The 72,089-nt window shown below is 27.0% G+C and overlaps 2 protein-coding genes and 1 non-coding gene across 3 annotated transcripts in view; 1 reads left to right on the top strand and 2 right to left on the bottom strand.

Annotated features, from left to right (window-relative positions):
* LOC113373775 overlaps positions 1 to 3,706 on the bottom strand; it is a 7,237-nt gene extending 3,531 nt beyond the window's left edge. The window contains exon 1 of the mRNA XM_026614051.1: positions 3,582 to 3,706. Within this exon, the coding sequence (XP_026469836.1) occupies positions 3,582 to 3,604 (23 nt within the window). The 5' untranslated portion in view covers positions 3,605 to 3,706. The remainder of the gene's footprint in view (positions 1 to 3,581) is intronic.
* An 11,551-nt stretch (positions 3,707 to 15,257) lies between these two features.
* LOC113372321 (ras-related and estrogen-regulated growth inhibitor) lies at positions 15,258 to 68,253 on the bottom strand. The gene is made up of 7 exons (XM_026612643.1): positions 68,190 to 68,253; positions 47,344 to 47,450; positions 41,310 to 41,446; positions 30,154 to 30,318; positions 24,609 to 24,761; positions 15,842 to 16,031; positions 15,258 to 15,579 (listed from the first exon to the last, which is right to left on the bottom strand). Exons 2-7 carry the CDS (start codon positions 47,447 to 47,449, stop codon positions 15,341 to 15,343), a joined length of 990 nt encoding a protein of 329 aa, XP_026468428.1. The 5' UTR covers position 47,450; positions 68,190 to 68,253; the 3' UTR covers positions 15,258 to 15,340.
* Positions 68,254 to 70,578: 2,325 nt separating this feature from the next.
* Trnaq-uug lies at positions 70,579 to 70,650 on the top strand. The gene has a single exon. It is a non-coding gene; the product is annotated as a tRNA-Gln (tRNA).
* The last annotated feature ends 1,439 nt before the right edge of the window (positions 70,651 to 72,089 follow it).

The raw sequence follows: 72,089 nt of genomic DNA, 5'->3' as shown, positions 1-72,089 counted from the left end.
TAAAAAATCTTTATTTTAATAACTTAATGAGCAATTCTGAACTATCACATACGTATTAATGCATTTTTTTGATGTTATACTTAAGCAAAATATGTTCAAAAAATATTAACAAGCAATATTTAGAAAGTTAATAAACGTTTAGAAAACACTCGATTTAGTTCCAGTTATAAGAGTAAAAATCAGAGGAGTTACTATAGGTTGGCAGAGATGGTAGAAAGGCAAGGGTCCTCGAACTAAAAGAGTCGCGGTTCAAAAATTCCCAGGAATAGCCCAGATATAAATTTAATTTTTATAGTGATTGCGTCAATTTCTTCACATCGATTCAGTAGATAAAAATTTTAATCCAGATCAATTACTTTCTTCCACTGCTATTCAATTAACAGGTGGCAATATTAGAAGTACTCCTACTTAAATATATACTATTGTATAGATATTTTGTACAATCTCTCATACCAGGCACTTCGGTCTGTCTGATAATGAGATGTAAAAAATTTATATTAAAATTCAAAAAATAAATAAACAAATAAAACAGAGGAGGCCCATGTTCAATTCTCGAACATATTCAACGTATAAGTAAAAACACTGAAAAATTTCGAAGTTTGTTAAAATTAAACCAAAAAGCTACAAAGTGACTATTTTTACTGATAGATTTCCTTAAAAAATCACTACAGGCCCTATCAAAAAAATTAGCCACGGGTACCGGATGTTAAGAATTTTGATTAAATATACTAAAGATAAGTTACAATTTTCTATTACCCTGGTCATCCACAGGCCCTTATTCCGTTTTGATTTTCAGGTATAATTTATCAGGTATAATTTATCGTATTCATCACTTTGATTTGACACAAAGCATAACAACACAAAATCACTCTCATGCAATTATTAAATTAAAATAGCACTTGCACAGCAAAATTATTATGAATTTTATAATAAATTCATCATGTTCAGTGGACCGATGCGGACGTTCGACTGACTGCTGAACATTTTAAATGTTAAAGGTGTCGCTTATGTATGACATTTACGAACTATGAAGGCATTAACACACAAATGCATACCAATTATTTTGTTGCTAGGACGATTTTTTTCGATAGTATTTATTTATATCATACCTGGACGCCAAATTAATAGATTGGCATCTGATTTAGACATTCTATAAAAGACTATCAAAAAATTTATCAGTAATAACGCTCAACCTTCCTTCTGCAGTCTATCTTACAACTAATAAATCGTTTTCACCTATAGTATTTAGGAATACTATGACAGTCTCAAAATAGGCAAAGAATATTTTCCTAGTATTTCATTATTCAGAAAAATCACAAACTCAATCATATTGCGACTACAAATCGAATGACTATACTTATGCTACAAGTTACTATATTTTTTTAACAAAACTATACTTTCATTCACGTTTTATTTATATTTATAAATATTGTATATAATTTTTTATCATAGATAGCATAAGTTGATAGTATATCTTATAAGATAGTATATCAACGTAATGCATTGTCATCCACTATTGTGGATCCCCATTTTCGTCTTGTGGACCCCAATTTTTTTTCCGTAAGAACCCCCGGAGGTTAATGTGGACCACTTTGGAAATCACTGATTTGAACCACCACAATCATTTAACTAATACCAAAAAATTACAAAGCAAGTCCTAATCAAGGTACGTCAATTGATTTTTATATTGTTAAACAATTCAGAATGGCTTGAAACTTGGGACTTGGGAGGGGTGGTAATTTTGAATATCACCATGTATGGCCAAGGGGGAGGGAGGGGTCCAAAATTCCCTAAATTTTTGCTTACGTGATTAATGGATGCCCCCTAAACTGCATACGTAACTATAGTTTATCAATAGGTTTTCGAAACAGAGGTAAAACTTGATCTGGATTCCGAAAAATGTTGATAAAGAAGATATAGGGTAAAGTGAAATAATTTTTTTTATAAAAGTTATGATAAATAAACTATTACGATCATCTGACTTATAAAAATCATCAATTCAAATTAATTGCACGTAACGAGGTTTCTGAAACAGAGATAAAACTTCACCTAGATCTTGAAAAATATTGTTAAGGAAATATAGTTATTGAGAAATATTTTTTTTCATTTATTTAATTTGCGAATAGATCAATTTATTGCAAACTTAAAATAATATATTGTAACGATAATCTGAATTTTATAATTTCAATCATTATAATTTTTTACTAATGAATATTATTTTTTTATATACTAATACTAATAAATATTATTTTTTTTACTATAAAACTCAAAAAATTGTTTTTGATTGTCTATAAGTTAAATAATATACGTATAAATATAATATTTTTCCATCGTTTTTTAACTTCCCGTAGGGTAAGTTATTGTAATGGGCCGAAAATCGGAATTGAAAATTTTTACATTTCTCGACGTTTTGAAGGTTTCTGAACGTTTTGGCATACCTCAGAAAAAATGGATGTGTGTGTGTGTGTGTATGTGTGTGTGTGTGTATGTATGTATGGATACAAATTTCCAGTCACTGTATGAGAGTCACAGTCCAGTATGAGAGTATTGCAAAATATTTGAGGACATTAATTTAATAAAATTGCCACGAGACATAAAATATTAAGATGCAATATTCCATATTAAGTAAAATATTAAGATGCAATGTATAGTAAGAAGCAGCATAATACAAATCGATGATCGTGTATATTGACACATATTAGTAAATTATGTTTTTATGCACTATATTTTGCGGATTTTGTATATTGTTAACAAAAGTTAACTACTTTATTAATAAAATATATTGTCAACTATAGAGTAAATTTTTATATCTACTTATGAACTTTCAACTTCATTACTTATATATTTTTATATATAATTGTTCCTGAAAGCACAAAAATGAATGAAGATCAAATTTCAATGTCACAATATGTATCTGGAAAGTAGCAGCGCGCGTTGAAAATGAATGAAAATGCTCATTCATTGATTTGTAACATGGAAACGATATTAAGGAATATGTGGGCAAACCCACTTCTGAGGATAGTTTTATGTGCAAAACACTAAAATAATCTCATAATATTTAAAATCAGTATTGAAATTAAAACAGCATTTAAAATGAGTCCCTGGTTTTGCCAGACGTTGGCTTGAAAGTATGGCGCGAGTGAAAGTTTGATACATTTAATACGTCGAAGGAATTGATGATTAGAAAATTTTGTTTTTGAGCAATTTTAGTACTTTAAACTTAATTATATTGGTTTGAATGATGTATTTTTCATAAGTAGATAAAATAGTAGAAGTGATTTAACGGAATTTATGCAGCAACCGAACAACAATTTAAATTTGACTTGATGACAATATTTTTGCAACAAATTGTATCATATTTTTGTTCCAGGATACATTGGCGCATTAAACACTAATATACAAAATTTTGCTCAATTGCTTGGTTCGCATTGGCGAAATATGCAGCATCTCAACTTCAAATTTGCAGCCACATATAATTTTGGTCAACATAATAATATTATTAACATCACAACAAGTAATACGACATAAACTTGGTTCCCACAATTAACAACCACCACCATCCATTTCATATCGTTACTTACTCAGACTCACGATCCTCCGTCATCGTCACTTTTAGTAAATATCCTATATCTGTTTCCGAACAACACAAACATCACCATTTTTGCAACAAATATACATCAAAGAAACTCAAAGTCCGAATAAAATTCAGGCGAAGTGAAAAAGACACTTGACTGCGTCAGGGCTGCCTGCCTTGCGAGTCGTCTAGCCCACCGGAGATGGACGCGTACACTCATCTGCGCCTGTGTCGGCTCCAGATCCAGGGGAGAATTGCCGGGGAAAACGATGGGCCACTTTTGATGGAGCTTCGAATAAGCTTCGTACCACGAAAGAGAATAATTAAATACTTATGAAAAGGCTTATTTAATTTGAAGTTTATATTTAGCAAAAATCGTTTTGACTTGCACAGAACAGATAAATTTTCAAATTTAATTTGCTACTTTCTAAAGTTTTTGCTATATAATTACCAAGATGAATAAATCTAAATGATCTTTATATTTTGATCACAAGTTTCAACAACTATATCTTATATATAATATTCTTCTGTAATTTTATATATAATATTCTTCTGTAATTTTATATATAAAATTCTTCTGTAATTTTATATATATATAAAATTCTTCTGTAATGGTGTATGTAAATATGCTCCTCCTAAATGATTATTGGGATTTTAATAAATATTTCTGAAGTTTGTTAAGGGATTTTTTTTAGGATGTATGAGATTATAAAAATATACTAACATTATAGAAATAAATGGAAAAAATTGCAAAATAGATATGTATTAGTTTTAGTGTATATAATATTCTAAACTTTGTAGCAATAACAAAATTTATTTATAACGGTATAATAATTAAATTATAATGACTATGGTGAAGTGTAAATAATGTATTGGCATGAGAGTATTGCAGAATATTTGCAGACATTAATCTAATAAAATTAGAACGAGACATAAAATATTATTATGCAACATTCCATATATAAAATGTATAGTGAAAAACTAATGTATGATAAGAATTGTATATTTTGATCACAAGTTTCATCAACTATATCTTATATATAACATTCTTCTGTAAGGATTTTGATAAATGTTTCTGAAGTTTGTTAAGGGATTTTTTTAGAATGTATGAGATTATAAAAATGTAATAACATTGTAGAAATAAATGGAAAAAACAACATGCCATTGTTTGGCATTAAATATATTTTGAGAACTTTCATCTGCCAAAAATGTCGATTTACTTCAAACTTGAATTTAGATTAGGCGAATCTGGACAAAATTAGTATATAACATCCATGTTCATGATTATGAATAAGAAAAATGTAATATCTACAATATTATTGCCGAAAACCAGCTGAGATGTGCCAGAAATTGAAACAATATAAGATAAAATATATGTTAGGCAGATGAAATTATATAATTTAGTTCAATAAATAAAACAATACGTCCAAAATTGCATATATATTATATTTTTAAACTTGTGTGTTGTATTTTGCTTTACTTTACTAAATTATTTAATTAGAAAAGAATATTTCTACTTATTGAAAAAATGATATAGAATTTTGTTTTAAGTAGCAATCAGAATACAATACAATTCTATGAGCTATTTGGCTTATATCATTCACTCATGCATAAATTATTGTGATAAATATTATAATATATTATAACTCCAATAAGTGAAATCATCAATACTGTTCATATTTGCAAAAATAAGGTAGTGCTAATGGTTTTGAATATTATCATTAGGCAGCTTTTTTTTCAGCCTTCTTAAATTTGGTGTCTCAAGAAGCTGAGTGACTTTAGAGTTTGAATGAAGTTTTAGTTTATGAAAATTTTTGACACTGTTGACTTTTTTAACTATTTATAAATTCATTAAACGACTATATGATTATATTTTTAACTGCTCAATTTGATTTCAAATTTATAATAATCCTTTCCTTAATCTAATTTTTATAATAATGAATTAATAACATAATATTAGTGATTTGGAATGACTACTACAGAATATGAATACTAGTAATATTTCTTCAAAAACAAAAGATATAACTACCAATTTGTTGCAATGATAAACTGGGCTTGCATAACTTTCAGGTCACGTTCTAAATATTTTTATATTTTACCCAAATAAGTTTAACATTGAAATAATGTTTTTGTGATTTTTTTTCCTTAATCTAATTTATTTAATTTGTATTATCAATAAAGTTTCAGATTTTCATTTAATAATGAATTGTATTATTATCATAAAATATATACACAAAATACCTAATCACTAACATTTCTTTTATGTAATATATTATTGAATAAATAAATTCTTTCAAACAAACAAACAAATTAAACAAGTATCAATTTTTGGAAGATTTGACCCATACAATTAAAATAATTATAAATATGAATCAAATTAATTGTATAACGTTAAACGACTAATACCTAGACTTTTTAACCTGAAACAAATTTGTCATAGGCTGAAGCGCAAACACAATAGGCCTCTGTGACTTCACAGTCATTAGTACCAAAATATTTGTTTAAAATAAACAGACTTTTGTTTTGTATTTGCATATATAGACTTAGACTTATAATCACATGTTCTCTGGTTATCTCAGAATTGGTAAATTACTCATTGGAGTGATTTTTCAACTATCAATATAGTAAAATTTATCACAATAATTTATATATGTGTTTGAAAGTCTGTGTGTATGTTTGTGAGTGAATAATGTAAGCCAATATTGTACTGTAGTCTGATTGCTGCAGAAAAAAAAAATAAAAAAATAAAAAAAATAAATCAGTGACTTTTTGTTACCATATTTTTTTATGTAAAACTAAAATTCTGCACATACAAATTTAAATTGTATTATTACCACTACTCATGAATGTAGACTTTTGTGGATCCATTACAAAACGAAGTTTTTTTCAACAAAATTTAAGTTTTTTATAAACAGCTTTGTTATTTATTGATAAGGTCCGTATGCCATGACTGACTGAGGTGAAAAAGACTCGGAACCTGAGGTACCTCGTATTTATATGGTTCCAGATAACGGTACAATGTTAACGTCCAGGTATGAATTTTAATCAGGGCTGAATTTTGTTGCTGAAAAGTCGCACAGGATTAAACATGACCTTGATAAACTGAAATGATGAAATTAGATTTGAAGAAACAAAAAGTATTTTAGTTGATAATGAGCAAACATATCGTTTTATTTTAATTTTGTTAATTTACATATACTGTCGACTGATTTTGAAAATGATTAGTTTTTTTAACATCATAAATTTTTTACTCTTTTTAACAATTTGTAACAACATAACAAATATGATATTTTAACGATATAATTGTCATCGAGATAAAAACAATGAAAAAGTAAAATATAATTATGAATCGGATATTTTAATTTTTCTAAGATCAAATTCTGTTTTGGATAACACGAGTTTATTCACTAGTTACTTGCATCTTGGATTATACTATTAGTGAAATCAAAAATAATTTCTCATACAAATTGCATGTTTATGAATGAAGCAAATTGGTATAAACATAGATACAAAAATGTTTCTATTTTGAATCAGCTCGCAGTTAGATAGGTACCGCACTTTCAATAGTAAAAGCTTCAATTTTGTTATGGATTATTAGAATATAGTATTATTGGAATCATATGGCAGATAGTACTAAGTACTAACTATAAGTACAATCTAAATGTGTTAATTGGAACAAGATGTAAGTAGCATTATGCCTTATGGCAAGTTGCATTAGCTTCCTGATATGTATACATAATCTTTGATATGCATCTTTTGATTTGATTTGATATGCATCTTTAAAATAAAATGTTCAACTGCTTATTCCGAAATAATTATAATATCTGTAATTGTTTAACTTAAATTAATTTAATTTCCAAAACATATATTTTATTTAAGTGTGGACATAAACTGTAATCAGTATCTACATACGAAACATGGCACGCTCATATAATTCGACATGGATTCTGATTCGAATCGCTTAAGCGCGCTACGAGATACATACTGAATTTTGAAGGATTTTCATAGTTCAACTACTTACCTATAATTGGGTCTATAATATTTTAGTATGCTGTTTCAGGTTATGAAATCTATAATCATCAAAATAGTCAAAAATTTCAGCATTTAGTTACAAAGAAATGGCCTAGCCGATCTTTACCAAAACTTAATCAACGCTATTCCTAACCATATCTTTCATTTTTTAGATTTTTAAAATCGGTTTAAGAATGTAGACTATAACACCAATGAAAAGTGTACACTTTCCTGCTAATTACAAAAAAAATAAAACAATTTCGTCGAAAATTTTATCATGAAATGGCCTGTCTGATCTTTACTAAAAACTAATCAACGCTATTCTCAACCACATCATTCAGTTTTAAGATTTTTAAAATCGGTTTAAGATTGTGGGCTATAACGTTGATGGATAGTTTTACACTTTTTTGATAATTACAGAAAAAACGGCTTGGCCAATCGTAGCACTAAGAAATATTAAATGTTTTCAAATAGATTATCATAAATAAATACTGTAACTGAGAAACGCTAGTTCTTATCAATTTACATAGAATAGCTTTAAAATTTTTGAAAATGGTCCAGCAATAAATTGAAAAAAACGTCGACAATAAATCAAAAATTGGATCACATATACACACGCACATACTTTTTAACTTCCCTTAGGATCAGTTATAGTAATCCCAAAAAAATCGAAAATGAAAATTTTTGCATATCTTTACGTTTTGAAGGTTTCTGCACATTTTGCCATACCTTAGAAAGAATGGATGTATATATATGTGTGTGTATGTGTGTGTGTGAGAGTGTGTGTGTATGTTTGGATATAATTTTTCGTCCACACTTTCGAGCACACGAATCCGATTTCATTGATTTAAAAAACATTCGATTCGTATTGATCAGGAGACGTGCTGATTAGTTTTTGGTGAAGACAGGTCTAGCCGTTCCGAAGATACGGGGCAAAAAGTGCCAAAAACGGTAACTCAGTTTTTAGGAGAACGGAGCGTCCGATTTTAATAATTCAAGAAACATTTTACTTGTATTGACTAGATGAAAAACTGAGTAAAGTTTTGGGAAGGCAGGTCCAGCGGTTTCAGAAGTCTAGTAAAGAGAGTAAAAAATGCGATTTGGCGGTAAAAAATGATCATTAGACATATGCAGATCAAATTATCAGATATGTTATGGAGATTGTAATAATATGTATTGATTTTATTTACATTTCTATGGGTTCCGTAACATAGTTTGTCTGTTGTACGGCGACGCAGCGTTTACGCGCTTCGATATTTCATCTCTATGCAGTTAAGGCAGTGCGATTGCTTTGAAAAAAAGTTCAAAGCTTTTAAAATATTTCAAAATAAAAAAAAAACATTTTTGTCAGGTTCTTTTTCCAAAAAAGTCATTTTTTTCAAAAATGTAAAATTTCTCAAAATTCTAATAGTTTCAAAGTATAAAAAATATAATGTTTTTTGAATTTGAAAAAATAATTTTTGATACAGGAAGTTCCAGCAATTTGCCTTAAGGCACAATACTATATACCACTAGTTCAAACTTGGTGTCAGATTCAGAATGGCTTGAATCGTCGAGAAATCATAGAAATAGCAAATCGGATTTTTTGCAAAAGCATAAACTTTTTCTTCGGGAAGTAGATGAACATGATTCAAGAGTCTTTTCTACTTATTTTCCGACCATCACTGAGTTTCTCATGAATGTATGCGATCCGGTCGGTGCGTGCGCTCAAGTTCCTCTCGTTATCGGCCGTTAAAGCGCACGCGTCCGCCGACTTGTTCAATGAATTCCAGGAGCTTCTTTCGTTTAGCTCATGGGGGCAATTCGAGCTTTCGGTCTCCGGCGCCTGCGTAGCCCCTGCCGAGGTCTCTGCGCCTCTCCATTCACTGTCCTCCTGTCAGATCACATCGCGTGCGACGCACTCCGGGTTGTTGCTTCGGAGGCATTGGGAACTATGCACACTTGGACGGTAATTTGGGACGTTTTCACATGATGGGGTGATAGGTTTACAATGAATATCATTAGATTTAGCCAGAATACAAAACAAAAAGCGTGAAAGTTCAGAAATATTTTTTTTACACTATGCACCCCCATTTAATAGTTTCTAATTTTTACGTCAAGTGATGCATGGCATCGCGCCTTAAGGCAAGTTGCTGGAACTTTTCGTACCAGAATTAAATATTCGAGGGAAAAAATCAGTAATCAATAAATATTGATCAATGATTAATAACAAATGTTAACAATTTCAAATAGATAATTATAATCATGTTACATTTCATGGTTCATAAAATATACAGTGAGGATCTTATCGCTAAAAACACTTGAAAATGTTTACATTAAAGAGGAATAGCCGAATGAATCCATCTGAGAACATATTTCTTACAAGTAGAATAAGGCATATGTAATATATACGTTTTTAAACTGAAATGTAAATTTGAAATTAATGTTTAAAGTATAAAACTTTGTATATGTTTGAAAATTTGGAAAAAAATTGAAAATTTAGAAGTTTGTTTGAATCATATAAGTAAACTTTAAAAATTATACATTTTGTTACAAAACTCAAAAAATTCTAACAAAATTAGTAGACATGTTCAAAAACTCTATGAAATATCTGATAATTTGATGTGCTATATGTGAGAATCAAAGGGGCCATGAGTTTGATATAGAAACAAATATTCATGTCATGACATTATATATAATTTTGAAATCATAATTTTTAATGCATTTTTTATAAAACATAGAAATATCTTTTTACTAATTTACAAATGATCATTTTTGACCGTCATTTATCATTTTTTTTACATTTTTCTCTGTACCTCTGGGACATGCTTTTTCAAAAATTTAATCAATTCTTCATTTCGTTAATGCAAGTAAAATGTTTTTTGAATTATACAGAACGGGCACTCCGTTACCTCAAAAACTAAATTACGATTTTTGGAACTATTTGCCTTGTGTCTTCGAAACGGCTGGACATGTCTTTGCCAAAAACTAATCAGCACGTCTTCCCATCAGTCGGAACCAAATGTTTTTCGAATCATTCAAATCGGTTGGTTGATGCGCCCAAAATCGTAGACAAAAAATTGTACACATATTCATCAATATTTTCTAAGGCATGCCCCAAATTGTTCAAAAATTTTTGCAACGTAAAGATATGCAAAAATTCTCATTTTCGATTTTTTGCGATTACTATAACTTACCTTATGGAAAGTTAAAAAAAACATCAAGCTTCATTTAAACGATTCTAATCACAATCTATTCTTAAACAAACAAATTTGTAAGTAGTAAACAAATTATAAATTTATACAACTACAGAAATTATAAGTCTGTTTAAAAGACATCAGTTGGAAATCGTTATCGTTAACAGAAGTTGCTATTTTATTTCAACAGTTGAATATTTTATCTGAACAGCTGAAACTTAATTTTTACTATTTACAACTAGTTTAACTTAATTTTGAAGTAATTTTACTTGAACTTTATTTTTTGCGTTATTTTTTTAATCACGTCCATAATCATACTTACTTGTAAGTGAGTGTTCAGGTTCTGCCTTTTTGTCTAGATCCTTAATGAGATGATGAAATTGAATAAAAAGAAAATACTGTAAATAAAAGCCACGATTAAAATTACTAAAAGGTTTGAATAATACTACCAAATAAATTTTTCTGTATATTTATTTACATGAAACACTTGATAATTTATCACATGTATCTTCACAATATATTGAACGAACACATAGATATTATTTCGTTTTTCTTTGATTTTATTTTATGAATTTTTGAAAAATTCAATAAACTTCATTCACATTTATATGCATATAATATAATAAATACTATTAACCTTATCCTTAATTATATTGATAAGTTAAAGAATTCTTCTTTATGATATTTTTTTCAAAACTTGATAGCATTAAATATTAAGTACCATTGAGACTTCATAGAATATAATTCAAAACAAACAACTTATAATTAAATTGACTACATTAATTATATATTTTTTATCTGAGGCTACAATCACAAGCGATTTTTAAAAATAACTTAGGCTAAAACATTTGGAATATTTGATACCGAATATTTATCACAAAATGAGGTTTGTCATTTGCAGATAAAGCTCTCAACTCCTCATAAAATTTATAGAAAAATATTATTTGATTATTGTTTGAATCGATGCATTTTTGTGGCAGTGTACCATGAATAAAAATTATCTATCTTGAATCAAATAGGTATATTCTAAATCGGTTTATTTCGTCTTCTGTAAAAATAGTTGAGAGCTTTACATTCACCCAAAATGCATTTTGTAAGCAGGTCAAACATTACGTTTAATACACTATTCCTATATAATAGGATTATTTTAAAACATATATCAGCTCGATAATACCACAAGCATTATAGTATTAATTTCACCTACAAATATCTTATAACTAGATATATTAGAAACCTAGTTTTATAACATATGATAAATTTTGCTAATTATAGTTCAACAATAAATGCAATTTTCGATCGTCTCTATATAATTATGTAATACTTTGTATCAGTCAATAAGCATTAAATGCGATACAAGAAAAATAAATACATGACACAAAGAAATAAATTAAATTAATTTATTTTGATAAATAACATCGAATTAAATTTATTTAAATATAAATATTTAATCAACCTTCAAAAAAACTGTGCCAATCGCTCTTTTACTTCTACTTTCAATTTGAATATATATTTAATCATTGATAAGAATATATTTAAAAAATCTTCAACCGATGACTTGAGAAAATATGTAGCAAATTATCATAAAAAAATTATAATCATATAAAATATTTTTAAGAAATTTAGTACACAACATTTCAAAAGATAAAATATTACTCAATTACTTATATTTTGAGCTTTACATAAAATTAATTTATTATAGTTATATACATTTATTTGTCAGCAATAACTATCAAATATTATGAAAAAATTCATATAGTAAAGTTATTAATTTTTTAGCCAATTTTTACATTAATATATATATATATATATATATATATATATACATATATACCATATATATATTATGGTAGTCCTTAATATGGACATTTTCGAATTTCCTTGCTCCCAAGGGCTCAAATGGTTCCAAATTGATAAAAAACAATTCTCTCAAAGTTTTAGCTCTTAACATTGCTTTTAAGATGGTGCACAATTCAATCAAGGATTTGTATGAAAATAGCATGAAATTTTTTTCGGAAATTTTAAAAATGTTTTTAGATATAATTTAGTGAACAAATGAATGAGTTTTATTCACAATTTGTCGCTAAGTTCAAAATTTTTTCCATGCTATTTCCATACAAAGATTGATTAAATTACGCACTATCTAAAAGTTAATATTAAAAGCTAAAACTTTCAGACAATTGTTTTTTATCAATTTGGAACTATTTGAGCCCTTGGGAGCAAGAAAATTCGAAAATGACCATTTTGAAGACCACCCTAATATAAATTATACTATTCTGAGCGCTTGTGAATATATTTGATCTATATCATACTATAGAGACAATAATTCTTCTGCGCAAAATTGATCAAAAGGTCGGTATATATTTTTATTTTGAGATTCTATTAAATTTTTTACTATTATTAGAAAAAACGAAACCTAATTGAATAATAAGATAATCCAATTACCTTGTCGACAAGACTTGTTGCGTATCGACTACATAACCGATGTTTGAAGGTTTATTAAGTTATGAAATTTTTTATATCGATAAAACTAATTAAGGTCATTTGTTAAATAAAGTGAATAATGGATACGTAAAATATCAAACAATTTTTTCGAAAAAAAATTCTGAAATTATTTGAAAAATTTCGTTCGAGCGACAAAGTTCTACTAATAGAGAAACAAACGAACTCATAAAGAAATTGTACACTAGCTTGGTTTTTTATCAAACAATACAGATAAATTTTACGAAAAAGCTATGTAAAAATTCTCAAAAAATAATAATATATTTCAACATGCTTGGTAAATGACTCAATATGAGCAGAAAAAAATTATTTCCTATTTCCAAGCGATTAATATTATATGGGAGCTACAAATGTAGTATAAATATTATGATGTAGATCAGAATATTCACTAATTTATATAAGTAAAACTCATCATAGATAAAAAAAATGTTTTTAGCAATTATTCTCTGAAATAATTGTGCTTTCTACAAAAAAGTCATCCTTCGCAATATTAATGAACCAATCTGTTTTTTTTTATTATATTTATTTCTTTCAAAATCTAATATTAATAATAATCTTTCTTTCATCTACCATGATTAGTTTTACAAAAACTTTTACCAAAGCACACAATCAAAAAGCTATAACAAATATTGTCAAATCTTATATCAAATATTTTACAAAATGACAACCTCATCGAATGGCTTATGTTCAGATAAAAATTCATTTGTTACTTATATTAATTTGAAGTATACTTAAATTTGCATTTCATATGGAAAAATCTCGAATTTTGAAACAATGGAAACAAACATAGGGGAAAGTCTCGTAACGCCGAACAGCACCTAATACCGGACACTCTATCTAAAACGTATTATTTGAGCGAGTATAAATCTTTTTATATCAAAATACAAGTGAAAGGGGCGCCGGGGGCACACAGCAACAGGATTACCCGCCAAGACTCACCTGTGACGCACACAGGCGCAAAATCACGGTGTCACCTAAATATCAATAGAAGTAATTCTAGTTTATTTATGCCTTTATATTTGAGTGGCATTCAATGATAAAAGTAGTACATGATTGTAGGCGCCACCAAATGAACGAACATGTCTGTCCCTTAACACCGGACACTAAGTCGTCTCTTAGCGCCGGACAGTAAACATATTGATATTTCTTGTGAGAGTTGACGTAATTTATTTTAATTATTTAATTTTGTTCTACACTACATACCTACGTTTTTCGTATTTCCTAGTCAAAGAATGAAAAGCTTATGATGAACGCTCCAGCTGAGAGCATCGGTGTGGCCCAGCCAAAAGGGTGGATAAATAGTGATTTTTTCGCAACATCTAAGAATATTCGTCAAACACACATGTGCAGATATTCCAGAGTGTGGAGATGGCTACATATGTGTTCAATGCTGAAGAATTGTCCGGTATTAGGTGCCACTTTGTAAAATCATATTTCTTGTTACCAAAGTTTGATTGATAGAATTAATTATTTTTTAGCAAAGGTTGCGTTTTTGTTAATTTAGTTTGATTTCTAACTTTGTTATCTAACATAAGTCATATTTTAATAAACGTTTCGTAAAATATTTTTTGATTTATTTATAAATAACCTTAGGTGTCCGTCACTCGGGGTCTTCCCCCTAATACACGGCTCTTATTAGAGTTTGGTTTCAGCTTTTTTATGTTACATTTAGAAACAATCACACAGATATTGACACTGATTTTTTCATAAATTACACGTATATACCCAATTACTATTTTATTAAAATATTTTTATGTCACGCCCCAGATTCGTAATAATCACAGAAAAAAGGGTAATCAGAAAAAAACATATAAATAATCATATGGTTTTTTAGCATATAATGTGTGTAAAAACTACATACATGCTCTTACCTGTGGCTAAGGTTGCTTAAGACGTGCAAAATAATTTTGTCTGAGCAATCATAAATATTAGTCAAAATATAGCCAGACTACAACTCAGGCAGTGGTACTTTAGCAACTTTACCCTAACTTGGCCAATCCTTCTAAATAATTTATATGTTCCTTGATAGAGATAAATAAATATTATTTCAATTTAAAATAAATAAATAAAATAAATTACTTTAACAGCTAGCGTTATTTCCTCTCATGGATATAGACATCCTCCTGTCGGCGCGACAATGTGCAGCCTGACTAACGGGCGGCGGGTACCTCCATCTTCGGGGCCTCGACAGAAGGTGACCGTCTGTGGAGGCGCGCCCCCGGAAAGGGGTTACTTCGGACTCTGAAGGTGTCGATAAAGTATCTTCAGAACCTCCGTCTTCTTGGGCTTCATCGATATCTACTTCGTTCCATGAATGACCTGAGAGAAAAAGAAATATTTTTTTAAAATATAATTGAATAGAAGTGAATATTATAATATTTTGATAAATATAGTTTTGAATAGTATTTGCTGTATCTCTGTGTACTTAGTACATTTTGTATTTTTTGAATTAAGCTAAGAAATTTTTTTAAGTAATTTTTGCACTATTCTGTGTACCTAGTACATTTTGTATTTTAAAAAAAAATTCAATTTCAAGGTAACTACTATCCAGTGGATTTTGGAGAGTCCACAGCTTACCTACCTAGTAAAACTATAGATTTTCCATTTTCACTAGCAACAGATGTGAGGGATGTCCTGTTCGATCCAAAATAATTTAAAAGCTCGGGACTAATTAAGGGTTCTGTATGAACATCACTTGTGGACCTTTTTAATTTATGGCAGCGACTATGTACACGCCAAAATCTGCATACATCACGAAATACTGACCAAACCTGAAAAAAATCACAATATTATACCATAAAATATATTTTTAACTTTCCTAAGGAGAAATTTTGGTTTTCATCAGAAAATTCGATTCGTTAATTTTATATTTTATCGACTTTTCAAGCCATTCTGAATCGAATGAGACCAAATTTGGAAAAAGTGAAGTAAAATTTCACGATTTACTTGATATAACGATAGAGTACTTGATCTTAATAGACATACTAAACCATTAAAGTCCTACTTAAACTGGTTCAATTACAAAAATTATTGATTTGTGAAAATTTGCTTTTAGAAACTACTCCGACCCAGTTAACGTGTTCAATTTTCAATAATGTGTAATAAATCCTCTTCGAATACTTTTAACCACTCACAAATTAATTTATTTATTACGGATTAAGTCGATTATTTACACATATCGGGATAGGGCTTCCAATACCGTACAAAAATCTGAATACCGGTATTCGATATTTGAAAAATGAAATTCCGGGATCCCGGTTTTAATACCGGTATTGTCGATGAAAAATTAAATAGTCATATTTTTACTTACTTCAGTTGTTATATTGACATATTAACAAATAATATATGAAATCTAACAAATATTGTGCTGAAATGAGTACATATTATTTATTTATTACATAAGGAGTAGAAGTAGATAGAAACAAAAAAACGTGTCAGTAAAAAATATATATTTTTCTATGTTACATTTTACATTCTACATTTATAATAAGAATTAATTATTTATTAATATATTTAAGAAAAGAATAAATTATAATTCATGGCTAATGTTTTGCTTAATAAAATATGATCTTAAGAAACATAAACAATCAATTGTTTGATCACCAAGCTCTTTCCGTCTTTCCGATTCTACACTTGTTGGTACAATTGTAATTAAGAAATTATACATATTTTGTAGGTTCGTTCTTTTTATTCCTGTTTTTTCAAAAAAAGTAATTTCATCTTTTATTTTTTGTTCTAGACTTGGAGTTTTTTTTAACACACACACGGGTGAAGTATTTATTTTAATATTTTTTAATTACACACCAACTTAATTAACTTTGGTTTATATACTCACTTATAAATATCATAGGTTCAAATTAAACACAATATTTACACAATATTAAACACACTATTCTTCATATAAACATTTATTTTCCCGCAACTTTAAGATGTTATCTACACGAAATTTACACAACTGCCTACTTAAAGTTACATTTCGGCTTCATATAACATTTTATTTAGTTTAAGGGAATTCCCTTGATTTTGAATATGATCAATAGAGTTTTTTTATATGTGTGAGTGCAAGTCAAGTTATTACCCGTTCGGATTTCTCGGGAATTACTGCGATGTGTGCAATTCATCGATAAAAGATTATTACAATGTTGACTATTCTTATGTTGAATGCAATAGAATTGAGAATATGATTCATTACGTGGTGTGTTTCTACTATATTAGTTATTAATATTAACTAATTATAACAATACCCTTCGCAAATTCTCAAATTGTTGTCAGTGACACGCAATTTAAACAACTGCCGTTCTTACTTATGTAAAATGATTTATGTATAATAAATAAATATCTCATCGATTGTATATTATGTTTAAAAATTATTGATAGTGAATTCGAAGTAGGAACGAGGCACGTAAACGCATAATAACTTTTGTAAATGAACCCTTTTATTAGCTGGCCGTCACACATAATATATAAACAATCGCTTTATCTTGCCGACACCGCTTGTCGCTTATCTCATTCAGCTGAGTCAAGCACACAATACATAGTTTGGAAACTAAAACTTGATATGTATTTTGCGTAAGTTGAATTTTTGATAGAATACTGGTGATACCGTAATACCGGTATTATTTGCATCAATACCGGTATTGAATACCGGACAAAAATCATCCGGGATCCCGGTTTTCGGGATTACGGAATCCCGGTATTGTAAGCCCTATATCGGGAAGTTCATGTAATTTGCCTCAAGACAAAATACCAATACCGACCAGTTATTTAAATATATTTGATTCGACAATAATTACAGCAAGGTGTTTGTCGGATTTGGTAGTTGTAAAATCATGAGTATTTTTAGCCAACTATCTAGGAAGTTTATTTATAATAATTGTATTTTTCATATTACATGATTTTTGTAATATGAAATGGTTTTTTATATCGTTACACTAGATTTTGATATAATGTTTGTCTTGAATATCAAAAAAACTAAATGGAATGATACTTTCAATGGTTTTGGTTTCCTAGTTTTTATTTTATAAGTATGAAAAACCTAAATCATATAATATGTACCTACTATTTTCGGTATTCAATTTTTCAATAGAAAAGAAAAAGACTGATTTGCGACAGATGAGGTGAGGAATATTCTGCAAGACAACGTCAATCAAATTTACTCAGGTTATTAATGAAATGTTATTAAATAATTCTTACACTTGGTTTAATATAATAATATTTAGAATTCTTGATTAAAAATAATATTAAAAGTTATTTTTGCTTGATTTCTACAATTGTTATTTATATAATTATTTTTTCGACAATTTATTATCATTATTGGACCAAGAGACGTTTTGCGATCCAAATTTAGTACTAATTCTATCAATGGCTAACTTTGTATAAGCTTTTAAAAAATGGGAAATATTATATGTTTGCAACTTGTACCTATGTTTTAATTTTCTTATAGATACGCAAATAAATATAATAATTTATAAAATATAAATAATTTGGATAATTAACTATTTCATTTCTACTCAGCTCACAGAGGAAATAGTTTAAATTATGTAAATCGGAGAATTTTAAAAAGTAAAAACAATTATTTTTGTTTCGCGGTTTATTCAAAATCAATGAATATCCTTTAAATTCAACCAGTAATATAGTTTTTAAAGATTTTTATATTATTGCAGTTGCTTATTTTTGCTAGTAGCAAAACGCACCATCAGACAATACGCCCTAGTCAACAGATTGCGCTACGAATTTTCACATTTAAAAAGCTCATAAAGCTCCATTATAAATTATAAGAAACAATAAATTAATTATAAATAAATATAACAAAAATAAAAATGCCTACAAAAATATATTTTTTGTACTATAATGCTAGATGATTTCACATATAGTTATACAAACAATTTCAGAGATTTGTTGACAAAAAAATAATTTATCTAATTTTAAAAGCTCATAAAGCTTCATAATAGATTTTAAGAAATAATAAATTAATTATAAATAAATATAACAAAAATATAAGTCTACAAAAATATATTTTTTTGCACTGTATTGCAGAGATTTGTTGACAAAAAATTAATTCATCCAATTTAAAAAGCTCATGAAAGTTCATAATAAATTATAAGTAATAACAAATTAATTCTAAATAAATATAACAACAATAGAAATGTTTACTAAAATATATTTTTTGCACTATATTGCTAGACGATTTTATATATATTACACAAACAAGTTCAGCATTTTGTTGACAAAAAAATTAATTCATCCAAACATTAAATGAAAATTAATCATAAATATAATAAAATATCTAGATTATATTTATGATGTTTAAACTTTTTGAATTTCTAGATGCTCCATCAATTATTAAGACACATATGTGGAAAATCGTGTTATAATTTAAATAATATCAATTACAATTAATTTTTGAATAATCGTATTTTTAGGCTCTTTACTCTTTAGGCTACTACCTAACAAAATAAAAAATAATTTTTCGTTCATAACTAGATACACTCACTTTATAATTAATTTGAAATAAAAGAAAATTCAAATAACAACTCTATATATGCATATGAAATGAAATTTCAAAAAATTATGTTTATTCTGCCTATTACATTCACTAAATTTTACGTATTCATATGCAATATAAACTGCAAAAAATATGTTTATTTATTCTTATTAATATGTCCTCTTGGCAAGGCATTAGATGTAAGTGGCATATTTTAAAATATCAAAAAGTTATTTTGATTTGATTTTTAAAAAAATATACAGCTTGTAAAACTTGTAATAATTTTAGAAAAAGACAGATAAAAAACTGATCATATACCTATTGCATGATAAAAGAGACAAATGTTTGTTTTCTATCATGAATGCCTTCGAAATTTTATTTTTAATTATGAATAATTATAAAATAATTATTTTGTTTGAATTTGGCAAAACTAACATACCTCCTGATATAAATAAATTCATTCTACATCAATTGCTATTTTTTATTATTTTAAAAGATTAATTGATTTACAAGTTAAATTTCATTTTGAATTCAAGTTCATTTATATGGATGGAAACATTTATTCTACTGCCAATACGCATTTCAATGCTGAACTCTCAACTTTTTAAAGAAACATATAAGTACGTTTTCTATATTCCCGATTGGTAAAAAAATATTCCATAACTCACTTAGATGAAATTGGAAATCATCGAAGTAATCTCATTCAATCTTCGAAAAAACTCGATCATCTGGGAATAAATATTATTGAAGGACGGACGGCCCGGTTATGTTTGCGGTATAACTCATCGGTAACTCTTGACATGATCAGTGTATTATCCACAAATGAGTTTTCTATCCCCAATTCTATTTCGTTTCGATTGCTTATTGAGTTTGTTTTGTTTTGATTAATTTTTATATATACCCAAGATGGTAAAATTGATAGACAAGTGCTCTGGGAATACATAAAATGAGTACTTGAAGCTGTAATCGCCAAGAGAATATGATAGCTATATTATATTATAGCATTATATCATAACTAGTGGTGTATGACATCGTACCTTAAGGCAAAATGCTGGAACTTCCCGCATTATAAATACTTCCCGTACCATAATAAAATATTTGAAGAATATTAAATGTTTTCCAATAGATTATTATAAATACTGTAACTTATATACCATTACAGAAAAGTAAATAAGCAATTCTTTTTCAAACAAATTTAAAATGAAGGATATTGTCTGATATTTACAAGAATTATATAAACGGAATAGCAAAGTTAAAATTATTTATTTGAAGTATATAAGTGAGCTTCGAAATTTTAGCTAGAATTAAAACTAAAATTCGAATTATTTTCGATATTCAAATAAAAATTTCCAAAAAGCAATCATTCCCAAAAATTTCCAATAGCAATTATTTAGTCAATACAAGCAGAAAGTTTATTGAATCATTCAAATCGCATACTTAGTTCTCTCAAAAACTGCAATTTTTTAACATTTAGCTTGGTATCTCCAAAACGGCTAGACCTGGTTTTGCCAAAAGCTAATCACCACTTTTCCCCGTCATTAAAAATTGAATGTTTTTGGATCATTCGAATCAGATGCTCCGCTTTCTCAAAAACTCGATTTCTATTTTCTGCACTTTATGCTCGGTATCTCCAAAATGGCTAAACCTGCCTTCGTCAAAAACAAATCAGCACATCTCCCTATTAACAAGCATCAAATATTTTTTGAACGAAAAATTGTATCCATACATACATACACGGAAAGGTAAAAATTACGAGCTCAATTGATAATAATTAATGAAAGAAAGAATACAAGCTAATATGAATAAAGATATAAAGCAATTAAGTTCACCTTAGTTATCTTACTAAAAAAATAAAAAAAAATATATAGATTGGTCCAAATGTTGAAAGTTTGTATGCTTCTGCGTTTGGTAGATTTTAGTTGTAAATTTTATACTAAGCAGAATTCACAACTATAGTGTTTGTTAGTAAATATGTTAATTTTAGGCTTTTATTTTTTTACTCGAAATTTTGCAATAATAAAATTATCAAGTATTCTACCATTTTACAACCCTGAGTCTACTTTTCTTGAAGCTTGCCAACATACTTTAGTACATTTTTTAAAAAAGGGATTCTCAAAGTCAACCGATTTAATATTTTAAAAAAGTCTTAACTTTTAAAAAAAAAAAGCAATTGTGTTATTATTTTTCACTGTGATCTAAAGAATTGTTATTTACGGTTATGATTGCAAAGTTTAAAATAACAAAATTAACCACAATAACAAAAAACCACAAAAAAATGGTCATAATTTCACTAAAGCTCTAGGTTGACCTTAAAAGCTCATTATTTCGATTTAACGCAATATATATTTTTTTCTAATTTTTTTGGGGTAGTTGAAAAGTCAATACTATCTCCTTGTTTTGGCTTTAGTTTAAGGTCTGGGACACCAAGTAAATAAACTTCGAAGAGATATGAGAGTATTGGTTCAATATTAAGAAAATCATTCGTCCTGTTAATAATTTTCAACCAAAGCAATTTTTTCCAATTTGAGAATATTTCAATTGAATTTAATTCTATACTTTTCTACATCTCAAATGCTTCTCAAATATATTTGCTTATTAGTCAGTCGGTGTGTATTTATCTTTGTTATACCTTTGAATGAGGCACATCAAGGATCAACGTGTTTATGATTTTGATTAAGCTTCTTAGATATAATCTGAAATTAATTAATTCATATTTGAAGAAAGTAAATATCTTACTCATAAACATTCAATAAATTGCTTTGATAAGAAATTACGTACTTTGGCGGGCTTGTTAAACATCTTTTGAAATTACCTCAGAAATATGAATTTACACAGAGCAGTATCACTTAAGGTCTTAATTTGTAAGAAAAAAAAAATTGTATATCGAAAATAATTCAGATTTTAATTTTAATTCTGGTTAAAGATGTAAAGCTCACTTATATACTTTAAATAAATAATTTTAACTTTGCAATTAATATATAAATCTTATAAATATTATACAATGTTACAGTATAATATTTATTTGAAAATATTTAATATTGCTCGAACATTTTGTTAGGGTACGGAAAGTTCCAGCAATTTGCCTTAAGGCACGATGCCACTCACCACTAGTTTTATTTTCAAGTTACTGATACAATTTTTGTTAAAATTGTAGGTTTTGTTTAATATTTAAAATCTTAAAAAACAATTGTAAATTATTGTGAAAAATTAAAATTTTTTAAAAATTCTTATAAAATAGAATAAATAATAATATTCTCATGCAATAATCAAAGCTTTTGTCACGCAAATGTAACAATTAATTTTTATAAGCTATATTGCCGTTTGGAAAATTATCTTTCTAAATTTTCTATTATCATTAAATTTTAATATCAAACTTTAATAAATTATAAAGTGTGTCATTATGTTCGTTATTTTTATGATTTTCATGTTTCTTTAGTTAGCCTTCTAGAACAATTTCATTTTATAATTTTATAGAGTTCACTTCATTTCATAGTCAATTTATTTTCCGATTAGTTTATATAAAATTCTTTTGCAAGCTTTAAATGTGAAAATATACTTTATAACTGCAAATAGCTTTTTACCGGCGCTTAAATTGAATTTTAAATTAAAAGTAACATTAATACTGAAATTAATTACATGGCATTCCTACTATGGTGATACATGAAAAATATAATACATGTTGGAATCCCGTTTTAGTTGACTAATAATATAAATATGATTAATCCTAAGGTTTGAATAAAGTGAAAATATTTGATAAAATAAAAGTAAATAGATTTAGTGCTTGCTAAAATAAGAACTTGTTTATTTTAATATTGATATGACTAATTGGTTACGTACGTTTGGATCATACGTAACGAATGCGCAATAAATTATCTGTATAAAACATTTTACTATTCATTACTCATTAAATCAGAATAATTTAAACAAACAGTATAGAACAAATAATTTACACCATCAAAATAATGTTCTAAACCGAATATAACTCGTCTATGTATCACATGACCCGCGAGAAATGCGCGTAGGTTTAGAATTCAATTTACACTAGAATAATACGAAAACAATAAAGTTTGATTAAAATGACCTTTAAAACTGTAACAGTATTTTTTGCATCAAATGATATTAATTATCAATGTTAAAGTTTTCAATGTTTTGCAAAAATATGCAAATAATGAACTAGCACAACAACAAGAGCGCACACTTGGTATATATACTTAAAGAATACATGGGTTTTTGTACACCAAATTTGGTAATTTTGGTAATTTATCGATTTTAGGTCACCATATTGAGAGCTTCTTGTAAGAGACGATTCTAACTACGAGCTTTAAAGATACAAATAAATAAAGGCATAATACCGTAAACCATTGATTATGGATTATGCCTCAAATTAACAAATTACACGAAAGTAAATATTTGAACCTAGGGACTCAAATCTAATTTAATTTTTCAACTTTTATAAAATGATTTAAAGGACTTCCAAATAACAAAAGAGTCATTAATATTGATAACAGAGAACTATCCAAGAAGATTGAAAAGAAAAGCGCCACTGGATTTAAGCCATTAACTCTCTGGATAAAAATGAAAATAGCTTAATCATTATTTATAAGAAATTATGTAATAAGTAAATAGTTAGAATTATATAATTATCAATAAAATATTGTTTATTTTATATCGAATGGAAACACAACTACTGAGTTGTTTCTTCCAACATGCCCTTGTAGTATACATTGTCCCTTTTCGGCCGACTATTGTAAATTCAACAAATTTATTGAATGTCCTTTGCTGGACAGTTGTAAATAAAAGAGATAATAAAAAATATTGAAAATTGGCAATAAAAAATAAATGTTTATAAATATTTATGAATTACCTGTTCTATACTTTCTCTGACAGAAATCTCATGAAAGCAGACACAGCCAATTTCTTTACTTCGCCGTTGTCCATCTTCAAGTGTCACCATTCTGTCGCCCCATTGATCATTTTTGTTACCAACTAGTACAACTGGAATGTCATAAAGTCCTTCCTAAAAGTATAAAAAAATCATGTAAATCGGAATCTGCTTATCTTTATATAAATTTTGGAAATGCGCACCAATAACAAGAAAAAATCAATACTCAAATTCGTTAAAATTCCGCGAAGCTTGAAACTTTTACCTAATTTTTTGCGCACCTCGTACAACATATTTTTCCAATCACATATACTATTTTTTCATTCAAATTTTACGCTTTGGTTTATATTTATTTTCATAAATCTCACACGAGAAAATTTATAAATATGTACTATGTGTGCACGGTATACAGTTATGATATAAATTTTCGCTTAGGAGCTTAAGGCGAGAATATATTTATTGAAAACAATATATACTCGTATAATAGATTCTCTACATTGTATAATAAAAAAGTATATAGTAGAAATCATAATAAAATTAGGACGTTGACCTTTACGTTCGTCATTTAGACAAGTATCAAATGTAAATCGAATTAAGGCTGTAAATATATATATATATATATATATATATATATATATATAGGGTGGTTCTTAATATGGACATTTTTGAATTTTCTTGCTCCCAAGGGCTCAAATGGTTCCAAATTGTTAAAAAACAATTCTCTGACAATTTTAGCTCGTAATATTAACTTTTAGATAGTGCGCAATTCAATAAAACTTCGTATGAAAAAATTTTGAAATTTAAAAAACAAATTTTTTATATATAACTTAGCGACAAATAAATTAAAAGTGAAAATTCGTGTCATTTTTTATTGAAAGTTCGGCGCTCTGCAAAATTTTTGAAAATTTTTTCATGCTATTTCCTTACAAAACTTTGATTGAATTGCGCTCTATCTAAAAGACAATATTAATTTTATCACTTTGAAACCATTTGAACCCTTGGGAGCAAGAAAATTCGAAAATGTCCATATTAAGGACCACCCTAATATATATAAATAAATAAATATAAATATATATATATATATATATATATATATATTGACTAAAGGGTTTTGACTGTAACTACTCTGAATAAAAAATGAAACAAATATCACGTTGTTTGGAAATTATGAGATTTCGAATGCACCCTGTCGCTTCAGTAAAAGTGTGACCATTATTCGATTATTGTGATTAATTTTTATTACTTTATCAGCATAAACAGAATTACTAGTATTACAGTTAAAAATAATGACGCTATTGCCCAAAGTTTTTAAGATTTAAGACTTTTGTCATACTTAAATTTTCAAAATTTTTCGACTTTAATATGATCGCCTTTAAATTTTTTCACTAAAGTATTTTGTCAAGTTCCAACAAAAGTTAAAGCATCAATGTAGGGTTGTAAAATGGTTAAATATTAGATATATTCATCATGAAAAATTTCGAGTAAAAAACGTGATTTTTTTCCTATTTTTCCAGGACAGTTAGGGTCATTACTATCACCACGTTTCTGATTGACGTGGGGTTCTAGAACACTATGTATGAATATATATAAATATATATATATATATATATATATATATATATATATACATAAGTTGATAAGATCGTTTTAATTGGATTCTAATCTATATAAAATATGTGTAACGTTATGGGAGCATTGCATTTTGCTTCTCAGAAACACTTTGTTAAAATCTTGAGTTGTCTAATGGTATTGGCTAGAGAACAAATTAATTCAGACATTGCATTCGCTCTTTTCATATATATATTTGAAACTTCCATATTAGAAGTATAGTCCAGATCCAGTTGCCACCTACTACAAGTCAATACTTCCTCTTCATAATTTAAATTCATGAAATGTTCCAATATATGATTGTCAAGTTAATTACTTTGGTGTATTAATGGAAATCGGTCAGTCCTTTTTGGATTGATACTGTTTTGACCCAGTATAGCGCACGTGTCCATTCGGAATACGCACAACATTCGGAATATATTGCAATAGTTCAATAAGCCAGTCTGCAGTTGTTCACAACAATGAAGGATATTTCAAATTAATACTGAAACCTACGACACGTGCGAGCCAAAGGACAATCACGACAAATGAGGATTTAATAATAAACACTGGATGAGATACACAATTGCAAACATTTGTTTTGAGAATACACAATACCTACAAATGAATAAATTGATTATTATGGTTAATCAAATATTATTGTCTATGAAACGCAAAATTTCTATATTTTTAATAAGTTGTTTCAGATATTTGGTATTTTTCATCCTCATTAACCATTACTTGAACATAACACTAAAAATAATGATTTTATACATCTTGGATATTAATATATATAATACAACTATACCTATCAAATTATGATGCGTAGTCGAATAAGTAATAAGTGGTAGATGGCATGTGGAACATTAGTAATATTATCTGGACTGTGTTTCTCATATAAAAGTTCAAATTTTATGTTTAGTGCCAGCAGTACATGGAACATCTTAATTCGAACCCTCTCTAGCACATTCTGAGAATAGAAATGCAGTACATTCTTAACATTACACACTAAGTACTCAACAGACTTTCTACAAAATAAAATACAGTGAAAACGATTTTATGCAACTATATGTATATATATATATATATATCTATATATATATGTATATATATATATACTAGATGAACCGACAGACGTTGTCCTGTACCCACGTCTACAATTCAAAAATTCCAAAGTTTTCATTATCCTGTCCTATGCTTTTTAATATCTTATTTAAGTCCTGCTTCTGTAATTCATTTATAGTTTTAGCATAAACAGAATAAGAAATTCAGAAATAAAATAGTATATGCAGTAAAAAAACAATATCACACTTGATTTCACCACACAACATAATTGCTTCAATAATTTAGTCTATAATTTTCATAATCTCGTACGATATATTTGCAATTGCTTTTTGGCAATTATAATTTTTAAAGTACATTTTTTTACTAATAATTTAATAAACATTATTGTTTATGTTCAAATCTTAGATGAATTAATCTGTAAAATCTAGTTCATTTTAGCACTCTTCAATCTATGATCAACTTGCTAAATATTCCATATCCAATGCCAAACAAATGAATTTTTGACACATGAAACAAAATTCTAAATCATTTGTTAGTACGTAAAAATATTTTTTTGTATTGTTAAATAATTTAGTAAAGTAAACTAAAATGCGACAAGCTTAGTTTAAAAAAATAATGTATATGCATTTTCGGACTTATTGCGTTATTTATTAAACTGAATTATATAATTTTATCTACCAAACATATACTTATTCTAACGGATGACAGTTCAAATGTTTTTAATGTCAAACAATGATAATTGATTTTTAATATTTTTTGTCATTTATTTCTACAATATTACTTTAGTTTTATTGCTCAATAAATCTTAGAAATTTTCTTTGACAAACTCTAAAAAGAATTATCAAAATCCGAATAACCGTTTAGGAGAAGTATCAAATCATACACTCGTAGAAAACAATTTTATATATTAGATATGAGAATATTGTAAAATAATAGTCAAAGTAGTAACTAGTAGTACATAACATATATGAATATATATTATACCTATCCCAATACGAAATGGTGTACGTAAAGGTAAAGAGTTCTAAAATAATTCAAAAGACTGTTATATTTCAATTTTTGCTCATTATTCATAACTACTAGTCAAACAAATTGTGTTTGGATAACGATTGATTGAATATCTCATAAATCATTGCTTAATTTCGTACCAGAGCCAGTTTATGTCACGTTCGCATTTTAAACTATTGTTATATTAATATCTGGTTAATATGAGTGGATAGAAACAAACAAACCGTGAATTTGATTCCTGCAGATTTTTTTGCAATTTAAGAAACTTTTGTCCATAGCGTATGTCTAGAGAAATAATAAATAGAAATGCAAATTTTATATAAAAACATCTTCTTTTTCAGAACCTATATCATAAATATTGAATTACACATGAGTGGTATTAAATTATCACATTTAAAATTCATCAAAAACCGTTTCAAATTAAATGATATGATCACGTCTTGAGTATACGTAATTGCACTCACTTTATCAGCGTCGTTAATCCCTTTGAAGGTTTTTGTTAAGCAATTTCTTTTTAATTTTCCTTCGCATTTGAGACTTGCTAAATTACTTTTTTTAATTGAACGCATAAATTGTAAGAACTCTTATTATCTAATGATTTATTGAAACTTGCGTTTTTCTGACATTTTGAAATAAATTATTTTCATTTAATTAATGACTTTGGTGACATTAGTGCAGAGTGTTGAGATTAATTAGATACCGCAAATGCTTTTTACAAAATCGAAAGCTAAACTTGTTGAGGAAATCGATAGTATGATTACAAGGAAAGATAGAAGCATATAATATATTTTGCCCTTTATGTACACTTGAGGCTTTATTGCATATATTGCTCTAAATCATAACACAAGTCATACACAATTTGGAAACTTCAGGGTTCAGGAACATAATACTCCAGAGATCACAAAGCAATATCTGATCACATTTCGAAAACTTAATATATTCATGGCAACTATATTACTCTTAACCTATTATGTTATAATGTATTATATTCAGGCAAAACTACAATATTTAGTAAAAAAGAAGAGCTTTGTAAGTAATAAATAAATAACATAGTTTAAAATTTCTTGCAAGAGAGATTTTTAAATTAAAGAGCAAATATAGTTTTTATTTATCTTTGCATTTCAAAAGTTTCAGGGCTTCTTTGAGTACCATAGAAAAAGTGAATATAAATATATATATATATATATATATATAACTGATATAGAAATTTAAATTAAATTTATCCATGTATATGTTATTAGTATTTTAGTGTCGTCGTCGAAAAAATTCTCATTAAGTCGGAGAACAAATGGTAAAAAACAGTCATGAATTATTTACTATCAAATTAAGGCTAACTCTCGCTCAAAGTGTTGACAGTTTCCTTAATTTGTTTCAAGAAAATATTCCACAAAAGTAAGAATAATATACTATTACTTTCATATAAAATAAAATAAAATAAAAAAAATAACATAGGTATTTTAGATATTATTTTCTTCGCTGGATTTATATACATACATATGTATAGAACAAAAATACGGTGGAGCGATCTTGTACAAAAGCTCGCAAAAAGCTCGATCACAGGCTTTATGTAAATTCGAGGTTTTAGAGATACTAACAAAACCTGTTACAGTTTAAATACTTTTTTAGGCATGAACATAACATATATTCAAATCTATATGTTTGCGACGATACAAAAAAGTAGAAAATGGTATGAGTTTTATCATTCATAATAATTAGTAATGATTACAATTATCATTACTAATTATTACTGAAGTGAACAGCAAAAGTTGTCAGAAATATAAGTAGATCTTTAGTATGTTTTCTATCATTCTTTTTCATTCTATTTGTCTGATTTATATAAGTTTATAAAAATGTTATTTATACTTACTTTATTGGAATTCGAAGATACAAGTCGCCTACGCCGTTTGTTGTAGTTTATCAAAAATTTCAGTCGATTACATTCATCGAAGGAACATTTGTCTGTCACACTGTACATTAATATAAAAGCTTCGGCCCAACGAATATTCGCCTCGAGAGTCAGACATTCGTTTTCCTGAAATAAAAAAAGGTTGTAGACATATTTATAAATAGAACTACATAATAATAAAAAAATGTGAAAATGTTAATGACTAGTTAGAGCAATAAGAAATCTCAGGTTGCAAAAATACTATTATACTTTAACCATTTCAATTCCAAACTTTTAAATATAAATAAAAACAAGTTAGTTTAATTATGGTACTGAAATCTTTGATAAATAGCTAACATTTGTAATTTTCTGATCATTTTCAATACAATCGTATATAACTAAGCCCATTCATAAATAGCTTGAATTTACTTATGTTAAATAAAGCAGATTTAACCTGCCCCTTTTATTTTTATAAAATTATTATGCTTGTTTACCATGCAAATCTCGCTATTTATAAGTCAATTGTTAGAGTATCTTTATCGATAATAATCAGATATCAACCCACGGCATTTATACTAATTCGTAAATAAAATAAATCTAAAAATAATCTACAGAAAAGAAATAAAGCCGTATGACAATCAAAATCTTTTTGAATACAGTTAAATTTTGTAGTTTGAAATGGATAATTGAATCGATGTATTTCCATTTGATAATGCTAATATTGATATAAACTTTATTTTCATTTTTTAATTGTTTTTCAACATTGTACACGCATTGTATTAAATTAATATTTTTAAATATCTCTTATTGTCTATCAGTCTATATTATTCATAATATAACTGTTTCAAGTTTGTTTTCATTTGATTCGAAGGATGTCTATAAAAAAAAAACCAATTCCATTTCTTTACAATGACTTGCTGATCAATTGATTGCATAAAAGGTTAAAAAAGCACAAAAAGGCTAAAAACTATATATCATTTTATCACAACAACGTAGAAATAATTTACCGGGTCAATGCTCTCAGACGCTTTAAAGTTTTTTTTGATATTCAGACAAAACAATAGAAATACATCAAAGCAAAAATATTTCTCTATATCCACAATTTACATACCTTTATAATACTATACATAACAAATATATATACACATATATGAGTAAATATATTCATATATAGGCCATTATTGGCAAAAAATGCCATTCAAATACGTATTTTATTTGATCGAAACACGAAATAAGTCAGATGTTAAGAAAAGCGATATAAAAGGGTATAGAAGAAAGGATAATATGAATCCTTCTACATCCTTCGAACCCGTGTTAAAGATTTCTCGCAAGAAAAGCAATATTGCTAAATGTGTTCGAGATTTTCTCGTTAGGTATTTTTTATTTTCTTGTCTCTTGAGTGATAAAAGTCTAGCAGAACCTTTATTTGAGATTTATTGCGTTGCATTTTAAATCTCGGTACAAACAATGAAAGTAATAGTTTGAAATTTATTTATCACGTAGAAATAAGTGTTTTAAAATTAAATTAAATTAGTTAAGATTATCGAAAATTTTAATTCAATATTGTTTGAATTTTATTTACTTCGATTATTTAAAAAATTGACAAGTTAAAGATAAATGCCAAATACTTAAATTTTTAAAACTTACAGTTAAACGTAAATATTTTATAAGATAATTCTCTGAAGTATTCTATCTGTGAATCCATTTTTACTAGTTCAAATTATGAATTTTTATAATATAAAGTAATGCAGTGTGTATATTATAACATAGCGCAAATCATAATCATACTTATGTTATTATCATTATTTATAAGATATTCATTATCACCTTATTATAGTAGTAACATTGCTATTGAAATTTTATATTTATTGACCAAATATTGGATATCAATCATGATAATTATTTTCAATAATATTAATCAGAACTAGTAATCAATATCTAATACTGTTTGAATTTACAACAAAATAATCCATTTATCGATTATTTTTAATACTATATTATATACATTTTTTGTATTTGACTGTTTATTTATAATAACAAAAATAGACTAATAAGTATTCCTGAAATAATTAAATGTATGTTATTTTATATTTTTTACAACATGTTCTAATGTTGGATTTATCATTACGAATGTATGAGTTTGTGGGATGAATATACTTTTATAATAAATTAAATATAATATTTCAATAATTTCATAAACATTTTTTTTTCATGCACAATGAACATCTACACTCAGCATATTGTCTTAAAAAATTATATTATTTTGATCGGCAATAAATCTATGCAAAAAAAACGCAATGAAAACAATTATACTACTAATAACAGATCTTGTTTTTACGATTTAGCCTTTGACATATGCTTCGAATTCGTATATTCGGACATATATTTCATATTTATATATCTGTTATCATAAAAATCTGCTAATGACCACTTACTAACGATAATGATTTGACCTTTGCAATCAGAGAACAAAGTTTTCTATCAATAATTAATATAGCAGAAATTGTTGGGACTATCTGCAACTTGGTCAAAATAGTAGGTCAAAGCTGGAAAAGTTCTGTAATTAGTTTGTGGAGTATTAATTGCTAATACTCCTAAATCGGCGTAATGTATCGCTAGCAAAATGCTTTCAAATTCCAACATATGAAATACCACAAATTATTGAGATTAATAGTAAAATTACTGCTTACTCCTACCCTTATCATGCACCAAGTACTAACTCTAGCTTCATATCCTTAATTATAATTATTTAAATATTTTTTACTGCTTGGTTGAGAACAAAAAGTCTAGTAAAATTCCCTTCCAATCAAATTCCCAAAAATGTCAACAGTCACGTAGTAATCTCTTTCATATATAATATGTTTTTTGCCAACACATACCACTTTCCGACACGTCCGATATGATATGCCGTGATGAATAATAAAATGATGAATGATCCTAATATGGCAGAGACGTGCTCACATTAGGCCCTAAGACAATAAAAAATATACGCAAAAGAGGCAAAAAACTTAACCGATATAAATGCGAGCCTATTTACGACGGTATATGTTTTAGTAAGAGCTCCGGTGAATGTATAGAAAAACACCTTATATTTCTTAAGGTTCATAATATTAAGGTTATCACGTAAAATTTTTGTCTTCAACTTTTTGCAGTCATTTTAGACGCTCAAAATAGTTTTTTATATTTTTGCGACATTGTGGACTGTTATACCAGATATATTTGTTATCCAATAAAACTTTGTTACTCAATTGTCAATAGTTTATTAAACTATTCTTTTTGTATAGTATAATCTCAGACAATTTGATGAACCTTTTTCTTATATTATCAATATCATATTAACAAATAGAATCCAAATTTAAATATATATGATAAAATAGTAAAAAGCATCAAAACGAGATAGTAATTACGAAAATGTATTTAATTTTATGTATCTATGGTATAATTATATAATCAATTTTAAACTAATAAATAAATTAAAAAATAGAACTCTAATGCAAACGAGAAAAAAATGTGAAAATTATATCTTTAACTTGTCCATTGTCAATTATTTTCTCGAAGTATGTATGTACTTTCTCCAAATATTTAGACTAATTAAACAGATTCAGCTACTAAATTAAAAAAAAATAAGTCGATTTTTAGTAATTTTTATAGCAAGGATAAGAATTTAATAACAATAAACTTTCGAAAAGCTCCTCACTTTTGTTGATTCATTTTACATGCGAAATGAATTTTCTCTGTTCTGGAATTCTCGGCTTCGTCTTTTGTTGAGTTTTTCAATATATTTGCTGTTCTACACATAATATTGAAATACACACACACACACACATATATATATATATATATATATATATAAATTTAACAGTTGATTTTCATACAAATAGTAGGATCTGTATAAAAGAAAAAGATACATTTTTGCCTCCTACATGCCCAAATCTTTCGTAAGAAAATGAGCATATGCTATTAGATATTTCACATATATCATTACATTCTAAATCCACACAATTAAATTCAGCTCAAAAAAATCAGTTTACTAATAGAAAAATAATATGATAATTAAATTATGATTCATTAATAATTAAAACTTTCGTTTACAATATTCTTAATCGTATTTTCAGAGTAAAAATGCAGAATAAGGCTACACTACAAAATGCTTCCTTTGTAAAAGCTTTTATCGAAATGCACAAAATACCTTACATAATTGGATAAGAAAATTTAATTAAATAACACTACTGAATATAGTATTCAGAGTAAAGATTTATATAATAAGAAAAAATAACGAAAACGTTTACTGGGATTTCTATGCATAAAGAAATTCAATTAGTTTTATAACCATTGCTGATACACCTACACATTTTGCGATAAATCCAACTCAAAGAACATATTTAATACTATTTGATATATATATATATATATATATATATATATATATATATATATGAAATGAAATATGAAATCGAGTTTTATTTACATTATTTTGTATAAAACGAGACTCAGTTTTCAGAACTCAAAACTTTTTATATTGACTTTCTTGTATAAATATTATATCATTATATCATATTATATATTATTTTCTAAAAATGTAAGTTATACATTTTCTTAATTCTTAAAATTGAAAAACAAATAGAGTAATTTACATACTAAGGAAATATTGTTCATGATTGATTTTTCGCATTAAATTTTACAAAATTTCATAACTTATGTCCATTTATCAAAAGGTTATGTGAACAAGATGAATAATTGAAAAATTTAATACAATTATAATGAAAAATTTAGATGAGTTTAGTTAAATAAATTTAAAATTTAACTAGTGGGGTGGGTGGCATCGTGCCTTAAGGCAAATTGCTGGAACTTCCCGTACCGTAACGAAATGTTCGAGGAATACTGAATGTTTTCAAATAGATTATTATAAATATTGTAACATTGTCTAATATTTATAAGAATTATATAAACTGAATTGCAAAGTTGAAATTATTTGTTTCAACAAAAAACTAAAAAAAACAAAAAAAAAAAAATGGAACATAAATTTTTTTTTCCAAAATCAATTATTTTGTTAAGACAAGCAGAAAGTTTTTTGAATCATTTAAATCGGACGCTTAGTTCTCTCAAAAACTGCCATTTTTTACATATTTAGCTCCGTATCTTCGAAAAGGCTGGGCCTGCCTTTGCCAAAAACTAATAAACACTTCTCCCAATCATTACTAATTGAATGTTTTTTAGATCATTAAAATCGGATACTCCGTTCTCTCAAAAATTCGATTTCTATTTTCCGCACTCTTTACTCCGTATCTCCGAAATGGCTGGACCTGCCTTTGCCAAAAACTAATCAGCTCTTTTCCCTATCAATAGAAATCGAATGTTTTTTGAACCATTCAAATCGGTTGATCCGTGCGCCCTAAAACGTGACTGGAAATTTGTATCCACACATACATACACACACACACACACATACACACACACACACACATCCATTTTTTATGAGGTATGCCAAAATGTTCAGAAACCTTCAAAACGTGGAGAAATGTAAAAATTTTCAATTCCGATTTTCGGCCCATTACAATAACTTACCCTACGGGAAGTTAAAAATATAAATAAAATATGAATATTTTCACATATTTTTTGTATTACAACTTTTCTGAAAATGGTGAAAAGTGGGAAAAAACTACATCAGTTTCATTGTTTTACAATTTTAAAATAAATTCAATATAAATGTAAATGAAGCAACATTGTGTTCTGTGACAAAAGTTTTAACGTGGAAACAAATGCAAAAGCTCTGCACAATAAAGAGGACTTACATGATCTGCGAATGCAACGTAACTGATGAGTTTTACATAATAATCTGTTGCTGAGAACAATTGCTGACGGAACACCTACGTAGAGAAACTGATTTAAATGCAGAATTTAAATACGCCCACATTCAATATACACTTCTTTGTATTGCTAGTAAATTACTACAAGGAAAAGTTAATGCATAATGTAAGAAATTGCTATTGGATTTGAAAGATTTAATATTAGAAATATTAAACAAAGTTATAAATATTCACACCTACATATATTATTACACTTTCCCTACATTATTTTTTTTCGGATGTATGTATGTGTTTGTTAAAATATTTCAAAAATTTTGATGTTGAAATGTGTGAGATTCTGTAATATTGATCGGACTCAACATTTTATTTTCGAAACTAAAATCACCGACAAGTGTAGATTGTACATCTAACATTGTTTATAAAATTGCATGTAAAAACTGTGAGGCTACCTATGTCAATGTAAACTTGTTCCAACAAACATACTTCATCTTTCTTCTTTAGAATTTCATATCTAAATCAGTAAAGTTAGCTGTTATAAGGAATATCACTACCGTACCTTTTGCACAACCGTACCCAGCCTACCCCACAATTCTTTGAACTTGTTTACCCAAATATGTATATATATATATTGTGTAAATTTCTGGTCTTCATACACAAATAAATTTCTACACCTCTATGCATTTTTAAATATAATTTTTAGTGTATTATTATTAACTTCTCGTAGGGTAATTTATAGTAATCGTCCAAAAATCGAAATTGAAAATTTTTGCTATTCTCGACGTTTTGAAGGTTTCTGAACATTTTGGCTAACCTCAGAAAAAATGGATGTGTGTCTGTATGTATGGATAAAATTTTTGGTCACGTTTCCGGGCGGACGGATTAACCGATTTCAATGGTTCAAAAAAACATTTGATTCTTATTGATAGGGAGATGTGCTGATTAGTTTTTGGTAAAGCTAGGTCCAGCAGTTACGGAGATAAAGGGCAAAGAGTGCAGAAAATAGAAATCGAGTTTTTGAGAGAACGATGCATCCGATTTGAATGATCTAAAAAACATTCAATTAGTAATGATTGGGAGAAGTGGTTATTAGTTTTTGGCGAAGGCAGGCCCAGCCATTTCGCAGATACAGGGCTAAATGTGCAAAAATAGCAGTTTTTGAGAGAACTAAGCTTTTTTTTCACAAAAAAAAATTTTTGTGGAAAATAATTAAGATTTTATTTTTAATTCTGGCTAAAGTTCTAATATACAAATAATTTCAACTTTGCAGTTCAGTTTATATAACTCTTATGAATATTAGACAATGTTATAATATTTATAATAAGCTATTTGAAAACATTCAATATTCCTCGAACATTTCGTTACGGTACGGGAAGTTCCAGCAATTTGCCTTAAAGCACGATGCCATATACCCCACTAGTTTGAGTTTTAATGAATGCCTAATTCAGAAAAAAAATTGATCGCATACATTTTGATATAGAACACATTTCACGAATTGTAGAATAAAATAAATGTATATTTTTTTGAGGAATAAAAAGAGTTTTCCATTTGACATTTTTTCATTACTTGGCCGATTTGGCTGTTCTCATATTATGTAAATATTATATATCGTTATAATGCGAAACGCAAAAAATATATAAATCCTTCGTATTAAATCTTGTTAATGTGGATGGATTATAGCATATGTGAATAAATAAATGCCTAATTACTTTTTGTTTGCAAATAGATAAAAAATATATTAAAATTCACGAATGCATAATTGTAAATTCATAATTATATATTTCCAATATTATTGCAACAATATAAAAAACAATGATATTTTTTATTTTAGCCACTGAAACAATAAAACAAATCAGAAGTATAATAGTATATATTTCTATATAATGAACTTCAATTTCTTAGAGAACTTTGTAAAATACTTATTTTATAACCACTATTTTTAAACTATTCAAGGGCAATTTCTAAAAAATGGTCCATTAATAAAGGAATCGATTTGTTCTCAAAAACATAAGCAAAATTGAATCAAATAATAATTATAAATGACTACATATCTGAGCAGTTATTTTTTTATGTATCTAAAATGATCATGATGCACAAAAAAATGTAAATGATAGGTGTAAGTGACATGTTCACTTAAATCAAGGTGCAAAAACTTCCCTATATATGCAAATAATCCACATAATACGAAATGAGATTTAGCAACTTGCGACGACACTTTGATTTTTGTTCCAATTTTATTGTCAGAATATTTAGAATGACTTGAAAGGAAAACATAAGGTTATCAAAAATTATTTAATATAAGTTTTATAAACTTATTTAAAAGTATCGTTTTTGTCAATGGAAAAAAAAATGTTACGATTAATATTATATACCAATTAATATATACAAAATCGAAATTTCTTAAAACTAGCGTCTCCATCCACTCATTGTATTTATTGATAACAACAACGTACAAAATAATAAAATCCTAATATAAAACAACAAATATTATATAAATGAAATTATTAAATAAAAATCAGAGGAATGGGTTATCTATAATAAAAAAACTGCAAAAGAAATGTTGACGAAACTGAAAGTTTTATCCATAAAAATTAAATATTTATAACTTTACAGTAAACGTCATATAGCCAATTTACTAATGTAGTTTTTTCTGATTTTTTTAAATTTTTACAACATAGTAATTAATGAAAAATAAAACTTGCACATGATCGAATGTTGAATAAAAATAAAATTATCATCATGAACTACAAGGTTGGCCATTTAAAGCAACAGGGCAACCCCATTAAGTTTTTGCAATCGGAGCCAAATGGGGCCAAAAATTTAAGTAACATATCTTCATAAACTTCAAATAAATTAAAATCAAAACTAAAATAATTAATAATTTTCAATATATATTTTAACTGAAATTTTACAGGGCCCACTCATAGAAGTTTGATCACTACTAGTAGACACTTGACATCAGCTAATTAATCATCGGCATCTAAGTATGTCATTGATATGGGTCAATTTAAAAAACATTAGGGAAGGTTAGGTCATTTCTAATTATCATTAACTGTCCAAGTTGTCCATCCATTCATCCGTGAGGGAACACCCTATTATGCGTTTAAACCCTTATATTATGTGGTATCAGGTTTCGCCTCCATATCGGGTTTCGAATCGTTACAAGTACGTAACTTTCGCAAATACGTCTCATGAATGATGTTTTATTCAGAGAGAAGACGATGCCTTTTGAAAAGTTATAGGAAAATGCAATGTGGGATTCGGTAGACCTAATTAGTTAACTAGAAATTCGAGTTTGATAAGGGTTATGAATATTCATACGTCAAAAACTTAAGATCGATTTCATATGAGGTTGACATATAGAACCAAAATATGTTCTCAAGTGAGCATAACCTTTCAAAGTAATAATAAAAAAATATCAATATCAATTATAAATAGACTAACCGGTGGGTTGTCATCAAAATATACTTAAAACTCAAAACTCTAAAACTCAAATGCTCTAAAATTTTGAAATAAATACTAATGTACAATAATAATACGATATAGTCATTTTCCTTACAATCCAACTTTCGAGTCATTCTAAATTATTTCATGGTGATAAAAGTACGTACAATTTTGTCAAAAATACTCCTTTGCCCAATTCAATATTTTATAAAAGTCTATGGTGACACGTGTTTATTAGTTTTATCTGATAATCAGTCGAGCCATATTTAACAAATATTGTTAATAATTTTGTCATACATTCTACTACCATATTCACTAATTAAAACTTCAAAAACAGAGATAATCTAATTTCCAAACATTTCAACAAATGTTCAATTTTGTACATTCGCTTGCGATGAATAATACAAAATTATATGAATAATACTAACTAAAACAATCTAACTATAGTAGTTTCTATTGATGGAAATGCTGTAGCACTAGAAACTACCGGACAAACAACCGGATTTTAATTGGTACACAGAATTTAGTTAGTTATTTTAGTTTTCATACAATATTTAGATCAAGCACTACTCTTTTAAAATGATTAAAATATCAGGCAACATAATTTTATAATGTGGAAATTGACACAATAAGCTAAGTTTGAACTTTGCCACATTTATTTTTTATTTATTTGTACAAAACCACTTTTGTCACTTTTAGAAAAAAACAGTAGAATATTAGACAATATTAATTTTAAATTATTTCCTTATAAGTAGGTGAAGACGTGAGCTCAAACAAACTACGTACGTGAGTTTCTACATTTAGTATTGAATAATAAGAAATATAAAATTGTTTGACAAAGTAACATAACTATAAAAAAAAAGAAAAAACGCTCTACGGATTGTATACTGCAATAAAATTATAATGAAGATATATTGTAAAAAATGTCTGTACGACACAAAGTATAAAATAATAAAATGACAAAAAATAGCAAAAAATGCTGCGATGTAGATGAAAGCTTTCTAGTGACAAGTTTCCATATGGAGAAAAACAGCCGATTAATGAATGAAAATGCTAGCAATAAACGGAAACATAAATTTAAGAAGTAAAATCAAAATATGGGATCGAATGAGGAAAAAATCACTGCTCTCATATTTTGGTCAAAAAGTATTAATTTATAACCATCCTCATTATTTTTAATTATTTATTCTCAATATTTGACTCAATAAAATTGCAAAATAAAATCTAAATTTTCATTGCTAGATGAACTACTATGTTTATTGAGACTATAAGAATTTATAAAACTAAAAGAAAATTAATTTTTCTATTTTCGCGGTATAATTTTCAAAATTTCAATTAATTTTTATAATTAAATCATTTTTCATAAGTCTATAATTTTTAAATTGTTCGGTTTGACTATCAATTCTATCACCATGCAGAGTTTCATCAAAATCTCAGAAGAGTAAACATGAGGTTGTAAGGTCAAAATTTAGAGAAAAAATGTTTTTTTGGCATGTGTTTATTGCCGATCAAATTAATATTATTTCTTAAGAATATGCTAGTTTTTATGCATTTAAAGTGTTTATCTCCAATGAGATATCTCCTTATTTATTTTGTGTCGTATGGCCATTTTTTAAATCTTCAGGTAAGAGATTCCTCACTCATTTTTTTTTAAATATTTGTTTGGTAATTTTTTGTGGTATTTTTTACTTCTTTCTTATATTACTTCATTAATAGTTCTTATATTTAAGTCTTTATGTAGACGGTTGAGTCTAGAGTGTCATTCGTAATATACCCTCAAGCGTTTAAAAAAAATGTTGACCTCAAAAATTTGCTTACAAAACGAAAAATTCTTGTAATTTTCTCTCCAAGCAAAATGTTCTGGACTATTACATATTATTATTCACTTACATGAGGTTGGCCAGCTGTGTCCAGAATATCAAAATACACCATTTCGTTATCCATGACCGTATGGAAAGCGTACACTTTCTCAAGGCTGGGATCGTACTCTCCGATATACCTCCTCGTTATGAACCTTACGACCATAGCTGGAATAGAGACAATAAATTATAATATAATTTTATCGTACTTTCGAAATATATTTTAGTATACCTTTCTCAATATTTTCATTCAGTATCATAATGGAAAAAACAAAAATCTTTACAAAAAATAGAGTGCGCGTAAGGTTCACACGCGATTGAAGTAAAACTTATTTGCTACTGTACAAGATGGCATTTAAGTAAAAATAAATACATCATATAACTACTGAGTTGTTTTTTCCAACAAGTCAAAGTAGTATACAATGTACCTTTACGGCGGACTATTGTAAATCCATTAAATTTACTGAATGTCCTATACTGGACAGTTGTAAATAAAAGAGTTAATGAAAAAAAATATATATAACAATTTTGAATTATGTTTATTAGTAATATGGTAACACTCATGATGCACATTTTTATTATGTGTCAACCATTGTGCACATTTATATAAAAATAAATTATATAGTTATATATTTTATAATAGCATTAAAATATATATATATATATATATATATATATATATACAGGCCCGGTCCTGGGGTCCTTAGCGCCCGCATGCAACTTTTTTTCTAGCGCCCCCCCCCCATTAATTTTACCTGTTTTAACAATTTATCATTTAAATTATATAAATATTTACATAATTTTTCAAAAATTAATTTTTAATTATTCTGGATTTAGTACGCAAAAAATTAGGTATAATCTAAAAGCGTATAAAATTGATAATAAATTTATTTAGAAAATCGAGGCAATTCACGGGTTTATTATAATCAAATATTTTTAAATTTTCAATTATTTTTAACGTATGTGCAATATTAATATTTGGGTTTTAAAACATTTTACTTATTTATTATGCGATTTATTCTATTGAGCAAATCGTGCTAAGAGAGCTAAAAAAACTGCGACTCATAACACTTGTATTTTATGTTGGATTTCTAAAATTTTAATTTAATTTAATTTTTCATTATTTACAATATCCAAAACTGCGTCGCAAACTTCTCCTTATTGATATCGTAAGAGCCTAATTGTATTCATCCTTTCCCGTCATATTCAGAATATCAGTCTGTTGTTTAAAGTTAAATTTTTAACATATTTTAAAAGTATTGTTCAAAAATCAGTAAAAAATGCAAATAAATTTCACATTTCTTGAACTATATTGTAAAAATAACTAATTATAATGATATGTATTATTTCTGCATAGTTAAATTATTAAATTTGGAGTATGAACACCACTCAATATAAAAAAAAGCCTCAAGATTTTTGTTCCAAAGTAAATTTTGCTTCTATTTATCATATTTGTTCCATTTCCATAACCCTAACCACGCATGTCTTCAACATTCAATTTAGTTCATCAGATGCGAAACATTTGCAACAAAAACAAAAGTTACAATTCAATTTCTCGGAATAAATATGCCATTTTCTAAGCACTGACTCCCGATTTTTCATTTTTCCTATTATAATTTGTTTATATTTTTCAACAAGTTCCGTTTCAACTAAATGAACTCGCAATTTTTCGTCAATAATGCTCAACAATTAATTTAATCTTTCGCAGGTTTGCGCTTATGGGATCGAACACTAGATAATTTCTTTTTCGATTCCACGGTAACTTAAAACAAAGAAGAAATTGAATAAGTATATTTATCAATAAACAGAGCTGTTATTTACTAATTTGCAGAGTTATTAATCGATTAATTGTTTCTACTGATATCATATTGCAAAATAAATATGATTTTTGTGTCTTCGTATCCCTAGTTAAGTTGGATTGTTTATTATAATTTATTAAGTATTCTAAATTTTATATAAATAATATATTATAAATTTAATTTCCGAAACACGTTTTGGCGCCCCCTAAGGCGTGCGCCCGCATTTTTTGCATGCATCGCATGCAAGGCAGGACCGGCCCTGTATATATATTTAGAAACAATAATGCAATTTAAGTCATACTTAAAATATGACATGATCGGTTTGTCATTGTGATTAGCATTTTGAAATGAACCTTCATTAGAGTAATGAAGTAATTGCTGATTAATAATTTCTATAATATTCGTTCACATAGTGGATTATGTTAAAAAAAGCTTAAACAAATATTGTTTTTGCAACATCACTCATCATGTAATTGTGTTTGAAGAACTTCACGTAATTGAAATTAACATACATTCATTGACTGCTTGTATTTTTTTTACTTTTTGGCGATATAATCTCGTTCTTTGAACAGCTGTAATATCTGTCTTGCCTAAAAAATATTTTGCATTATAATAACTTCAAAGATTTATAGAAACTACGAATAATATAGAAATAATTTCTAAGGAACAGGGTAAAATATTAAGGAACATAGTAAAATATTCTTCTGATTCAGGCATATCTCATTAAATCAACATTTGTACAACGATGCAACTTTAAAATGTTTATTTATCTATGCTGATTTTCTTGTCGATATCGGTACGCATACAACTTTGACGCCGGTACGTATACAACGACAGATCTCTATTCACATACGCGACGACTAATCACAATCGACCCGTATAGAAATGATATCATCGAGAGCAAATGACAAATCTTTGGCACTTGACTCTTATTATATCTGCCGTAACGCACTTCCGTTGCATTTGTACGGATTTACACCCTAGTCGCGCCTAAAGAAGTTTTACTTCAAAAATATTATTTAAATAAAACTATTTTATTACATAAAATTCAGCTATGTTAATTATTAATATTTGACCCAACACGCAAAAACTATATTAGATTTATAGAAAGATGTGCTCTAATGTGCTCTAATGAGTATACATTGATTTTTGCTCACTGATTGCATCAAACTGAATTATTTCCTGAATACTTTACTAATAATAAGATAAAATTAATAATTTTGAATTATTGTAATAATAATAACTCATCAACATGTTACTTATTATAAGAAAATATAAATCAACATTTTACTGTTAAACCACAGATTTCATACCTATATTTTGAATTAATATCAGTCTAAAAATTGTTTCAAGATTTTTGTAGACTTCCACCAATATTTTAGAAGAGACATTTTATTTTCAATTGCTTAAATATGTTTTGAAATTTATAATTATGTGTACAATGCAGGTATTATATATTTTTATTATCAATAATTACTATCAACAATTTTCTTAATTGAAGACCAAAAAATCTATTCTAAATTTACACTACCAACCACACTAACTGTTCGTTGACCAGTTCAATTAGTATTTCTAAAGACTATTTTTAGCGAAGCGTCAATTTTTAAGATTTGATCGACTTTTTCAATATTCCGTCATTCAGGAATACAATCCAGTACAATCTTTTGAATTTGCTCAACAAAATTGGAAAGTTTCACTTGAATAGGTAGTGTATTGAATCACGAATAAAACTTCTTTTAAATCATCTAAATCGGTGTCACGGTTTTACCGAAAACGTAGCAGAATGGAATTCACATATATTTTTTTTATTTTCATTGACTATTAAAAAGATTTCAAATTGATGATACGGTAATCTATTTATATCCGAAAAAATGAAATGTTGAAATATTAATGCTCTATGAAAACGCAATTATTTTGTAGATAAATCTTCATTTTCCCAGAAAATGTAAAGCCACATTAAATTCATAAATCATACAAAACAATATAACGACATAAAGTGGTATTATTCGTATACAATAAACTGCAATGCAATTCATTTGAATATGCAAATACCATTTCGAATAGTTGACAACGAATGATACATTTGCTTTGAAATTAGATTGCTTTCTCCTCGAATTTAATATTAATTTATTTTGTAAACTATTTTTTGATACCATGAAATATCCAGATCAGGATTTTGTTGCATGTCACTGACATTAATATATTGCACAATACATTCTAAATAATTCCAATTTTGTTTTATCTTAATAATTGAGACCAGTTCTCCATAATGTGCCCATAGCAATATTCTGTTTATATAAGTCTTATTATCACAAAATGCAACTTTTCTTAAAGAAAAAAAGTTGTCTTACAACATAAATAAGAATAACAGGTAAGTACTTTCCCTTAATCTTTCTGCATTCATATTACTTAACTTCTGAAGTGTAAGTCCGATTTACATTTTTTGAATATTTTTAGGCACATTTGTTAATAAATTGAATGTCAAAAAGTTTTAAGTATAAACGTTATGGTACTTCACAATGGGGAAACATGGGATTTATTCTCATTATTCGCGTTTGCTCGTCTTCTGAAAATCATTATAAGATTAAAAAGTTCTGATATATATTTAACAGTCTATCGAACTGAAGATGATGGATGAATTTTGTGTCTCTGGGAGTAAATGAGTTTTGAAAGAGATGCTTCTGAGTTCTTAACTAGTACCTCATTATTTGTCCCTTCATTTTGTACCTCAAAATAATTTTTCACAATTTTTTGTAAAATCTAAATACCAATAAAAATTACGTGTAAAAGTAACTATTTTGTATTGAAATATTGAAGCCATTAAAGAAACAAATGATTCGAGACTATAAGATGATAAATATTGGCAGAAGATTGGGAAAATGATTGAACCAGGTGTTCGATTTCCTCGTAGTCAATCTCATGGTATCAGAACCAATCCATTGTAAGGCAATTCTTTAAAAAAATAGAGTGTGGAGTTGTACCCAAAATAGTATCCTCATTTTAGGCCTTACTTCATTCTAAAACTTCTATGCTTATGTGATGATAAAAATTAATTAGTATCATTAGAATACTCTTATTGATTGCTGATAATACTAACTTTAGGGAATGTAATTTTTATGCAAAACTAATTAGAGCAACTCAGTAGAATGTTTTGTTAACTATAAAATTAACTTAATTAAAGTTAAGAAATTATGAAATGTATAAATTAGATATAAAACAACTAATGTCTATATACAAGCTCTTATAAGTATTGTTGGCAAATATATGTAAATAATTGGTAGCTAGAGCATTGAAACTACTAAGCCCTTAAAGTGTATGTACTTTATGTTACGTAGTTATAGAATTTATTAAAACTCTTCTTCGATAATTCAGGTTGTTGGGTTATAATTTAACCCTTGTAGCTGTGGACTGTATTAAACACTGATTTGTTACTAAGTTATAATGAAAGAAGATATATTTATTTTTATTGGTTATTTACATATTGTTAAGCGGACTTTACTTTTTAAAGTGAACAACTATTTTAATTAAAACACTTTGCTACCCCTTCTACCAGGGGTAGCAACCATTCCGTGTAAAGCTTAATGCCCTGAAGTTTGTCACCCTCATGGCCAATATAATAAAACGAAAAGACGTCCGATCAGTGTAAGATCACAATAAATATAGTTTGTCACATAATTGCTATACTTACTATAAATTTAATACAATAAACTTAAATTTTTTTTCACTGCAAACCGATATCGAGTATTTTCACTTTAATTTGCTACTACAGCAGTTTCAATGTGGAACAAGAAATATTTTCCTATTTTCTGATAAAAGGAAATGCTTGTATTTTCCTATCTCCGTTGCCAAAGTGAAGTTATTGAAGTAGTAAATACATTGCGTTATTAGTTTAGGTTTAGAAACATATAGCAAGAAAGTTCAAAGGCCATTATATTGTATAAAAGGAGATGTTTATAAATCCAAATACAAACTTACTTAAACCCAGATAGAGAGGGAACTGTGTGAAAACAAACACAAAACTAAAATGTCATCGGGATTAATAATTTATATTTATGTTAAATCATATAGAGCACTCACTGAACAGAAATTCAATATATAGTATAGATAGTAGAAGATAGAAATACATCACAAAACATTTTATAAAAATAGAACAAAGCACGAAAGATATTTATAATTATATCATGTATAATATTAGATATTGCAAATACAAAATCGTATCAAATAATATGATATCCAATAAAAGAAAACCTAGAAAAAGCGACTCACCAGACTTTCCAACGCCTCCCTGACCGAGCACCATTACTTTTAAGGGCTTCTGCCTTGAATAGAGGCCGAGTTTGCAAAACGATGATTTTGGCGAAGTAATATTCATTCTGAAAAAAGAAAAACGATTCGTGAATAAAATTCCATTCAAAGCACACGTTTCACTAAAGTTTTACGAGAACATTTCCAAATATTACATATATAGATGATGTCTGGGCATAAAAAAAATTCAATGAATTTTTGTCCCTTGTGAAACTCAGAAACGGTACATACATACATAAATACATAAATACACACACACATATATATATATACATATATAATGACAAAAAGTATATTACATGACCCAGTCTACAACCCTTAGTAACCCTGAACTGGCTTAGTGTTTAGTAGCATGTTAACTAAATAATCTAGTCATTTATGATAAGTCTGAAGATAAATTGCTAAAAATCACGATTTACAAACAAAACTAAAATGTATAAAGTTAATCAACAAATGAAAACATAGAATACGTTTGATAATGGTTGAGTATAATAAAATTGAACTGTGTCTTATTTTACATTTCAATATCAAATAAGATAAAAAAAAGAAAAATACCGAATTATCTAAAATTAGACACTAAAAATAACCCAACAGGGTTATAGAGAATTTTAATGACACAAAAATGTCAAAATATAAATATCTAATGTTTAACGTATTTAATGAAAAACAAGTTTAAATCTTTAAATAAAACCTACACCGCAATAGTTTAATGTAACATATTAAACAAAAAAGTCATAGCTAATTTTTGAAAAAACAAAAAAATAGATGTTCATTTTTGAAGCTCATTTTAATCAAATATTACATTTTACAAACTGTTTAAAACTAAAACGGTATATGAAACTAAACAGTGGCTGCATAGAATAATGAATAACCTTTAATTGAAATGATTTGAAAAAAAAATATATAAAAATTGTGATAGAAACTAAATAACTATATCAAACTGTGATTTGATTCTTAATCTAAATATTAATTATATATTATATATATTTTAAGAGCAATTGCAGGGGATCTATCTGATTCAAAATTGTAAAAACTATTTATTGTATGAACCCATGTGACATTTAAATTTCAGTAAAAATGATTGAAATGTTATAGGTAATTATATTAGAAAATCTTATAAAATATAAATTGAAGATAAATTTTTATATATATACATATATATATATATATATATATATACATATATTTACTCCCCAATAATGAAAATGCCCGAATGTTACGTAACTTACATCTACGCCAAGGCGCAATAATTTTCGCATTTCCTTATTTATATTACTGTGTGTTTTAGTGGAAATTGAATCGATTTTGTGTTAAAGTCCAAGGCTAAGAATAAAATGAGCTTCATTGCCTTTATATTGCTTAAGGCTTATATTTCAATGCATATAAGCCCAAGGAGCTTATGCAGGCATGCCCTTGGGAAAGATTTAGATATGCGAAGGAAGGAATTTAGTGGAAGATTTTGCTAGAAAGATATTAAAAATTTGATAATAATCTTTTACAAGATTATACATTATAATTTAGTAAACACTCGAAAGAACTGATTGATAAACATCCCTTTTTGATGCAAAAAATTAGTTATTTTGAAATACAGAACCATTTTATTAGGTACCGGTCGTAAAATTATTGATTAGAAAAAAAAACTATAAACATTAAAGACTGTGTGGAATAAGTTAAAAAATAATATTTGTTGTAAGAAATAGCAATAAGTGCGCATTAGGAGGTACAAATTCATATTCATTTGCTACATTTTCATTTTACTTCATCAAATACAACCATTTTATTACTTCATTGTAACAAGCAAAGCCAATATTAAATATTTCCATTAATATCAATTGTTTAATTAATCTATGCAATGATTAATAAATAGCAGTGTGATTCAAAGGGATTATATTATTTCTGTGTAATTTGATTTATATATATATATATATATATATATATATATATGTGTGTGTGTGTGTGTGTATATGTATGTATGTATATATATATATATATATATATATATATATTATTGAATAGTAGTAGAAAGAGGTGCCAATATCAAATATCCGTAATAACATAATAATTGCAATGAATATATTAGATATTAGTACAATATGTTTAATCAATAAAATAATATGGAAAATCAAATAGAATAGATAAAATTATCAAATAAAATGAAATTTATGTAAATACATTAGTTCCCCCATATATGCATATATTTAATTATGCAATAAAATAACACCGAATACATAAAATTAATCTCATTGTTTATTAAGCTATTTTGATTTTAAAAACTGATGAGTTATTCAAAAAAGTTCAAAAAAATTAATATACGTAATTGTTAGAATGTAGATATAATTGATTGTTTTTGTATAAGAATGTTAATTATAAAACGTAAAGCATTTTTTAATTTAAAATCCATTTTCTTTTCAGATAGTCAAGCTGTTTCGAATAAACGTTCATATTAAATAAATGTAAATTCGTTTGTTTTGACATAGATTGAAGTGTCCATTTACGATATTAATCGCAGTTAACAAAGGTTCACGTTTTGAAATCAAATTAAAAGATTTGCATGTTATCAAAAGGCATCAAAAAGTATGCAAATCACAGTGAAAAGGAAAATAGACCATTAATATTGACAAATATGAATATGAATAAAATATTGTAATTTCAACTTGATTATACATTCTTGTAAATTTTAGATTAACCAAAAAGCCAAGAAATAATATATACCAAATAATCAAATGATGGGGGATGATGAATAAAATATTTTGTGCAAAAGGTAAGAATACGTTCTAGTTATAAATGTAATTTTATTTACAATTTTTACATCTGATAAATTATATTAGCACAGGAATTAATCGTTCTAATAAAAATATAATTTAAGAAATTATAATAAAATTCGTGTGCATCCATTTTTCAAACTGTGTATATGCAATAATGATCAGATATAGGATAGGCCGAGGCACAAAAGTCCAATTTGACTTTAAACAATTAAATTGTTAAAACGAAACTAATTATATGACAACAAATAACACATATCAAACAAACAACTATCTGACTATGTTTAGTAAAACTCCCAAATAATTCGTCATTGTAGAAATGCAGTTCTTCAAAAATTTATACTATGGTCATTTTGACCCCAAAAAATGGGACTACCAGAAAGCACCAGATATGAAGTCTTATTTTTAATTTTAAGGAATGTCACGAAATAATAGCCACATTGTTCAACCAATACAAAGTATAAATTTGCAATCATGGGCACATTTTCTACAACTATAACACTGTACTTAACGTTGATCTGGTATTTTGTCAGAAATTTTTATTACCAGATTTGGAATAATTGTTTATCTCCTTTTTTAATTTATCTCCCGTGAAATTGCTTTTTTTTAACTAAGTTTACTTGTTTTTCTATTCTAACAAAAAAGTTTTTTAAAACACTAAATAGAATACGGTATATAAGAAAAGTACCAGTATCATAAATGAAATATATGAATAAAAAAGTCTCGAAGTAGCTATTTATTAGTGGCATTAGAAATGCTAAGCACTTATCTCATTCCGTAATTGAAACTGTTTAAAACTTATCATTCTCAGTAATTTTATCTCGGAGTTTAAATATGTAAATACTTATTCTGTTAGGCAAGATGTGGAAAATTATGCGTTCTTCCCAGAAAGGTGTGCGTGGGTTTCGTATCTTGTAGAATATCACTTCAAGATTCAGGTAAGAAAATGATCTTTTTAACATAATAATGAAAGTAGATTTTCTTTCCATGAATTTGCAAATAATCTTACACTTGATCTAACAGAAAAAGAAATGAGAATGAAATCAGGATTTAGTAAATATTTTTGTTATTACAAAAATAAATACTCGATTACATACAACACAATTGTGAACAACGCTTGAAGCCTATGCATAATATATGTGCTAATATTTATAGAATATTTAATAGTTAATAACATTTAAAAAATATATGTTTATTTTAGTGACAAAATAATAAAAAAACGTGAAAAATTAATAAATCAGAAATATTAATTAAGTATAGTAAAAATCTATCAAAATTATAATAGACAAGTAAAAAGTTAACTTCGAGTAACCAATAGTTAAATTAGCAAAACTAGGTTGTAATTCAAATTTTATAAAATTTTATTTTTTTTATAAAATCATAATAAATTTTAAATATAATTTATAAATAGATGATGTTTTTCTATTGAACTTCGTAAATGACCGAGTTAGAAGAACGTTTGTTAAAAAGTTTTCTATGCAAAACACATTATAAATTTGAACAATAATATGATACTATTATATTGAAAAACATATAACATAATATAACCAATATGAATAAAAATAATAAATATAATTATTATATTTATAATGAAATGTGCTATTACTATTAGATATTTTTTTAAATATATAAATTTAATATAAAAACTACATGGGATAAAAATAGTTCTTGATTTTATAAAATAATTATAAATATAATCAATAGCTCAAATTGTTCTTTATTCTATAAAATCAAAATCAGTTCAGGATTTCTAAATAGAATATAAAATTTTGAAGGCTAGTTTAGAAAAAATAATATTTTGTCGAATAATATATAAGGTGAACTATAGGAATTTTTTTTTTATTTTTATTGGCCTCGCTTACATGGAGCATTTAGCCACTTACAACATTTCTTTATTTATTCGACATTATTTTTTTTAATTCTATTTTTTACTTCTAATTCTAATTAATTTTAACTCAACATTTCAAACTCATTATCTTAAATTTAACTCATTCTTCTTTATAGGAATATTCAATTCTATGAGTTGTTAATACAAAGTATAACAATTTAGTAACAGGGCTTGAACAGAAGTAGTAGGTACATACTTTTATTTCACATCAATATTTCTGACTGTATTGTTGAATATCATATTTAATTATATATACTATACTATTATACTAGCAGCCTTATATTAAATAAAATTGAAAAAAAATTCTGCAATTGGTTAATTTAATTTTAAACAGTTAGTATAAAAAAATCTTAAAAAATGTTTGTTTGTTTAAAAAAAAAATCTAACATTGAAAATCTAAATTGAATATATATTTACTTAAGAGATAAATGCATAAATGGTCAAATATCTAAATAAATCTTATTACTCTAGGACTCTCCGGTAACAAACCTTAAATATCCGTTAATTTCTCGATATCGCAGACCAAATAAATTAAGACGTACAAGGCCAAAATTAGGTGATGAATACGAACTCGAAAAGTAACATTTGAGACGATCTTAGAGTACAATTTAGAAAATTAATTAATTTCGGGACACGAAGCATTAAAAGCCTTGTCGTTGCATAATACAGAGGTAAAGTAAATTAACACGACAGACGTACGATTATATTGTAAATCACTTTTGCGTCTCCGTAATATCTGTAAATAAGATATTATTCGAATTAATTCATAGCAATCTGATGAGAAATAATCAAAATAAACAAAAATTGTTTATTTTTAATATATAGAAATAAAATGATTAAGCTCACTGAAAATTTCTCATCAGATCTAGAGATGAATTAATGTTAGCATCTGGGTACTTGGCCAATTCGCGAAAGAAATACTTTGGTATGCCAAACTATATCCTGATCGACCCATAGCTGTAATTGGAACTTGTAATTCATTTTGTTAAATATTGTTATGATATTTTTTTTTAATAATTGTCAAATCTATTCTTTTTTTTCACATGTCCGATATAATATCAATTGCAACAGTGTATCAAATTTATGTAAGAGTGTAATTCCATAGGTTAATAATTCTATGAAATACCTTAAAAGTGTAAACTGTAATTATATAATGAAATACATTTTATATTTGAATTGAATTGAATTATCGAATTGTACATTTCAAATTTAAGAAATATTTTATATTTTTGTGCTTTTGCTGTAGTGTTTTTTTAAATACTTCAGAATTATCCTCAACGGCCTTTCTGCGTAATTGTTGGAAGCACAAAAAGACATAAGAATTTCTAGGAAAATCATAATATTAAATAATAGACTCGTGTTTTATGAAACAAACTAGATAATTTATAATAAAATATCAAATGTAATCGAATTCATTTATTTATATCATTTTAAATTATGAACATATTTGGATAAAGAAGACCAAAAACATATTAAATTTGAAAATGTAGGTACAGTAAAGCTTCCTGAAAATACGGTAGATATAGTATTTTGACCGACCATTTATAATTTTGCAAATTGTACTTATTCCTGGTTTATTATGATTTATTGCTCTATTTGTGAAGTGTATAGAATCCGATTACATTTTAACGAAGAGCACTGAATTATGAAGTGAATGATACTTCAATATGAATCATGCATATTATATGATACATATGTAAAAATAAAATATAGTATATAGTAGTAGTAGTTGAAGTGCTGGATTTAAATTATAATTTAGTTCATAAAAATTAAATTTATCATTCTTCAAAACTTTGTTTAAATTGGAAAACACCAAGTGGGTGTTAATAATAGCGGATGCATATCATGAAAAATACTTAGTTCCCAAAGACTTGATCATTTTATAACCATACATGCTCATATTTTTGAGATTATTATTTTATTTTAGGTGCTATGTTAGTAATCATGTTTGACTCGGTAAGTAATAATTTAAAAAAAAATTCAGGCTAAATTTTTTATATTGTGGCGGGAATAGCTCACTCAGTAGCGTTTTCGACTCACACGTTAATTTACCGTAACTAATATTTGGAAAATAAAACAAAATCTTCTGCATTTACTAAATATTTTTTGGTTGACACATATATATATATATATATATATATGTGTGTGTGTGTGTGTATGTGTATATATATATTCGTGTATATTTATCTTGTGTTATATCACGAAACTATGTACAGAGATGATCATGACATGTTCTTCTTACAAAACTTTTCGCTTTACACTTGCTTCCAGACAGTTTCCTAAGCAAACACTTCTTCCTATAGAATTATATGTGTTCCTGTAGAAAACATATAAAAAGTTTGATTTATATGCTTTTCTTTGAGAGAAAGAATGAGAGCCTGAGGTTGATTGTGGACCATTACGCCGATCCCAAAGGCCGCAAATGTGAACCGCGTTATATGATATATTGAGGCGCGGTATTGAAGTAAATTATGAGGGTTAGTTGAAATGCATATTAAATTTTATGTACTCTCAAATGCATGAATTCTTCAAAATTCTGCAACCTCATTTCTGTAATACAAGATACGGTAAATGGTTTATTTATTACATAATATATAAAGTGAATATTCGATTCAGATGCAGAGAAGAAATATCAAAACTTCAACTATACAAAGTAAAAGCTCAATGTGTTAAGTTGGTTAAAATTTCTATAAATTTCTCAATGTCACGATGATATTGGTAACTCCAAAGTTTCATAATTAGTCTCAAACTTGGGTTTTAGCGCTGTTACTTTCTGTCAAAACTTTCTGGAAACTGAACTACAAACAATTAGCTATATTTCTATAAAGTATTATTGAATGCTGTTTGCATATTCATGTGACCCAGTTCAATAACTTTCATAATATCAACTTAATAATGGTTCTGTGCCCTAATACCTAAATACATAGTCATTTGTACTAGAAAAGGGACACTGACAAAGGATCTGTTTACTTTCTGTTCGAAGGACACTAGATAATAGAATTTCACGAGTTTATAAAGGATGAAGTGGTCATTATATTGGTATCATCATCATTATCATTTATATTGGGGTTTGTTTTATATTTAAATATTACACAAAAAGATTTACGATACCTATTACACAAAAGATTCATGATAAGTGTAATTAATTATAATGTTTTATTTCGTAGAAAATATAATGGAGATAATGGTTATTTTTATAACAGAAAGAACCTATAATACTCAAAGATATTTTTTTTACAAATATAAATTTTATTTTTTACTCGAATCTCAAAATTATTTTCATATGCACCTTCATGTAATAATTTTTTTTTCAAATTTAAATTTACTCATAAAAGTTAAATTCTAGAAGCAATTTATTACTTTATCTTGTTGCAAAGTTAATAAAGCAAATGGATGTTTTGAAGATTTACTGATTAAAATAATCTATGCAAATTCAAAGTAAGTTTTAGATATAATTTTGCTTAATTCTGTTTATATGCTATTATATTATAATTGAAGATAGTATTCTCTCCTTTTAAGTAAAAAACAGGAGTATTCAGATTTAATTATTGTAAAAACCAATATAAATTCAAAATTACTTTTAGACATATTTTGCTGATTTTTTAAAAAATAATAGTCGTATATTTTTGTTTGGAAAAAGTTTTGAGAAAAGCTAATTTTTGATGCATTCAGAATAAAAAACATGCAATTAAATCAAAACTAATAATAAAAGCTATACAAACGTACTTTTCAATTATTTCCGATTCACAATGTCGGCCAGGGAAAAAAATCTCTAACAAAAATCGTTATTTTTAGTTTTTTGATTTCATTTAAAATGAGATATTATACCATTTTACTAAAATATTTAGTAATATTTAGTTAAACACTCATTTCGAAGATACATCAGAGTTAAATTTGCAAAAAATGGCAGTTTTTGAGAGAACTAAGCGTACGATTTAAATGATTCAAAGACTTTCTGCTTGTATTAACAAAATAATTGATTTTGGAAAAAAATTTGTTTTACCATATCGAAAATAATTCCGATTTTAATTTTAATTCTGACGAAAGTTCTAATATACTTTAAACAAATAATTTCAACTTTGCAATTCAGTTTATATAATTCTTATAAATATTAGACAATGTTACAGTATTTATTTATAATAGTCTATTTAAAAATATTTAATATTCCTCGAACATTTCGATACTGTACGGGAAGTTCCAGCAATTTGTGTAAAGGCTCGATGCCATACACCCCACTAGTTACACATATACTTGCATTTATTATTATCGATATATTATTATTTACTTATTAGATTATATATGTAGGTAAGATATTTTTGGATGTATATTTTTACATATACATTTGTACACCATTGCAACAATTTATTGAATTTTTTTAAAAGTTGTTCAGTTCTACGCAAGTTAAGTACCATATTTAATGAATTGCTAAGGTTATTATAATATTCAGTAATTTATAATATTCAGTAAATTTCGAATCGATTGACTGAGATTAATTCTTGGTGATAAATTTTTATTAAGATAAAAGGGCACACACGTCAATCGCCTATCTTATCCTTATCCTGGTTGATTAATTCCGAAGTTTTAGCATAATAATTATGTTCGTAATTATAATATCTTGGAGGTGAATTTGTTCTCGTCAGAAATTATATCGCGTGGCGTATCCAGCCATGTGTCAAACCGTTCGCCGAAGACATTTCCTTCGAGGTAAATGTTGCGTGCGCTCTTACGTGGGGGTCTTGGGGGCCGTGGGGGTACATCGAAATATGCGCATATATACGCATATGTACGCCTTTATGCGGTTGACGCAAAATCTATTTCATTCATGGGATTCCAATTATATTTAGACTATACACTCATGAGCAGAGCTTGACGCAAACACAAACACTCATGCACACAAAAGTATATTTATTTTAACAATTTAACTCACACGCATATATATATATATATATATATATATATATATATATATATAATACAGGGTGTTCCAGAACTTAAAGTCAAATCAAAGCAGGGTGATAGTATTGACCGTAACTGTATTGAAAAAATTCAGAAAACAATGTCACATGTTGTTTGGAAGTTATGAGCTTTTAAGTGAATCTTGGAGCTTTTTCGAAACTGCAATCATTTTTCGGTTATTGTGATTAATTTTTTTCAATTATGTTATTTTTAATCTTCAGAACCGTAACAGTAAATAACATGTCTAGGACCACAGTTAAAAATAATTTAAGTGGGCCTGCCTTTGCTTAAAACTAATCACCTCTTCTCCCAATCATTACAAATTGAATGTTTTTTAGATCATTCAAATCGGAAGCCCCGTATCTCAAAAACTCGATTTCTATTTTCTGCACTCTTTGCTCTTTATCTCCGTAACTGCTGGACCTGCCTTTGCCAAAAACTAATCAGCACATCTCCCTATCAATAGAAATCGAATGTTTTTTGAATCATTCAAATCAGTTGATGCGTGCGCCCGGAAACATGACTGGAAAATTGTATCCATACACATATACACACACATCCATTTTTTCTGCAGTATGCCAAAATGTTCAGAAACCTTCAAAACGTCAAGAAATGCAAACTTTACAATAACAATACAATACAATAACCTACCCTATGTGAAGTTAAAAGTTAATAAATACATAATAGTAGAAAATAATGTAGAAACTAAGTGTGGTAACATACAAATCTATAGTAAAGCTGTAAAATTTTCCACTTTCTCTACAATATTTTTTACCTATAAATTTACAATACTGATTTCCTATAAATGAGATTTGCTAACACACTTTGGTAAGCTATTTTTAAAGAATATCTTCTCTAACTAATTTTGAAAATTTTGAATTCAGAAAAAGGTCAGAAAAAGTTGATTAGGCACATATGATTTTTGATTAGTGAAAATCAGAATAAGATATTTTGCAAAAGAAACTATATCTCTAAAATGAATTCTGTTGTCCCGTGCATTGGCCTAAAAATAAGGGTTAAATTTTGAAATTTTTTTTTTTGGCCTATTTAGAGCGCCTCAATCGTGTCTAAAAGACCGACCCCCACAAACTTTGAAAGGCCAATTCAACCATGTTCGTACTTAGAACGGTTTTTTTAAATTTAACCCTTGTTTTTGGGTTAATGCACGGGGCATCAGAATTCATTTTAGAGGTATGTTTTTTGTTAATTTAGTTTGATTTCTAACTTTGTAATCTAACGTAGGTCACAATTTACTAAATATTTCGTAAAATTTTGATTTATTTAAAAAAAACTTAGGTGTCCGGCACTCGGGGACTTTCCCCTACCTGAGTATTTTATTATATTCTCTGTTGATGAATTATCGCGTACTTATTAGTATTTTTCAGAAATTATCTAATTAAAAATTTGTTCAAAAAAAGTCAGATAAAATATCAAAGTCCCATGTCGCGTCCTTAATTATGCAGCAAGGAGCGTTTTGCGTTAGCTTCAATTTTAAGTGGGTTTATGTGTCAGAGGGTAAATCACTTCTGACGCGCGTCATGTTAATCGTAAACATGCGTTTAACGTGCCAATAGAGCGGTTGAATATTGCGCTGCATGTGGCATATTATCATAAATATCATACATGATAAGGTTAGTAGCAGCAAGAAATTTGTTCTTTTGAATTCTAGAGATTTATTAAGGAATATCGTAAGTATCCAGGTACCATTTTGACTTCTGCAATACTTAGAAATACCGTTAAAAGATATTTAATTTTAGTGTAGGAGATGTTCGAATACATTCCTGTTAACTTTACTAAATTCAATATTTTTCAATTCAATTCAATAAATATACTTCAATGAGATTACAAAAGATTCTTCATTACTTTCCATATCATTCTATCAGTATCTATTCTGATTCAGAAAAATATATCTTTTGATCCATATTTTGATGCGGAATGATTAACAAGGCTGCAATTATCAAGTTATAATTGTTCTAGATTTAGATTATTTTAGAAGTATTAAATTTTTAAATCTTTTGAAAACGAATTTCTGATAGATGGCGTCAAACGATAGAAAACTTACCATTCATGAAATAATAGATTTTTCCATACAACAAACTTTTTCAATACCTATTTTGATTTTGTACTTTTTATTATTTATAGTCTAGTAGTAATTTCATTTATAGCATCAATAAAACTGCAAACGTAAGCGATCAGGAAGTATATGGGTGTTTTATTCACTTAAAATAGTGTGCATGACTAACGTCATAAATAATTCGTGATTCATTGAATATATATATATATACATATATATATAAATATAAATATATATATATATATATATATATATATATTATGTGCAACTAAACTATTCCTCTTGTGTCAATAAAATATCTAAATAAAGAACTTGGCGATGCCATCGTTGCATTGCTAATGACTTGCATCAATAAAACGTATTTTTAGTAAAAAGGATTACATACAATATATTGTAGCTGCATAACGATTGGTAGAAATTCATAAATTTTATATATAATTTTTTATATTCTGGAACTTCTCAACGTTTTAGACTAGTCTTCTTTAAGGGTTTATATCTCACATAATATTAGAAAATTTTGGAAGAACAAATAAAAAAAATAGACAGAAAGTGCAAAAATCACAAAAAATTTTGCAATAAGGAATGGTGTGGAATCTGAATGCATAGAACAAATAATTGCTATTTATATGCCTGAATTACAAGCCGCATATAAAACATCTTATTTAGTTGAATATATACATTTCAACCCTTTCTACTCGGACGCCAAAATACATATTAATCTTTCAATTCGCAATTGCAAAGGGTTAAAACGCAACTGAAGGTCTGGCTTATTTATCATAACAAATATTGCCGTAATATTTCCAATATTATTATAATATTTTTATTTTAATATTTTTATTAATATTGGCAATAGCAAAGAATGGCTACTTGGAAATTTTTATTTACATTTTCAATGATCCAGGATCCTTCTGATTGAAAGGTGAGGAACCTTCTGATTGCAACGATTTTTCGTTCCAGGTACCTTCTGATTGAAAAGTGAGAGCTTTGACCAGTCAATCACGATGAAGCCAATGTAAGAAATTAAATCACAATTATTAATTTTTTGCAAAATTATTATCAGACAACTTTAGGAGAACTTTAAGGCAACTTGGGAGTTGCCGTTTTTCCGTTTATAAAATTTTATTACTACAATTTCTGTACCACCACCAAGGTTTATTAATGACAGTGAATTGCTATTTGGAAGCTTATTTTCATCTATATTTTCAACGTATCGAACCAGGAACCTTCTGATGGTGAATGCTATGACCACTAAGTCACGGTAAAGCCAATGTAAAAAATCAAATCACAATTACTAATCTTTTGAAAAATAATTAATTGATTCATTCATGGCATAGAATAGATACTTAAAAACTGAACATTTTCACTTATAAGATCGGGGGCGTTCTGATTTGAAGGGTAAAGCTCCAACCACTAAGCCACAAAGAAGCTCATATCAAAAATTATTGATTTTTGTAAAAATTACCAATACCAAAATAAATATCGATAAAAACATGTTGGAAACATCAATAGAATAGATATTATGGACAATTAAATCTTCCTGAATTTCATGGAAAAATAAAGTTTATGTTCGTGTATTACGTCGTAAAAATAAGGTCTTTTCGTGCATCATTCGACTTCCGTCTCATATATTCGCTTTTCGCTCAGAAAGTTATTTTTATGAGTAATTCACGCTGATTAGGTTTAATACGAAACGACACGGCACAATTCAAGATTGCCTTAATATCAGTCTTTGCAATCACTGCTACTCATGGCATAAAATCAACACGTGTTGGCACTCATACATCTTGCTTTAAGCATTTATTCAAATATATATATATATATATATATATATATATATATATATATATATATATTGAGCCTCACTGGTATCAACATCATAATGAGCTTTTTGTTGAACAGGTCGTCGAAATCACTATAACAGTAATAGTAACAACAATTACTATAACCATACTTTAAAGATCTTCTGAGAATTTTTGTAGAAGTAACAAAGATGTATGCGTGGGATGAATCTTTACACATGATTAGACACTTACTTATTTTCTGTTCTGATCACGATACTCTAAAAAAATAATCTACTTGAGTGACTTTCGAATTATTTAAGTCAAATTATTCCAAAATATTTCAAATTATTAAGGACATGATCAGATCATAGCATGGGAAGTTCAAGAGTTTGAAGTCCTATAAGGAAGCGTTCATTAACAATTTGATTTTTAAGGAATTTTAGGAATTTTTGGAACCCCCCCTTTCTCTTGGTAACATTTTAGGATATTTAAAATTACCCCCCCCCCAGCCAAATATCACGTGAGGTATGTACAATTTTTTGAACAAATTTTTCGAATTTATGAAAAAAAATGTTTTTTTTCAATTTATTTTTTTGGAAATTTCGGTAATTTAAAATTTCGGTAAAAAATACACGTGATATCTTACTAGACCCCTCCCTCCCCCACATGATTTTTCGTGACTTTATGTCAAACCGCTTCCTCCCCCTAAAAATCTCACAAAATTAATGAACGCCCCCTAAGTTGTTATGATGAATGGAGTTAGTTTTTAGGTACCCAAACTGTTGCCTCATCTCTACGTGATGCATTTTATTATTACAATTTCTATATTATTAACGGAACAATTTTGGTCAAAAACTATTTTACTTGAAAACTTATTTTTATCCATATTTACAAGTAAAAACCAATGTCACTGCTGCTTGACGTCAAAGTATCTACGTGAAACCTCTGATTGAACTCCTATAGCTTAAATCACATATTCACAAACGAGTCTATTAATTTATTTGAATGTATAAAAAAGAATTCTATATACATCTGAATCATTTCTTTTAACTTGAATGAGATTTCTTATGATTTTATTAGGTGAAATATTTATATAAAGAATAAGTTTTAAAACAAGATATACTATACTAATGTTTATCTCGTAAAGGTTCAAAGGTTCTGCAGGAAGTTCTGAAAGACACGAAATTCTAATTCACTTTGGACACAGTTTCGAATTGAAAAAGTTTCATGTGAGTATTCGTCTAACTATAAAAATAAAAATCACGACAGATGCGCTATCAATCTTGTTAGTTCCGATTGGAAAACAATTCAATGTCGTCTATATTTAAATATTTACAAAGAAATTTTACATGTGTAGATAAAGAACATATGTATATATGTATATGCATATATATAATATATATATATATATATATATATATGTATATATATATATATACATATACATATGTGTATATAATAGCATGCACATGTTTAAACGCCATTTCAAAATATATATAAAGTATATAAACATCAAATTGTAAACGTAGGGCTGGCAGATACTACAAACAATCCAGTACAAGAACTCTTATAAAATGTTTGGTTCTCAAAAAGAATTAAAATAATTTTTTTAAAACAATTGGTTCCCACGTGAATTGAAATATTCGAGAATTCAATAAAAATTATAAATGTTAATAATTATCAGAAAAATTTTCAGCTACCACTAGCCAGTAGTTGGTTCATAAATGCTCTAATCATTAATCTTTAAAAAAAACTTTTGATTTTTATTTTTATTGTTCTACATTTTTATCCATAGATTAAAACAGAATTTAAACACCAATCGTTGTAAAAAAAAATAAAGAATTGAGAATTCAAAAAAAAAATCACATTTTTACAGTTCAATAATATTCTATATTTATAGTATATTATCAAGATTTTACTCAACTTTGTTATATTGTTTAAACACCTGCATTCAACAGACAGACATGCAAACATACCGTATACGTATGAATTGTAATGGAAAATCTATTTTGAAAATATTTTTCAAAAACAAATTAAATCAATAATTTTAGCAATGTAACTTATTGTGAGATATATCTAAAATTTGCATTTGTTTTAATATCTTTAATTAATCGAAGAACAAGATTTCGATCCAAAAAGACTTTTTAAATTTTTTGAAACTCCCGTGGGTAAAAAATATTTTTTAAAAGCATTAAAATATCAAAATAAACTCGTTTGTGAAATTTTGTTATATATTTTATATGATTCTGCAATCTCCATTAAGCCACGAAAAATATATTTAACTATCCTTGTAACGTTTATTATATTTAAAATGTAAATTGAATTTCAAATTAAATATAGTTTTGTCCTATATCAAAGTTGCTAGACTCATTCATTTCATTTGTAAAATTTTGTTATAAACTTTTAGAAAACATAGAATATGACACATATAATTAATTTATTGTCTTTATAATGTTCATATTCAAAATATAATTTAAACATGAATCCATTTCAGTAATAAATTTACTTTATATATTGGTATTAATTGCATCAAAACCTGCGAATTACTTACTGTTCTCCTAATCCAGAAAAAGTTAAACAACTTAGTATTTATAGTTGTAGTAACTAGTTTAAAACATAAACATACTTTATATAAACAATATCTCACATAATGCAGAAATATTTATTTGATTTTAGCTCTTGTAAAAGCAAACTAATTGATGAAAGGCGTATTCATATTACGACGGTTTAATTCAGAACATTCAAACATTGGTCTCAGAATTTAAATAATTATTTTATTGAGACTTAATTTATGTTAGTTATAATTTGTTCTGATCTTAGTTTAATTTAAATTTATTCTAATATCCTATCAATTAGGATAAGTTCAATAAGTGGATCAGAGTTTTAACGAGTTATACCCAAAAATCTTGCCTCTATATTTGTTACAAAAATAATTTAAATAGCTAGTAAAATCCACAATCACATTGATGTACATTCAGCACAACTTTTTTTCCCTCCCAAAAAAGCGTAACAACAGAAATATTCATCAAAGATAATATCATTGGGGCATAATGAAGACTGTCATTTTTTATATAAAATGAAGCTTCATCTCCTTTTTAATCCATTGTTTTGCATGACAGCTTATTTAAACTTCCTGAGCTTTTTTTGATTAACAGTATAAATATAGAAGTATCATTATAATTCGTCATATCAGAATATATTTTTGTTGAAAATAATAATATCCAAATAAATTTATAACTATTCGTTGCAGTATATTTTTTTGTTTCTCTCAGCATCTGGACCAAAATAGTTTTCCTAATATTCCAGCAACTTCTAATTATTTTAGTATTTAAAAAATGCAAATATATATTCACTAAACCTTGTCTCAAAATTAGGAAAATTATTTTTGTTCTTAATTTAAGTTAATAAAAAATGTACTGCATGAAAGGTGATTCATGATGCAGAAGCATTTATTTCTCAATTGTTTTGCTGTTTGTGTGAACTAGTGTCATACCATTGAAAAAGTATAAATTTTTTCGTGAAAGATACTATATATTTTTTGTCATATGTAAATTTGTAGGTCAATTTTATATTTAGCATTCTTGTACAGCTTTTTAAAACAACCCAAACTGCAAAGCTCTTAAGATATATTTATAAACATTTTTATATTCTAAAACTCACTAAAATAATTTAAAACATCCATAATATCTGCATATATAATTTTGCTGGTAAATCAATACCTGAACCAAAATTGTTCTAGATATTATAAAGATTTTAGCAGGCAAAGAATTCGAATAAATACATAGTCACATACATATGTAAACTTCCCTTTCATCATTTATCCAATTTGTCTAATTTTGGTGGAAATTAAAAAATCTGTTTGTATCTTTTAGTTAAGTTATTGCACATATTTTTGTTCTGCTACATTTTATTTTTTGTAGAAAAAATCTACTTGAACTGAGTTATATTGATAACACTTGTGTAAAATTTAATCTAAACGTCTCCTTAACATTAAGGATATTATTTTTGTTCTAGTTAATATAAAATATACTATATGAAATTTCTTTATTGCACAAGAACTTAATCTTATATTCAAGCTCTTAAATAAGTATAATTTATTTTTTGTGATAGATATACATTCCTTTGTACCTTTGCTTGATAACTTTTATAGCATGAGCTTTTTTGTGAATAACTGGTTAGAGCTTTGGCCTTTCATTCAGAGAATTTCAGATCGGATACGTACTACTTCGGACTACTACTACCTGATAGCCTCAGACAGCCTGATTTCAAGCAATATTGTCATGGCAATAAATGTATTCGTAAAATAAATAACAAGTTTAATTGAGCAAAACCATTGAAATTTACAATGAGTAAAATAATTGGCCAGCCCTTATCCTATTGTGTATTTTGACTAAAAATAATCCTCACCTTGCATGAGGTTGATGGAATGTTCTGAGAACGAGTCGCTTGTTTCTGTAATAAATATTTCGAGACTTTAAATTTAATAATAAGTTTATGACCGCAGCTTGAATTATATTCGCCACTGTTTACTATATTTATGGCATCATTAGTGTGCTCATTTTGTTTGATGATGATGACTAATGGGACATGTTTAGCAAAAAATTTGAATACTATATTTATGGCATCATTAGTGTGCTCATTTTGTTTGATGATGATGACTAATGGGACATGTTTAGCAAAATATTTGAATTTTTTCGTTGACGTTGATAGGTAAATGATAGAGGACGCAAAAATTGTTGATATAAAGGAAACTTTGCTTCATGAAAATGTATACTAACAGAACATTACTACAGAAGGTCGAAAAGAGAATAAATTGTTTAATTGAGAATAAATATTTATTTAAGAAAAATGAAAATAACTGTCCAATATTGAAACTTAAGAACGAATAAAAAATTAGCAATTGACTCGAGGAGTTGCAATCTTAGCTTAGTGAGATCTTATAATTAAAAAGTAATGAAAATAAAAAAATATAAACATTTTGATTAATAATTCTTATTAATTTATAAATGAAGAATAAAGTAAAAAGTAAATAAATTATTGATAATAATAATGCAAAAATTGTATTCGTAAAATAGAAAAAAGTAGAATCAATTGTAATGTGATATTAATTTTTAATTGTTATGTTTTGATATAAAATCAAATATTTCACTAAAAAAATTAGTTGAATCGAATTTTGATATAAAATCAAATATTTCACTAAAAAATTCGTTGAATCGACTTTTCGGCACTAAAGTGCCATCATACAACACTTCAAAGTATGATATATTCTTATATAAGTACTTATTTGCATAGATTAGAAAATAATATGAAAAAATAAGTTTCAGTGTATTTAAAAAAACATTTTTTTTAATAATCAATTGCTGGTCTTCTAATAAAGTAATTATTAAAAATCTATCATAATATATAGATTTCCACATGTAAAAGGACCGTTAGAAGTGCATATATATATATATATAATATATATAATATAAATATATATATATATATATATAATATATATATATAAATATATATATTATATATATATATATATAATATATCATTCCAAAATAATTTCATGTTTATTTATTTTATGCAATCGCACTTCAGAAATAGTGCGAGGCATACATATTTGCATATATATATATATATATATATATATAATAATCTGTACATTGAAACTACATTGCAAACTGGTTTTTCTAAAAGAATTAATTTAAATAAAAATCATATAATAAATAGAAATACTACAAGTACAAAATAAAAACACAAATAAATAATAACATAAAAAATAGTTAAAAAATTACCAGAAGTCATATATGGTAAGAAAAACGATAATCAATAATTCTATATTAAAAACCAGAAGTTTTAACTCCAATTATAATATTATTTCTCACTATGTGATTTTAATATGTTTAAACAAATTCATTCACCTAATAATTAACTTACAAAAAATTGTAGAATCAAAAATATGATATCATATAGAAATGAATGTGTTGTCTTTAAAACACAATTTTTTCGTGTTTGAGTTTTCAAGAAAAGAAAGATTATTAACTTCCCGTAGGGCAAGTTATAGTAATCGCAAAAAAATCGTAAATGAAAATTTTTATATATCTTTACGTTTCAAAGATTTCTGAATATTTCAGCATACCTTAGAAAAAATGGATGTATGTGTGTGTGCGGATACAAATTTTCGTCGACGATTTCGGAAACACCAGTCAACCGATTTGAATAATTCAAAACACATTCGATTCGTATTGATAAGGAGACGTACTGATTAGTTTTTGGCGAAGGCGGGTCTAGCAGTTCCGAAAATACGTGGCAAAAAGTGCCGAAAACGGTAACTCAGTTTTTAAGAGAACATTTTACTTGTTTTGACAAGATGAAGAATTGATCAAATTTTCATGAAAATAGGTCTAGCGGTTTCGGAGATATAGTGAAAAAAGTAAAAAAAAGTGCCATTTGGCGGTCAAAAATGATTTTTTTTTTTCAAAAAAAGTAATTTTTTGTCAAATTTATAGTATCTCAAAAATCTATTTTTTTCGTAATAATTTTTTTTTCATCAATGTTGACCTTTTTAAAAAATTAATAATTTTTGGTACGGAAAGTTCCAGCAATTTGCCTTAAGGCACGATGCCATGCGCCCCACTAGTTTATTATATAAGTTATACAGAAAAAATAATTTATTTAATTTAATTTGAAATATAGAAGATTATAGAATGGTATACAGTTGGTCTTTGATAATAGCATACTTTATAAAAATAATTAAATATCAATCTAAAATATAAAAATTTTAATATCAAATGATATATTGTACAAATATCACACAATTTTTTTTTTTTTTTTATAAATTCTTTAACAGCGATCAGAACTTATGAGTTCTATGAGCTGTTGTGATCAATTATCTTATTATTATAGATGGCAACCCAAACAGTTGTCCCATCTCTATGTGCTGAATTATTACAATTGCTGTAATAGTGATGACTTTTTATTTCCAAGTGGCATGTTGCCACTACAGCTATGCCCACGAAAGGCCATTTTCACTTGAAATCATATTTGAAATCTATGATATATCATACAATTGATTAATAAAAACTTTTCAAACCAAAACAAGAATTTTATCTTATAAAAAAAAGAAATAGTTTCATTATTAGCTGTTTAGATAACTGTAAAATTAAAATTTAAGTTATATAAACTATGATAATGGTTGGTTTGAAAATATGAGGCCAATTTAAATTTATAAAAATATAATAATAACTAACATTTTGTTTGATAAACCCCAGCTAACACAAAGCGTTAAACAATTTGATTATATAAATATTATATATATATATATATATATATATATATATATAATAAAAACTTACCTTATATCTTGTTTAAATTCCAAGCAGTTTTTCAGATTGATATTGTTAACACATTTACAAACAACTATAAACAATTTAATAAAAACAGAAAGTCTTTCTAACGTGACATACAAAACACAATTTGTAACAAAGTCTTTTATATTTATAATATATTGTTCCAGTAAAATCACTATCGAAACTGTTTTATATTTTTTCTAAATTTTTTACCATATGTGTATAAATATTTATCACTCGGAAAAACATAAAATTTTCAATTAAAAATGGATTTAAAATTCCGATTACCAATGTGTTTCAATTATCGAACACGTGATGTAAATATTATCATCGTACTGAGGTGTGCTTGTCCTTTCCAAAGCGGATAAATGACTGGCGCACACTTGCCATAGTACGCGAATGTTTTGATGGGAAGTTAGCCGCGCGCCTGCCCAGAGGCGCCTTTCCATAGATATTCAACTATCGGTAGTTATATAGATATAGATATAGAGGATTCATTGATGATAGTTTAACGGTGGTATTTAGATTATAAATGGTAGTAACATCAGACCAAGGGTAAAATATTACGGAATTTACAGGTTTTTTTTATTCCCATATAATTACAAGCTGCCTAGAAAAGCATTTAGTAACTTTATTGGCTAATGTGTTGAATGATATTTTAAAATGCTAAAAATCAGAAGTAGTCATTTTTAATTTGAACAAGTAAAATGTTTTTTGAATCATTCAAATAGGGCGCTTCCCTATATACATTGATACACACACTTCATACATACATCCATTTTTTTAATGTAAAGACATGCAAAAATGTTCATTTTCGATTTTTGCAATTACTATAACTTACCCTACAGGAAGTTAAAAATATGGGACTGGTTCTACCGTAAAATAGACCAATGTGTCGTAGAACCAAGGTGACTTTTAAGATCAATGTGACGTAAGGGCTTTGTTACGTAGCACTTCTCATACAAAATGGTACCAAATACTGTCAAAATTCTATATGGTTGCTGTGTAATCAGACGTTTTAGATAGAAAACCTAACCTAAAAAACTTTGGTAATTTATTTTTGGTAAAAGATTTGGTATAATAACATATGAGTAAAGTTACATCTTATGTATACAACGCCTAATCGCACAGCGAATCCATGGCATGTTGACAGTATTTAGTACCTTTTTGTATGAGAAACGTAACATAACGTTACATTGGTCTATTTTACAGCAGAATCGGCCCCTAAATGGAAAACACATACAGAAAAAATAATAAAAATTCTAAATTACATATTGATTATGCTAAATTTAATCTTTTAGGTCTTTCAGCTGTTTTTATAAAAAGCAAACCCTTCGCAAGCTGATTCAGAAGGTTTTCTTCTGTTACTGTATACATGTCGGAGTCTTGGCAGATCAGTCAATTTGGGACGTACTTGGGTGCCTCTAATATGTTTTAAGAATCATATTCTGTGACCTTTGCAAAATGTTTATGAGGGTTCGGCCTGGGCTAGCTTTATGTAACAGCATTTTTAATAGATTTTTGTTCACTTTTTGTTGGCTTTATTTCTCTAGCATTTTGCTACTTACAACATTTTTGACATTATATTTTTTGAGTTTCTTAGCATTTTCCAAGTATATCAACTTTGACAATACCAGGATTTGATCCCAGTACGACTTATAATGCATCCTCATTATTTAGAAAAATGTACCTTGTGATGATTAAACTCAATGAACTCGTGTAAATATGATTGATTTCACTTACACTTGTTGTTGTAAGTTATAAAAATTCACTAATTAGATATAATAGTAAATTGGGGTTTTACATTTTTTTTATCATAACGCTGATAGAAGAGCTTGCCCGTGTTTTAGTGGACGAAGCTTTGACCTTTCAAATTTGGCCATTGGACATCAAGCAGCCGATGGCACCGGCTGCCAATTAAAAGTCAAATTATCATCAAAATTAGAATAGTACAACCATTAAAATGGCTTCTGCTAAAAATATAATAAACATAGAATAAGACAACCATTGGGTTGCTTCCTACTACAAATTATAAAAAATAGAATGGGATTATAATTGAATAGCTTTCTATTAAAAATATATCAAAAATAGAATGGGACAAGCATTGAGGTACATTTTACTAAAATTATATAATAAAAAAGAATGAAAATGGTTACATCAGAATAGAAGAAAATAAATAACATTTATATTATAAAAATTATGCGTTATAATTTATATTTTCTGGTGGATCTATCAATTTTGAAAATCATATGAATAAACACTTATGATCTCTTTTCTCTCAGCAAACGTTTAAAGTGACTAAAATATTGTCTCAAAAGTTCTATATTTAACTCTGCCATCAGGATAAATTAATCTCAAAGACGCGATCCGTATAGGTAGTGCCAACACTTATAGCGGTTCCATGGTGTAATGGTTAGCACTCTGGACTTTGAATCCAGCGATCCGAGTTCAAATCTCGGTGGAACCTGATATTTTTTTTTTATTTATATATATATAATATTTTTTTTTATTTATATATATAATCATATGAATTAATATATATTTAATTCAATGGAAACGAAAGATAATGAATTGTTATGACTCCTATGTTTGTAGGACCATTAAAAGTGAGTATACATAGTTTTTTATAGTAATTTCTATAGCTTACTACTATTTTAAGCATTCCAAGCCAATTTTATAGTTATCAAAGCCTTAATTATTTCCGTTATCATATTATCTTACAATTTTCCAAAATGGATCTTTTTACTAATTGGTTACTTTACCAATACCACAAAATTTCCAATCGATATATGCCAAGATTGTTAGTTGAAACGCAAATGTATCAATTACCAATCTATGACTCAAAGAAAGAATATTGACTTATATTAGATAATGACCCAAAGAATATAGGGGAGATCTGTGTTCTTTGGCTAATATAACGTTCTGTGCTCTAACGTTCTACTTTTTATAAGAAAAATTGATATTGTATGGACAATCATTGGAGAAGATATGATTAATTATATTTATAATCTTACACAATTTTTTATATGTCGAGCGAAAGATAAATGTCCTAAATATAAATTTTGATGAAATGCACTATTAGCATGCATTAAATTGTAAAATAAGTTTCTTGAATCATTAAAATTTTAATCTAATTAAATATTTTTTAAGTATTAATTATTAAGGCCCAAATTACACGAATGAAAGTACTAAACAAGAGTCGAGTTGTAGCTCGATAGAAAATGTTTGAAAAATATTTATAGATTTACATAAATATCCAGGAAAAATACTCTTCGTTAATATTGGTGGATAATTTCAACACAAACTGAAAATTGAGGTAAATAATATAGTCCCACAATTTTAAATTAATTATTCACTTTTAAAATCTGCACAAAATTAACATTTTTTCAATATTAAAATATTTTCAAATTCACCTGGAAAATTATGTATGTTTCTTCAGAAACTGAAATAATGATTTAAATTAATGAGTAGAGTAGCCATCGTGAAGAAATTCAATTAGAAACAATCTTTAATTCATTACATCCATTTATTAAATAAATTAAATAAGTTTAAATATAAATATTATAAAGTTTTTTAACTTCTGGAAGATTTTTATCTTTTGAACATAAAATCTGTTCTTTCTAGACGTACCAACTCAAACATTTAATTATAACTTTATCAGAAAATCTTGGAGCAATTTTAAAAATTATATTAATTATTTAGTGGAAATGCTTGTCGAATAGTTTTATATAAACGAAAGCTGAAGAGTTTTTATATATCTAGTTCATAATTATTTTTAATTCAGTCAATTTGTAAATTTTAATTACATTAATAAACATTCTTCTTCAAAATTCTTGGTAATTAGCGGTTAATATAAATTCAAATCAGTACTTGCTGACGTAATAGATGTAGTAATACGTCATTTTA

The sequence above is a fragment of the Ctenocephalides felis genome, unplaced genomic scaffold (assembly GCF_003426905.1).
Source record: "Ctenocephalides felis isolate EL2017-DRISC unplaced genomic scaffold, ASM342690v1 CF-g0.4_SCAFFOLD_01604, whole genome shotgun sequence".
In the NCBI taxonomy this organism is placed as follows: domain Eukaryota; kingdom Metazoa; phylum Arthropoda; class Insecta; order Siphonaptera; family Pulicidae; genus Ctenocephalides; species Ctenocephalides felis.
The sequence above is the reverse complement of the archived record's forward strand: the minus strand, read 5'-3'. Positions and strand labels throughout refer to the sequence as shown.

Coding starts and splice junctions, on each gene's coding strand:
- LOC113372321 (XM_026612643.1), bottom strand. CDS start 47,449: ATGAATATTACTTCGCCAAAATCATCGTTTTGCAAACTCGGCCTCTAT. Junction 41,447..47,343: donor GGGAGGCGTTGGAAAGTCTG/GTGAGTCGCTTT, acceptor TCTCTATTCCAG/CTATGGTCGTAAGGTTCATA. Junction 30,319..41,309: donor ACACAGCTGGCCAACCTCAT/GTAAGTGAATAA, acceptor TTTTTATTTCAG/GAAAACGAATGTCTGACTCT.